Below are 69,454 nucleotides of genomic sequence, written 5' to 3'. Positions count from 1 at the left end.
TCTGAAGCAAATATATGTGTTAAACTGTTAGCATTGTGTATTCTGGACGTTAAGCGTACAGATGTTGCTTTAGCAACCTGGGTCTTTTCTGCTTTTAGTTCAAGATGGAGATGTTTTGGTTTTGTCTTCCCTTCAAATTTCAGAAAATATTTGGAGGAGAGGAGGATTAAGACCCGGGGGCTGGAGTGCACCCTAAAGACACCTCAGGGATCCTGTCCTCAGCAACGACTACCTGCCAGGCCAGGGGACCACGAACTAGCAGAGAGAAGGGCAGAGTCCGCCGGCTGCGCCTTGGCTGCGTGGCGCCCCCGGGGGCCAGACCAAGCTGGGCCTCTCGGTAGGTGAGAGCACAGAGCTCCGGAAACGCCCAGGCTGCCGTGGGAGTGGAAATTGGTTTAACCGCTTTGAAAAGCAGTCTGACACTACCTAGTCAAGTGGAAGAAGCACATACGCTATTACTCAGAAATTCCGATTTTAAAGTCTTGCCTTAGAGAAATTCTCAAATGTGTGCCGAAGGAGACGTGTGCAAATGTTCTTTGCAGCGGTGTTGATAATGGCCCCAAATCGAAAATGGCACCATTATCCATCATTAGGAGAATAAATAAAGTTAGACTTTGTATCCGATGAAATACTGTGCCACGGTGGGAATGACAGCCAGAGCCACGTGTCAGCATGAGTCCAGCTCACACAGCCTGCCGAGCTGCAGAATCCTCCCACAGTAAAAGACCATTTACATAAAATTTAACTATGCCAGCAATGCTCTGTATTGTTGATGGGTACACATGCATGTAATGAAAGTATTTTTTAAAAAATGGGAATGACAAATACCAAATCCAAGAGTTCCTTCTGGGAAGGAAGAGGAGAACAGAATTGGGGAAAGGGGGGGTGGGGGGCTCTCCAGCTAATTCAGAACTGCTTTATTCCTTTAAGAAAGACAAAAATCTGAAGCATATATGGCAACATTGTAGAGTTCTAGTAGAGCTGGGTGGTGGATACCCAGATGTTTCCTATGTTATCTGTTACACTTTTCTGAGCCTTTAATAGCCACACACACACACACACACACACACCCCTCACAGAGGGCAGGGGTGGGGGACGGGAGGTGGTGGAGGGGGGCAGAGCCTCGGAGGCAAAAGCAGTTGAAAGCCCTGAGGAGAGGAGCTGTGGTCTCTAGCCGACCTGAAGGATCATCTAGTAAGAGAAGCAGGTGGCTTCAAATGAGGCCAGGAAGGGGGAGAGGGCGCCCCCTGCTGGGTGTTATAAAAGGGGTGTGTTGTATTCTCAGTGCAATAGAGAGACACTGCAAGTCTCAAGCAGAGCAGAATTTACCCTGGGTCCATTTATGTTCTGAGAGGTCAACTGGTTTTTGTGTGTGAAATGCATGGGAGGGCGAGAGCAGAGCGGGGAAGGAACTAAGAGGCTTTCACAGTAATGCAGGCAAAAGAGATGGGGAGTGCCAGGATAACGGAGGCAGTAAAGTGGGGAGGATCGGTGTATGTGAGATATATTTTGGAGAAGAACCAACAGAACTGAGGAATGACTCTGAAATTTTTCTTTGAGTAACTCGTGGTGGTTCTTCCTGGGATGAGAAAACCTGGGGAGGAGGGTGGGGACCATGAGAGGGCAGTTTGTATGTTTCTTCCCCACAAGGAGGAGAGGCATGAAGGGTTTTATTTTAGGTATGTTACATTTCCATCAGTTGCCCAAATGGGGGTGAGGTCAGGTCAGGAAATCTAAATTTGGGGTTGCCCTACACCATTTAAAGCCATGGGACTAGGGAGGCAGTGGAAAAAGTGAAGAGATCAGAAGAGGGAGGGAGGGGAGGGGAGAGGAAGGGAGGGGAGGGGAGACAGCCCAGCTCTGAACTCTGAGGAGCCCTACGTTCAGTGTCCAGAGAGGAGGATCAAGCAGAGACTAAGCAGGAGGAGCCAGAGAGGTGGGAGGAAGATCAGGAGTAGGGGACTGATGGATGCCCAGAAAGAAATGTGTTTCAAGAGGGAAGTGGCTCTGACTGTTGGAAACGCTGCTGAGGAGCCAGCTAATCAGAGGGTGGGGAGCGGTCTTCGGGGCTGGCCACACAGGAGTCACTGTGACTGTGACAAAGGCAGTTCAGCGGTGTGGTGGGGGCTGCAGCCAGATCACCGGAGACTGAGGTGTGGGCCGGTGAGGGCGGGAGGCTCTTTTGAGAAGCTTGGCAGGTAAAGGGAGGAGAGATGTGGGGTGGAAGCTGAAAGGGATGAGGAGGGCGGAGGGCGATGTTGAGGTGGTATTTGTGCGAGTCCACCTGCAGGTGAAGAGAATCCAGTGGAGAGAGAAATTGGCAGTGGCGGCAGTGGAGGGCACGAAAGCAGGGAGGAGAGGAGAATGAACCCAAGCTGCACAGTGAACGCAGCAGAGCCAGGATCCTCACTCAGGAATGTCTGACTCCAAACACCATACACTTTCCCAGATACCGCATCCCCCATTTTTAGTTTTTATTTGCTCACAGGCATCCAACTCCCAGGGCCCAGTGCACTAAATCCTTTACCACCCCCCCCCCCCAAATACACATGTCTGTAGCCTTCCTGTTTCCGTCAGGTTCTGTGTCTGCCAGGGAACTGGAGGGGAAAATAAGCAAACTGAAGAAAATTAAATCTGACCTATTTTATGTGTTCTGCATAAATGCATGAAATAGATTATGTTTGACAATGGTAAATAGAGAACCCCCCAAAATCCAATTTATTGCTTTAATTATATATGCTTTTCTCCCTCAATCTCCAGGGAAGAATGTGCCTCCACCTGTTACCAGCCCCTTCTACAGAGCCATTCCCTAATTTCTAAGGCGGCTTTTGGTGACCACAGGCTTCTCAGTCAAGGCTGCCCTAAGCTGAAGCACAACTGCAAACATTTAAACGTGCAACCCAGGGAAATGCGTGCATGGAGGAATGTAACAGGTAAGTATACAATTAAAGGTAAGGAAGTAGAGGGGTAGTGTTGTGATTCAAAGGAACGACTGAGAGTAGATGGAAGCCCCCTCCCGCCTCCCCACGCAAGAAATTGACCATCTCCCACTGCCAGGAAGGAAGGAATAGAGACACTGAATTATTTGGATACTGGCTAGCTCAGAGTCAGCCAAGCACGTTTAGGTGGGGGGCTCTCACCATAAAACCCACTTATTTACGAGTAAGAGAATGGAGGGTGAGAGGACCTAGAAAAGGGCAGACAGAGTGACAATTCAGCAGCCATCTCGCTGGCTGTCTCTGAGCAGGACCAGTGAGAGGGGGGGCCTCCGCTCTATCTCAGTGTCAGTCCCACACGTATTTGCTGAGCAGACGCTCTAGTGCCAGGCACTGAAGGCTCCGCAGAGGACAAGGCAAATGTGTGGGGGCCCTCAGAGAGCTTGCAGGCCTGGGCAGGGGAAGGCACAATGCCAGGCGGATGTGCTAAACGCTGAGACAGGTGTATGTGCAGCGAAGCCAGCCTGGGTGGGGGGCGGGGGTCAGGAAGGAGCTTCCAGAGGAATGGTTATAGAAACTGAAATCTAAGACATGACTGGGATTTAGGTCAGGCTGACAGTGAGGGCAGGCAGTGGGGAAACTGCAAACATCGGAAATACAAAGCACATGTGCAGGCACACCTACAAGATCCCTGTTATCCGAAAGGGTCAGGGTATGGGAACATTCTCGCTGGGCTGATTTGCACTTTGGGGCAAATCAGAGTCATGACCCCAGATTCCTGACGTGCATGGCTGGGTGGTGAGTGGTGCTGCGGACAAACACAGGGAACGCTGGAAGCGGACCAGGGTAGAAGGCAGAGGCTGCGTTCAGTCTTGGGCTTGAGAAACCTCTGAGCCCTCTGGTAAGCAGTTTCCTGTCTTAAATGCAAGGTTATGGCCTACGCTACAAAGACACATCTGCGAGTCGTTCATTGCATTAGAAGCGATCGTTCAAACCACAACCACAGATGAGAATGTTTAGCGAGAGACTGTGAGTGAAAAGAGAAAAGGGTTCGGGACTGGAGTCGGAGGAACTTCTTCAAAGCCCCTGGAGGAGGGAGCAGGGCTTGCAGAGAGTGGGAAGGAGTGGCCAGAGAGCCCGGAGGAAAACCAGGAGAGGTGTCCAGTCCAGGGTTTAGGGAAGGAGGGAGCAATCAGCAGCAGGCAAACAGAATGTGCGCCGAAACCTGTCCACGGGATGTGCTGGAGACGTGAAGGGGACTGAAGCCAGACTGCGGCGAGGTGAGGGATGAATGAGAGGGGAGCAGATGGAGACAGGAGACTACACACCTGGCGTCTCCCAGACCCTTTCGCTTTGTGGCACATAGAGAAGTTGTGTTTCCTTGGAACATTGGGTCATTGAACAAGGCTGCCCCCTGCTAGCAGTGTGGCCCCACCCAGGTCCCCTGAGGACTGAGATGATCAATATCTTCTAACACCTCAACCATTTGAGACACCGCAGCGCTCAGAACCCTGCCTGGGAAAGGCAGCCATACACCTCTTTGAAGTCTAGGGACTGTGAATGGGGCTCGCGGTGAGTGTGGAGTCCAGAGAAGGGATGCTGGAATGGTTTGGTTTGAAGATGAAAGAGATTTGAGCATCCTTCAGAAGCATCTATGGGAAAGATCCAGTTGAGACCACGTGACCAAACTCAAGGGAGAGAAGGTTCATATAGCATTGGTACCACAAGGCTCCTGCAAAGATATAAGGGTGAGTGTACAAGATACTGTGTGTGCACAAGTTTAATCTTCTCCACGATCCTAGAAATCAATGTCCTTTTTGCCATGTTACAGATTTAAAATCTGAGGTTAGTGAGATTAAGTCACCCTGTGCTCCCTCTGCTGCTTAGTAAGTAGCAGAAGCAGGATTAGAACCCAGCTCTTTCTGACTCCAGAATGTCTAAAAATTATACTTTGGTGTATCTTGAAAGCTCTTACTGTGCCAGGCCTGGAGACTGCAAATATGAATTAGCCCTTGGCTCTGGGAAATCACAGACTGGAGTTAGAGCGAGACAGTAAAACAAATATAATTCGGTGTGATAAAATAGGATAATGGAGGCATGAAAAAAAATGCTTTAAGAAGCACAAAGACTACGCTGAGTATATGCCTGTCTCCTCCTGAGCTCCCAGAGGCAGGGATGGACTGCTCATTGAGCAAGAGCTAAAAAATAAAGCATAAAGCTTGATGGATGAATCCAGATGCGCTTTTCAGTATTAACAGACTCCCCCCTCGAGGGCAGTTGTCCATGTAGCCACAAGGGGTCGCTGCAGACCTGATGCAAACGTTTCTATTGCCCCGTGGAAGCTCCCTCCAGGTCTGTAGAAGGGAAAGGCGAAGAGAGTGAGGACTAGATACCTCCTGGCGTTTTCTGCCCCCTGCAGGCCAGGCCCAGAGATGCAGTCCCAGTCTGGCTCCACCTTCTCTGGACTCCTAGTCTTTACAGCACCTGTCCTAAATACTAGGCTTTTGATAAATTTCCTCAGTTTGTTCTCTCTTCCAGACCTTAACCCAGAGAAATGATGTCAAGTCTTTCCTTTGGCCTCCAGTCTCAGCTCGGGACGTGGCCCCAATCCCAGCAGGCTTTATGACTGAGTACCTTTGCACAAATTACTTCACCTCTCTGTGCCTTACCGGTAAAAGCTAAGGTTAAAAGGAAAGTTCTGGTGGCCCAAGGCTTCCTGACTCTTTTCCTTATAACCAGAGCTAATCTTTAGCAAGCACGCCCCACTTGCCAGGCATTGTTCTAAGCCTGCAGTATTTGCCATGGTAGCCACTAGCCACCTGCAGCTAGTTAAATTTAAATTCAGTAAAATTAAAAACAATTAAAATTTCAGTTCCTCGGTCTCACTAGCCAACCGCAGGTAGCTCCATGTGGCTCGTAACTACTGATCTGGACAGCCCAGAGAACATCTCCATCATCACAGAAAGTTCCACTAGACGGCGCTGAGCATTTCCCACGTTATCTCCTGTAACCTTCCTAACAACCAGTAATGCAAGTGCAATCGTTTATCCTCTTTCGAGATAAGGACTCTGGGGTGCAGAGAGGTTAGAAACTTCACCAAGATCTCAGCAGATTATTATCCAGAACAAGGATTTAAGCTCGGGTGAGTGGGCTCTGGGGCACACCATGTCTCCATGCCCAAAGTTTCCCCCAAACCCCAGCTAACCTGCTCTCCCCTCTTACCTCCTAGGAGTGGCCCTGAATCTTCCCACCCCTAGAAGCCATTGTCCCCCACAGATGCTCTCCTGACAGCTGACCCTGAGTAATGAGGGCTAATGCACTCATCTACAAAACAGAAACAGACTCACAGATATGGTACACAAACTTATGGTTGTACGGGGGAGGGGGGAGAGATAAATTGGGAGTTGGAGATTTGCAAATGTTAACTACTGTGTAGAAAATAGATTAAAAACAAAACAAAACAAAAAAACCCCAAACAACAACAAAAAAAATGAGGACCCCTGGGTATCAAGCCCTTTTGGATGAGAATCCCCACCCTATTATCCTCCCTGCCTCCTTTTAGCCCCTCACTCCCTTAGAGGAATAGCTAGTATGGGTTTTGATCCACCCCTAGCCCATCCCAGTCTTGATTCAAGGTCAGCCTGGGTCCAGGAAGAATCCTGACCCGGGCAGCAGCCCTTCTTCCCTTGAGTGACCATCCCCAAGTAGCGGTGTGCAGCCAGTTCAGCTCTGAGAGCCACTTTCACTACCACCTCTGAAGGTGCAACAAGTCTCACTCTGCAGGGGCGAAGTGAGAGGTCAGGGAGGGTTCACACACTCATGCTGCTGGAACCCGATGAAAGCAGCGAGGGGCCGAGGCTTCAACCATTCTGCCTGCAAAGCACCTCCAGCGCTTGCAAGCTAGACCATTTGTGGTCACGCCTGTCTCCTACCTTAGCTGGAGCCCTGCAGGGCTGTCACCTCACCCTGGAGACCTGCAGCTGAACAAAGACAACTCAAATCAAGAGATCTGGTGGGAAAAGAACAATAGAGGAAATGTATAAATGCTACCATCTTGAGGTGAGCCAGCAAGGTATCAATTCCTGCTTTACTTCCTCGCTGCTTTAACCTCTCTCCCAATCAACCGAGTCTCAAAAGAATTGAGAATGGGGCTGGAGGTTCTGAATCTGAGGCTCTAAGACTCTCAGGTTATTATGCGTGTACTCCAGATGGGAGGGTCCCAAGGGCAAACCAATCAGCGCCAGATTGGTTTCCCATTTCCATGGACTCAGAGAATCTTAGGCAAGAAAACTTAGAAAATTCACCCTCTCCATTCCTGCCTTCAGCATAAGCACATTGGATTCTTTCCAGACTATGTGAAACTTCTACCCAAAGGCTTCCAGGGGAAAACCTTACTGCTCCCTGATACTTTACTCAACTCTCCGCACTTCATTTTAAACTCAGCTATTTGGTCCTCAAAGGACATGAGGTGGGGGGTGCTCCTTCTCTGCTGAGAGACCCGTAGTTTCCAGTTTTTATCTGTTATGAGTGAGGCTGCTACGAACATTCTTGAACATGCCTTTTGGTGCCCACACATACGTATGTCTAGGAGTGAAAATGTGGGTCGTCAGACAGCCGTATGTTCAGTTTTAGATGCTGCCACACTGTTTTCCAAAGTGGGTGTACCGATTTATATTCCCTCTAGAAGTGCACAAGAGTCCTGCCACTTCGCATCCTCCCCAGCACTTGGTCATCTATTGTTTGGGCCATTCTTACGGGGGGTGTCATTGCAGTTTGAATTTGCATTTCCACGGTGATTAATGAAGTCGCGTTCCTTATCCTGTGCTTTTGGGGCACTTGGATATCTGATTTTATAAAGTACTTATCCAAAGTATTGCCCATTTTTCTAGTGGGTTGTCTGTCTTCTTACTGACTTGTAGAAGTTCTTGTGTTTCAGATAGGATTCCTTGGTCAGGCGTATGTATTGAAAATATCTCATCACCCTGTGGCTTGCCTGGTCACTCTCTTCATGACATCTTCTAATGAAGAGTTCTCCTCAAAATAGTAACCTGAGAGTCTTAAAGCCTCAGATTCAGAACCTCCAGCCCCATTCTACTGCATCCCCATCAATCCCTGATTCTCTCCTGAACTGACGGTCTGGTGGACTATTTTTCCAGGATTCTGCTTCTCTGCCTGTCCTTGAAGAAGACACCTTGGGGAACTGGAGGTCACTCAGGGTGGGGACGAAAGATCTTAATGTTTCCAGGGCTATGCCACCTTCCAAACTTAGTGATGCTGGGACCAAGTGAATTCTGGCAGTCTGTGGAGCTTTCTGGAGCCATGTCCCACCGTAGTTCCTAGCTTGAGCTTTTTCAAACCCCAGAAAGAGTGTCCAAAAGGGCTAGCTAGTGATTTTCCTGACTCTTATATGCTTCATGGTCAAGATAATTCATTCGTGTAACAGCCCTTCTACCAAAGAAGAAATACCAATTTGTGCTTTGAAAGTTTCCTCTTCCCCACTTCCTGTACTTAGATTTTCAAGCAGTAACACCACCCGCCTCAGAAGGGGTCACCCTGTGGCCCACGTGCTCCCCCTGCCAGCCTCGCCCCTGCCTTCAGTCAGTCTGTCCTGTGTTCCCTCGGCGCCAGACCAGGCCCCATGCTGCTCTGGACGGCTGTGCTGCTCTCGGGTAAGTCACCAGGCGCGAGCATCCCCTCCTGGGCACCAAAGACTGTAAGTCGCTCCTGAGACACCAAGTTCCTGATTTCACCTTTCCCAGTTCAAGTGGGTTGATGGCTGGAGTTTGAGACAAGGGTGTGCATGTGGGCCTGCCTGAGAGCGATGGGGATGGGGGCGTGGGGGAGGCCCAGTGTTTCCTATTCCATTTTCCTGGGTCCTTCGAAGGACAACCCTTCGATGTATCAGAGCTAATTTAGGGAGGCAGAAAATCACATTCAGAGGCCCAGTGACATTTTTACCCTGTAAAATCGGGTTAAAATAGCCATTAGGGCTATCTCGAAAAGAGAACGGAATTGCAGAAGGAAAGGAGGCTGCTGGGGGTGTCAGAGGACAGATCAGGGGAACAGGGAAAAAAGAAGTTCCCCGCATTTCGCTCATGCAAGGGGAGCAAGGGGTTTTAGGAGATAATTTTCATGAAGCCTCGACTTTTTCTTAGAACCAGCCGGCATGACTGGGCTTCTCACTTGGGCAAGAGGTTTATGCTCTGAGTGTCCAAAGCCCTCTTCAAGCTGACCTTTCCTCTTTTGCCTGCACCTTCTCTCTGGTTGGAGGGGCGGAGGGTGTCTGTTTCAGGCCTGACTATCCATGGGAGCGGTTTGCAGGGATCAAGTCCGTTCTTCTGAATTCGTCTCTCTCTCCTTGATCCACTAACCCCGGGGCCAGTCACCCGTGCCCGTGACTGAAGGGACTGGTCTGCAGGCAGAGGACTGTTGTGGCGGGTGGGCTACTGGGCTCCGCCAGACTCAGCTCAGTCTCAGCCACTGTCCCCAGCTACACCTGGAAGGAACAAGTCTGGGCATTTATTTCTCTCCACTTGACGGTTTCTGAGTTGACTTACTTTTTGTTTTAAACTTGATCCCAGTAGTTTGTTTTCATTGAACCAAAAGCAAAACCATTCTTAAATACACTCTCTTCCTGGACGGAGGTTGTGGGAATTTAGCCCTGGGACAGAAAACACCTGTTCCCGCTCAGGGCTCTTCCTTCCCCGATGTCTCCGAGTGCCCTGTGTGTTCTATGAATGGCCGCCTGGACAAGTGAGCAGGTCAATGCTCGCACTGAGGGCGGGGACGGGATGGCCGCGCGCCTGCGCGTACTCCGGATGGGAGCGTCCCAAGCAAAAATCTCTACCTCGTGAAAGGAATTGCCCTTGGACTTGACCAGATCAAGTCTAAGAGCTTCCCAGCGTGTAACCCAGGATCTGGACAGGAGAGAGGGAAGAAGGAGGGAGAGTCTGTGACTGGCTGACGAGTGGACAGTGTATGGAGAACCCAGGCCTGACTGCGTCACACTTGATGCTCAGGACCCCGGAAAGCCAGCCTAAGATTTGGCTGAATGTGAAGGAACGGAGTTACCATAAGGACAGAGCTCTGTTTCTTCTCAGGTGCTAGTTTTCCTCAGATGTGGCCAGAGAGACAGAGAAAAAAAGAACAAAACCCTGAATGCCTGCCCTGTACTACGTACATGATCTCATCTAACTTTCAGGATGTTATAAGGCAGATATATTTTTTATCCCTATTAAACAATTGAGGAAACAGGTCAAAAACGTTAAGAAATTTGCTTAGAACTACCCTGCTAGCAACAGCAAAAGAGAGATGCAGGCCCAAGTCCATCTGAGGTCAAACCCCGATGCTTTCTCCAGTCCACTTCACTACCTCTTGTCTGGATGTGGTTGGATTCTAATCAGGTAAAACTAGAAAATAAAATGTATTTAAAGTGCCTGCCAGCGGCATGGTCACACAATAAATGGTGTCCATTACAAGTACTGGCTATCAGTGCATGACTCTACACTAAAGACGTATTTATTTTGTTTTTCACCTTTTTTTTAATTTGTTGGGGGGGGGGATTTTTTGTTTGTCTCGGGAAGAGGTAATTAGGTTTATTTATTTATTTTAGTAGAGGTACTGGGGATTGAACCCAGGACCTCATGCATGCTAGGCATGCACTCTGCCACTGAGCTATACCCTCCCCACATATTTAAAGTTTAGGAGATGAACCTTTATCTTCTGAGCTGTGCGTTGGTCAGCATCACTTCCAGGACTGACGGCCACCCCCACGTACACGCACAGGGTCCACAATACGCAACCCCCCAGCTGCATGGCAGCTGCTGCTTGGCAAAGCAGAATGTTCCAGTGTGGCAGAGCCCGACTGGGAGATCCTCCCTCATGCAGAGCTGAAACCTGCCTCTCTGCTCTCATTTCCATGAATTAGTTCCTCTTCTGCCCTATGAAGTAACTGTCCTTCCCCTACCAAATATTTGAAGGCCACTATGTTACCCCTACGCTGTCTCATCTTTCTCCAGTAAGTGTCACCCAGTCCCTCTGATAGGAAATGGTTTCTGGACCCTGTTCATTGTTCTGGTCTGCTTGGCCTTGATGCGCTTTGTCGCTGGGCCAGGAGCTGGGTCTTCTCCTCCCTCCCCTTGTGGCCTGCCTGCCGAGAGCAGGGTCAGTGGGGCTGCCGCCTCCACTGTCGGGGACCCTGTGGTGCAACTTAGCCTGACAATCACTCTCAGCTTCCTGTCACACTGTCACCTCATCTTCAGCCTGTAGCTCACTGAGGCCCCCGGGTCCTCACAGGAACAGCTGTAAGCAGGTGCCACCCACTCTGTGCGTCCCCAGTTGGTGGCTGTCTTGTTACAGACAGTGTTTCTGCAATGACAGCCCCAAGATCTGGCAGTGCCCCGGGGCAACCAGTTGTGGGGATCTGGGGACACGCGCTCATCTGAAGTGTCTCTTGCTCTCTGGATGCCTTCTCTCCTGTTACAGGCTTCAGGCCCCTCAGCTCTGTCTGTTCGTCACTTTGTAGCTGCAAAGTCGTTTCCCGGTGGAGATGGGAAAGGAGGGAGTGGCATCACTGCCCAGTGAGGTCTCAGTCACCCTGAGGTCAGGTTTTCTTGCTGCTTTCGGTTAATGTCATGCCCGCTTCCCCAGGCGGTGGGTCAGTGTGATCCACGTGACTGCTCTACAAGGGGAGAGTGACTATTACTGTTTCCATCAGACAGACAGAACCAGGAATTGGAGGCTCTTAAGCTTTAAACCACTTGCCGAAGGTCACACAGAAAGAGACAGACTCACGAGTCCAGTCCAGGTCCTCTGGTTCCAAAGCCCGCATGCTCTCTACTACTCCAAGCTCACAGAAGACGTGTTTAGGTGTGGAGGTGGGGGGGATGTGGGATGGTAGGAAGGAGACTCATAACTCTGCACACGCTGAGAACTTGCAGCTGAGCTGGCCCTGAGCTGAGTAGGTATGGAGTGAGGCTGAAAAGCCTCCGTCTGCCCCAGGGAGTGTGGACGGCAAGGAGGACAGCCTGTGAACGCACTGTGCCGTACGTCTGCTGAGGGATCTCCTCCCACCTCCCCGCCCAAGGCCATTCTTGCATCTCTCAGGGCTCTGCCTGGCACCCAGGCCACGTCAGCAATGAAAGACACAAGTGAATGCACTCAACCCTACACCGTTCATTGTTTCACCCCTTGCCCCAAAGTCCAGAATATTCTCCATGCCGTTAAATCCACCTGTGCCCCTCGGTTTAGGGTCCTCCATCCCTTGAGCTGTTCACACCTGTCTCACCTCATCACTCATCCTTTCGTGGCTTGGCCTCTCTCCCTGGCCACCTAGTCTGCTCAAACGTTCATTCGTCTAAAAGCACCAGCGCAGCACACACAAGGCATGGCACAGTGTGCTATGCACCGGACTGTTTACTGTTCCCCCACCCATCCCAGCTACCTGTCCATGTCCCACAGCCCTGTAATGATTACTCCTCCCAGGAAAACTCTCCTCCTTCCTCCGATCACTTCTGTACTTTGCTCCCCAGAGCTCTGTGGCCAGATGGGACCCCAGGACTCAGGTCCCGCCTTTGCTCTCTGCATTCCTCTGTAGGTGTAATTAGGACCCTCAGGCACTTGAGCACAATGGTCTAGTCGTGCGTCTGCTACATTTAGTTCCCTGCCCCGCAGGAGTGGGCACGAAGGAAAGCAGTCATGCTTTCACTCAACATGTGCTCTTTGGACACGGACCAGGGTCCAGGCAGCAGGTGACATGGCAGTGAACAAGACAGGCAGCGTACCTGCTCTCATGGAGCTGACACTCCAGACAGAGGGAGACAGGTGATGGCAAGGAGGCGATTGAATGAATAAGATCATTTCAAACAGTGAGAAGAGTTGTGATGGTGACACAAGAGGGCACTTTGAGAGTAATGGAGAGTTCTTTTGATTGAGGGGTCCCAGCAAGACCTGCCTAAGAAGAAGACCTTTGAACTGAGATAAGGCAAAGGAGTCCAGGCAGCAGGTCCACCTATAAAAGCTGAGTGGCTGGGTGGCCGGGTGACTGAGCAAGGGGGTGGCTAGACAATTAGGTGCTTAGGGGGCTGGTGGCTGATTGGTTGAATGGATGTTGGCACCCATCTATGAGGTGCCGGACCTCCTTGTCAGAAAGCCTTCTCAGCTGCTGAATCTAATTCTATCTCTATTCTCTTGCAGTTCCCTGCGTTGGGGAAACAGGTGAGTCTTGTCTGTGTCCCTTTCATATCCAAGTGTGTCTCAGGGCCAACGATTAGTAGACAGGGACAAGACGGGGCCACTGGGTCCCCCAGAAGCACCTTCAGAGCAGCACCAGACTAGGCCTCGTCCTCAGGAGTCTTCCCTCGCGCCCAGGAGGAGGAGAGACCCAGGACTGCGCTGTCTCGGGCTGCCGATGATCACAGGGTGACTGAAGTGCCAGCAGAATGGCTCTGGGCCTCCACCCGGTTCCCTTATGAGTAGCCCTGGCCTCTGCCTCCTCCCCTCAGTGTGGCTTTGGAGCCCCTGTCACCTCTACTCATCAAGGCCCTGGACACCCTTCTGTCTCATTAAAGCTCAGAGAAGCAGGCATGCTTGTCTGTGGGTTAGCCTTGCTTCTCCCTTGGCTGCCTTTGCCCTCCAGCCCCTGCCCGTCCCCCTGACCTCCCTGGAGCTTCCGTCAAGTATGGGAAAGCTCCAGCCTGGGCTAGCCCTGCGGATGATGCTGGGTCCCCGGGAGCTCTTCTCTTGTCCACGTCAGGACATAAACTGCATTCTAGAAATGAGGACAGAGTGGGGAGGGTATAGTGCTGGAGCACATGCTTAGCATGCAGGAGGTCCTGGGTTCAACCCCCGGTATCTGAGAGAGAAGGAGAGAAAGAAAGAAACCTAATTACCTTCCCCCACCCCAGGCCAAAAAAAATAAAAAGAAATGAGGACAGAGCTGACAGATCCCTCCCCATGACAGTAGTGGAAATGAACCCCGAGGCGTGGCTGGGAGGTAGTGCCAGTGGGGGCTGGGCCTGGGGAAGCCGATGAGGGAAGTGGGAGGGAGGGATCCCAGCCATGGCCCTTCCAACACCCACCGGCCAGCTCCTCCCTGCTGGGCAGTGGTGCAGCTACCAGCAGAGGTGGGCGCTGCAGACAGAATGACACTGAGGTCGCCAGGGAAAAAGAAACCGATCTAGGGAAGGGAGAATCAGATTCAGAGGAACGAGGCAGAACAATGGATGGAAAAAAACCCAACTGGACTCAAGCTTGTCAAGGTGGTGGACGGAGGAAAGCACAGTGTAAAAGGAGACCAGGAGGGTAGGAGAGAAGGAGGCCAGAGGGCAGGCACAGGGAGAGGAGGGGAGGGGAGGGACGGGAATAGAGAAGCAGGAAAGATGAAGGGGAGAGGAAGGGGGTGGAGGAATGCAGAGGTCCTGCCCTGGTCCGGTGTGAAGGACTGGGATCAGTGACCACTGCGAAGGTGCCGTCCAGGAGCCTCCATCCCGGGGGAGGCCTTGGGCTGGAGGACAGAGGGAGCAAAGGGACTGATGACCTGTAGCTCCAGGGTGACCCTGTTCCTGTGTCTCACAGCCTGGCTGAAACTCCAAGTCTCACCAAACCCCGTGTTTGAAGGAGATGTCCTGACTCTGCAATGCTGGGGAGGGAGGAACGCAGCCCTGTCCCAGGTGCATTTCTTCAGGGATGGAAAACTCTTCCATTTCTCTAAAGACAACCAGCCTCTGTCCATGGGGACGGCAACAGTGAAGAGCAGTGGCCGGTACAGCTGTGCTGGGCAGGTGACCTCCGGCCGACATGTGAACAATCGGACCTCAGGGACTGTCATGGTCCAAGTCCAAGGTGAGTCACCACTTGGGGAGCTGGGGGGAGCAGGCTGCTGCTCAGGGGTCTGGTGTCCAGAGGTCAGCAGTGCTCGGGGCAGCCCCCTATTTCTGGTGGCCCCTGATGCTGGGCCACTCTGCAGGCCCTGAGACATCCAGGATGCCGGCCACATGCCCTGCTCCCACTATGAGGCATGTCTGGAGCCAGAGAAGGAGGGGAGATGCCCTGGGGTGGGGGCAGGGAAGAGCCCAGAAGGATCCCTGCTGCCCACCCTCCTTGAGCCCTGGGCCTGACGCTTCCCCTCTGGGGACTAGGTGACCTCGGGGGCCCTTCTGGCTCTGGCCTTCTGGGACCCCAGAGGCGCTCAGGGGTGTGGGGGTCGTTTCAGAGCTGGTGGCAGGGTGAGAGGCCAGGTGCTGGGAGACAGTGCTAGCGTTTCCCACAGGGCACAGGGCCCTGGTCTGGGATGTGCCAGAGCTCAGCCTCAGGCTCCTGGGGCCTCATTGTCCAGGACTCCCCTCCTGAGCCCTGGCCTCTCTCCCTAGAACTGTTTCCACCTCCTGTGCTGAGCGCCATCCCCTCTCATGAGCCTTGTGAGGGGAGCCCCGTGACCCTGAGATGCCAGACGAAGCTACACCCCAAGAGGTTGGCCTCGGGGCTCCTCCTCTCCTTCCACAAGGAGGACCACACTCTGCAGGACAGGGGCCTCCACCCAGAACTCAGCATCCCAGCAGCCCAGGAAGGGGACTCCGGGCGTTACTGGTGCGAGGCGGCCCCTGAGGGTGGCAGGGTCCAGAAACAGAGCCCCTGGCTGGAGATCAGGGTGTGGGGTAAGTAGGGGACGGGGAGACACTCCCAGGGGCCAGGGCAGTGGATGGGGTCCCCTGGGGGTGATGGGGGAAGGACCCCTAAGTGATGAGCAAGGGTGGGCCAACTGACCCTCCCCACTGTGTGCTGCCCCAGCTCCTGTGTCCAGTCCTCTGCTCACCCTGAGACCCAGGCCCACTGGCCTCACTGTGGGGTACGGGGTGGAGCTCCTCTGTGAGGCCCAGAGGGGCTCCCCTCCCATCCTGTACTCATTCTACCTCAATGGGGAGATGCTGGGGAATCCCATGGCCCTCCGTGGAGGAGCCGCCTCCTTCCTCTTCCTGGTGAAGTCAGAGCAGGATGCTGGGAACTACACCTGCAAAGCCGAGAACAGAGTCTCCGAAGAGACAAGCAAGCCTGAGACCCTCTCCGTGGATGGTAGGTCTTGTCCCGCAACTGGCTCTGAGCCCAGCAAGCCAGCCGGGTCAGCTCTCACTCCTCTGTGTCCGCCATGTCCCACACAATCCTGGGCCCACAGCAGGCACTGCATGACTGAGTGTGGACCCTGCTTGGACTATCTTTCCACTGAACAAGGCGGGGAAACATGAATTCAGTGGAGAGTGAGGGGCACCGTGGCGGGGGGAGAGGGCACCTGGTCATCCCTGGCATCGTCCGTCCATGGTGCCATCCTTTAATCCAGCCCTCGTTCCCAACTGCTAGGATCCTCCAGGCCAAGTGGTTCGCACTAATGCCCACCATTCTGCCTCTCTTGTGCCAGTCTGGGGTGCACTTGTGAATTTCATCCCCAATGCTCATGGGCACCCCTACTCGCCCCCAGGTCCTCGGGTCTTGTCTGCCCCCACCAGCACCAGGAACTGGCTGCTTCCTTGGCTGCCTGCAAGCCTGCTTGGTGGGACAGTCATTGCCGCTGCACTTCTGGGGTATTTCAGACCCTGGAGGAAAAACGGTCAGTAACTCGTTTTTTACTTTCTTGGTTGCTGAGTCCCTGTGCCAGGCACAGCCCAGCCATTGGAAAGCCAGAGGCTGCAGGACGGCCGCTTTCTTCTCCTGGGCATTGGGTAGAAGCAAGGACTTCTCTTCACATGTCACGTGAAGGGGCCCGTGGAGGGACACTTAACAGCTCCCAGAACTCACACACACGGACACGCTGTCACACACTCAGTCACTCAGAGATGCCCACAAACACACTACAGCACACACGGGCATGCATAAAGGCACAAACAGAGGAGTTCTTATAAGCCAAACGTAACGTAGGTGTGTCCTTCACATTTGAGAAACAGTCCGTGGCTGTGAATATGACTGAACAAACCCAAGGCTGCCAACTCTCTCATTAAAGTCAACAGAGCGCTGGTCTGCTCAGTAAAGGGGAAAGAGGACACGAGAGCGCCACTGGGCATGCATGCTCACATACACGCTTTTTTTTTTTGCTTTTGTTTGTTTGTTTTTGGGGGACAATTAGGTTCATTTATTTTTAATGGAGGTAGTGGTGATGGAACACAGGACCTCACGCACGCTAGGCACACACTCTACCACTGAGCTATACTCTCCCCACACACACGTTCTCACACTGTGCTGTGCCTGGGGTGAGTGTGCGGTGGATGTGAACTCGTCAGCAGGAAAGCACGGTGGAGAGGACTAGGGAATGGCCTGGTCCCAGCACTGCTGTTTACTAATTCCGTGACCATGACCTTGGGCCAGCCCCTTGAAGGGTCACTAAATGTCTCCCTTTTGGGATGTTGTGGGTCTAAGTTAATGAGGTAGCATCTATCTCACACCTGCTGTATTAGTTTGGCAATGAGTGGACTCAGGACCTTCTCGTTCTAATCTAAGCGCATCACCCTGGCAGGTTCCCAAGCTGCCCTCGCTCCTGTTTAGAATTCTCTAATTCCTTAAATCAGAGACACTGAAAAAAACAGTTTAGTTAAAATTCAGATGAGAGAAATTCTATAGAGAAAAAAATTCTATAGGGAGAAAGAAGTGAAAGTAATCAGATAAATGGCATGTCCAAGTGATCTATTGATTTTGAGGTTCCAGACTCTCCTCTTCTTCCTGTCTTAGTCATGATAATTAAGCAGGAATGTTGGCTTTCAAAGCAATCACCTTGGGTGGCTAGAAGTTTATGCCAAGTCTAACCCTTGTTCGCTCTGGGGCCATGTTGAAGGCAATGGATCCCAGTGCCAAAGCTATTTGGTGCCAGTTTACTCCTAGGGCTTCAGATCCACCTTCAGAAGCTCGAGTCTGCCCATGTCCTCCTCCCCTGGGGCAGAATTTTTATTTCCCACTTGCCAAACGCAAAAGTAATTGCTCTCATAGACTTCCAAAGCTAGATTTGCTTATTCAAGTTTATAGCTCCCTCTGTTAAGGAATTTGTGATGTGTTTTCTGGGAGCTAGGCCAGACCCTTCTTTGAGGAAGACCACCCAGTCCTAAAAGCCAAGTATTCCTCCATGACCGTGAGCCAGGACACCTGAAAAGTTTTCTCCCCAGTCCTCAACCCAGTCCCCTGCCTCAGCAGGAACCCCAGTTAGGACGTGAGCTAGCCTCTATCTTCCTCTCCCCTTTTTAATTTAGCTGCCTTGGTCCATCCAACTTCCCACCTCTCCTTCCCTTTAGTCTTGAGTCTAGATTCCATGGAGGCCAGAGTTGCTTTAAGGTATAGCTGCGAGGAAGGAGAAAGATAGAGGCAGGGGAAGAGGGATAAATTAGGAGTTTGGGGTTAACAGATACACACTACTGTATATAAAATAGATAAACAACAAGGACCTACTGTATAGCACAGGGAACTATATTCAATTTCTTGTAATACCATATAATGGAAGAGAATCTGAAAAAAAATGTGTGTATATGTATAATTGAGTCACTTTGCTATACACCTGAAACTAACATTGTAAATCAACTACACTTCAATCAAAAAATAAAATTAAAAAACAAAGATGGAGGCAGGCCCAGAGCTACATGGGGAGGCAGCTGGAGTAGGGGACCACGAACTGAAGATCTGTGAGTTCTACCATCCCTGCACCTGTCGTAAAGCCCCCTTCCAATGGCCCAGCCTGGCCTCAGTAAGACAGGTGTTTCTGTCCACTCACCTCCGGGTCAGAGCATTAAAGGCAAGCAACACAGTACAGCCATCTCCCTCCCAGCCCCGGAGAGGGTGGTGGAGGAGCAGTTGCTGGTGGGAGATCCTCAAGAGGGAGATGTGGTTCACAGGGAATAAAGGAGCATCCTTCTTCACGCAGAGCTCTGCCTCCCCACCCACCTCCACGCCCCCAGCCACTGCCACTGCCAACTGGGAGCACGTGGGCTCCATATTATTAAGGAACCTGTCTCTCGTGAAAATAAGACTCTTAGTGGCAGTCCTATCATCTCGGGATCTCAGGGGCACAAAGCCTTCTTTAGAATGTTGTTCAGAAAACCACCATCAGGCCCAGTTCCACAGTTACACAAGAAACACGGATCAACAGCTTCTTTCTCCATGCCCAGCTCGGAAGACCCTTAACCACTTCCAGATAGCACAGCCATTCCTCAACGAACAAAAATGTGCCACCACTGGAGATATTCATCACACTGTATCTCTGAAGGCAATTTCTGAAATATTTTGACCAATGATGGTATCGCTAGAACCAGGATGTGGTCATGGTGGGGGGAGGTGGTCCTCCTCAAAGTAGCACTTACATTAGCGTACAAGTTCTGGTTAGTTTGTTTAAAAGTGTTCATTTTACTTCCGGTTGTCACAGTTCCATTGAATTCACGGAGCTCTCCATGAATGAGACTCAGAAACACCACCCTGACAAATGAGCATTAGGAAGTGTTTAACAATCAGGGGCCACAATAGGCACATGAAAAGATGCTCAATATCTCTAGTTATCAGAGAAATGCAAGTCAAAACTACAGTGAGGTATCACCCCACACCGGTCAGGATGGCCATCATTCAAAAGCCCACAAATGACAAATGCTGGAGAGGGTGTGGAGAAAAGGGAACCTCCTACATTGTTGGTGGGAATGCAGTTTAGTGCAGCCATTACTGGAAACAGTGTGGAAACTCCTTAAAAAACTGAAAATAGACTTACCCTATGATCCAGCAGTCCCACTCCTGGGAATATATCCAGACGAAACTCTAATTCGAAAAGATACTTGCACCCCAATGTTCATAAAGCAACACTATTTACAATAGCCAAGACGTGGATGTAACCTAAATATCCATCAACAGTGAGGGAAGATATAGCTTAAGTGGTACAGTGACTGCTTAACATGCACAAGGTCCTGGATTCACTCCCAGTACCTCCTCTAAAAATAAATACATAAGTAAATAAATAAGAAAGTAAGTAAATCTAATTACCTACCTCCCCCCGCAAAAAAATGCCCATTGATAGATGATTGGATAAAGAAGTTGTGCCGTATATATACATATACACACACACACACATACACACACACACAATGGAATATTATTCAGCCATAGAAAAGAATAAAATAATGCCATCTGCAGCAACATAGATGGATCTGGAGATCATCATTCTAAGTGAAGTTAAGCCAGAAAGAGAAAGACAAATATATGATATCTCTCATATGTGGAATCTTAAAACATGACACAAATGAACTTATTTAGTAAACAGAAACAGATTCACAGACATAGAAAACAAACTAATCGCTACTAAGGGGAAAAGGGGAAAGTGGAGGAATAGATTAGGAGTTTGAGATTAGCAGATACAAACTACTATATATAAAATAGATAAACAACGAGGTCCTACTGTTGCCCTCTTGGTTTTTATTTCTGAGATCCTACCTGGTGATTCTGATGCTTTCTTGCTGTATGAGCTATTGAATATTTCTTAGACGCTGGGTTCTAAAGCTCACATGTGACCCAATTCCTATCCCAGGAACTAATTTTTAAGGTTCTGGAAACACCTGCTGTCACAAAGGCAGCATGTGAGTGGAGAAAAGCATACAAAGTGGTTTAAGATTCTGTCCCCACCACTTACTGTATGACCTTGGGGAAGTCACCTCTCCCAGCCTCAGTCACCTCACCTGTAAAATGGAAATAATAGTACAACCTTTGCAAGCTGGTTGTGAAGAATATGAGACACTGAAGAATTAGGAATAGGGGCTTTTTTGATATCCAGCTCTGTGCCGGTGCCTGGGTTAGGAAATTTGCTCTAAAGTAGACACTGAATTTTAATTCCCTGGCCCTGTTTCGGGCACATAGTAGATTTTCCTCCTTCTGAAAAGCAGCCTGACTGGTGGGTCTGGGCTCTTTGGATGCAAAGGTGTGATCCATCCTTTCTGACCCTGCTTCCTCCCAGTTTGTGATTCCCATGGAGCCATCCTATCCGCTAGGATATTTTTCCAAGGAAACATCCCTTAAAAATTAACCGTGTCCAGACCTGTGAATTAACCCTCATTCATAAACCAGCCTCAGACCCCCGGCAGCCTCTCTGTCCCCACTGTCCAGCCTGCTCTTTGAGGCACTCAGTGCATTGTGCCTTCATATCCTCTTCCATCCCAGAATCTGCCCCCAGCCCCAGGTGGAGAGCAGCAACCACTGTGTGTCAGTGGACGTCCAGCAGGACCGCGATCTGCCCATAAAGGCAGAGAAGGGCCTCTTAAGGGGAGTCAGGAGAAGAAAGGCCTCGTGAGCCCCGAGTCTCAGGAATTAGAGTCATCTGGGGAGGGAAGCAGATGGCTTCCAGGAAGAGTGTGAGGACCGAGTGTGTGGAGCTGGTGGTGGGAGCAGGAAGCAGGAAAGGAGCCTGGCCGCCAGGACAGAGGTTTAGAGCAAGGGTTAGCAAACCGTGGCCCATGGGTCACATCTGGCCCATTAAGTATTTTTGTAAAGAACATCATGTATGTACCATGTATGGCTGCTTTCACACTACAGAGCCAGGTATATGCAAAGCCTAAAATATTTACTATGTTTTTTACAAAAGTTAGCCAACCTCTAGTTTAAACAATGTCGGGGCTGGGGAAGCTGCTAGAGTCTGGTGCAGGGGGCAGGCACCGTCTGCCAAGAAGGATCTCCCACGTTAATAACCGCCTCCTACCGCCAGGTCTCACCATGACAGAGCCTCTGATTGGCTTCCCACCACAAGTGCCTTCAGGGCACTTAGGTCTTGGGGTGGGAGAGCAGGTGGGTCCTTTTCAAGCTGCATCCTTTCTTTCAGCTCATTTCCAGAATGGGGAGGATGCAGGGGTTGTCTATGCTGCAGTACGTACAACCCCAAAGAAGAGCGAAGGTGAGTGATCTCAGGCCAAAGTTAACACCTTTACTAATGTAAAGGGGAAGGGGAGGGTATAGCTCAGTGGTAGAGTGCGTGCTTAGCACGTATGAATTCCTGGGTTCAATCCTCAGTACCTCCATTAAAAAACAAAAAGAAAAAAATTAAATCAGTAAATAAACTAATGTAAAGGGGAATTTTGGGGCCTAGGGTGAGGTATCACAACCACCATCATCACCCTGACCACCATCATCACCCTGACCACCACCTTCACCATGATGACCATCATCATCCTGACCACCATCGTCATCCTGCCCACCACCATCACCCTGACCACCACCATCACCATGACCACCACCTTCACCCTGACTACCACCACCATCCCCCTCCTTCATTACCACCATCACCACAAACACCCCTGAGCCTCGGTTTCCTCATCCCAATGTGAGAAGGAATCAGTAACTCCTAGTTGGCCGTGTTGATGTGAGATGATTAAATATATAGATTTATATATCTGTTAGATATATTCTAGATACATTAGATATATAATTCTTACACCTAAAAGGTTACCTGGTGCATGGTAGGTGTATAATTGGAGTAGTTACTCTAAGAGCATCTTGGACACCTTCGTCTCTCCAGCTTCTCACATAATCCTGTGAGGTAGTCACTGTTACCATCATCACCCCTTTCCTGGGTGAAGAAGCTGAGAATCAGAGGCCAAGTGACTGCTGTCAGGTCACACAGCTGGGGTGTGTTTCAACTGGAACTAGACTCAGGTCTCCTGATTCCCAGACCCTCCTGTTTTCAGATTGAGGGAGAGGGGTCCCAAGAAGTAAAAGGGGGAGTGGCCTTCCCACCCTGGGCTGACCTTCTTCTAGAGGAAGACAGCCAGCAAGGAGGTGGGAAGGAGACAAATGCCCTAACCTGAGGGTGCTTCTCTCCCCCACAGCCAAGCCTGCAGAGTCATCCCAGCAGGAAGAGGTGAGCTGGGGCCCCCGCTCTTTTCTCATCCCCTGTGTGACTTCTGCTTCCTCATCCTGACCTGACTCTCCCACAGGACTTCTCTGTCATCTACGCTGAGGTGAGATGCCCGCAGCTCAGCGAGGTTCCAGCCCAGGGGCTAAACAGAAGCAGCAGGACCCACCAAGATCCCACTGGTGACCACGAGGAGGTCCTCCGCCAGTGACAGCGTCCCCGCAACAGACACACACCCCCACAGCCTCCAGCGCCACCCGAAGGTCGGGGGGCCCAGCCTCTTCTGTGGGCCCTCCGAGCCCAGCAGCCAGTAGCCCTGTTGGTGGAAGGCATCAGAAAACTCAGTTACCCTTGCATGCTTCAAAGGACACATGGCTGTAGAATCTGGTCTTAAAGGTGTATCAGTTTGTCTCATGTGGTCCATCAATAGTGACCATGGGCACTGCTGTAGTTAGTTCAGTCTGGGTTATTCGAGGAGTATGGACTCCCTGTGGCCCAGGCTGGTGATGAGAGAGATGAGGAGGACGAGGAAGAGGCAGGGATGGGGCAGGAGAAGGGAAGTGAGTCCCAGTCCAGCCCACAGCCAGAGTTGTCCTTGAAGAATTAGGTATACACTTGCTCCTGCGAGGCTCTGGCCCCGTCTTTGCAGGCCCCTGCACTGGACTCACAGAGAGCGAGGTCCAAGTTGCAGACACTGGGCTGCACCAGACCCCACCCACCTCCTCCAGGCAAGAAGTCAGCGATCAGAGAGCTCCTGGCCCCTCAGAGCTGCAAACATCTTGCATTTCCCCTTGAGCTTATTAGAAATGCAGACCCCAGAACTGCTTAATCAGAATCTGCATTCAATAAGATCTTCAAGCAATTTGTATGTGCATTAAAGTTTTAAGATCCTGGTCTACCTCCAAAATACAGACATCTTGAAGTAAATCTTAGGAGCTTAATTGCCTGTGGATCTGCTCCAGGGTGAAGACAGGGGATGAGGAACCCATGCTAGCCTCTTTTTCCACACTTCTCTTCTCCCTTTTCTCCCTTCCCCTTTTCCATCCCAACCTTTCCTCTTTCTTATCCTCTCTCATCACCAATCCATCCGCAGCCAGAAGACACCGGGGTCCCCTCCCCTTTGCCTCCTGGACTCTGCTGGGATGACTGAGGGGGGCACAGGCCATCTAGAAGCGCAGTGTCCCCACTGGTCAGTCAGGAAGCACCCCTAGAACCCACGCCTTTGCCACGCCCTCTGTAAATGAGTCGCCCCCTTGAAAAGAGTCAAAATGGAGACGAGACAGCTCATGAAGGGAACACTGATGACGGGGACCAGGAAGGAGCCAGCCCTCCAGTCATCCCCACAGACCCCCTCCTTCCTGAGCCTTCATGCCTCCTTCATCCCTGCCCCTACACCCCTACACTCAACACGTGGTCCCCTGCACAGGGGCTGTCTGTGAGCTGTATTCACCAGTCCACATGTAACAGGCAGAGCAACTGAAAGCAAGAATTTAGGAACTTTTATAGCAATCTGACAGAATAACTGTGTGTGTGTTTAACTATAATCATAAAAATTAGGACTTGTATTTTATATATCTTTTAATTTTCTTTAGTAATTTGCTTTTATATTATAGCTCCACAATGGGTTGGAAATAAAAAAGAAAAACAGGTCCTTCAACACAGGTAGGTGAGAAGTCCCTATTTTACACACACAACTTGCCAGCTCGCTCTCACTCTCTCTCTCTCTCTTCCTCTCTCTCACACACACAGACACCCCACTGGCTTGGTCTCTCGGACACTCTGCTCTCTCCCCAGATCCTTACTTCATAAAAGAGTGAGCTGGCATTTTTCAAAATGAACAATTACTAAGAAAAAGGAAAAGAGAGTCCCCCAAAGAACACAGAGAAAATAGAGCTTTCAGAAGAAAACCCACGTTCTCCAGCCCAGGGCTCTCACTGGTTTGCCTGACGTCCTCACACCCAGCCCCAAACCCCACCTCCAGTCCTCAGAGCAGGCGCCCGCTTCTGTTCCTAGAGGGCGCTGGTGGGCAGGGGCAGCAGAGATGCCGTGAAGGGAGAATGGGTCTCTCACAGCTCTCCAGCGCCAGACCCTGCAGACCCTGAGGAGGGGTGCCACAGCGCCCAGCCTGCCCCCCTGCCCCACAGGCCTGCCCACCAGCAGTCTCCACAGTCGCCAGGCTCTGAGCTGAGAAACTTCATTTTTCTCTCCATGTCAGAGCTACATGCAAACACTTATCCAGCAGGGGTGAGTTGGCGGTGCCTCCTCTCGAGACCTGGGCTCTGTGGGGTCACATCACCTACAGGATAAGAGAAGAAAGAACTGCTTAGCTGGGAAGAGGATGGAGAGGAGGCTGGCGCTGCCCCTTTAAAGGGAGGCAGTAATGTTACGGAAATGACAGGCCAGCAAGAAACAAGCACCACTCAGAGGGTTGGAGTGCTCAGATTTATTATGCCTGGCCGGCGGGCTCAGAGGGGCTTCTGCTCCGAAGCTCTGAGCACCTCCAAGACGTGTGCATGAGGTTTTATAGGGTTAATTACAAGCTTGGGGTATTCGACCAATAGGCATGGAACAGCTTAGCAGCATCATTATCACAAAAGAAGAGGCAGGGAGGCAGCAAACCAACATTTCAAGGCCAGATATGTCTCTTTGAAAATCCAGCTGGCTAGCAAAAAAAAAAAAAAAAAAAAAAAAACATGAACAGGGAATCAGCAAACCAACGCTAATTAAGTCAGATTTGCGATTTAACCCAGCAGAACTCAGATCAGTAATCCGACACTTGTTATACTTAGATTTGTGAGTTAGCTTGTTAGCCCAGCCCGGCTTTTCCTTCATGGTAAGAGGACAGCCGGGACTGCCTCAAACCCAATCTTCCTCCACCACTGCCTAAGCCGGCTGGCAAGGGAGGCGTGCACATGGGCTCCCCCGCGCAGGGCAGCCTGGTGGCATGGTGTTGGCTGGCAGATCATGTAGGCAACTGGTTCATTCCATGGGAACTGTATCGGCAAAGACAGACACAGAGACGGCTTAGGGGGCGGTCCACCTGCCCCTCAGCCCCATCCTGCTCCCTAGGATGCCGTGCCCAGAGGCCCACCCCCACCCCCGTACACTCCACACTCTCCCCTCACCCTTGGCTTCCAAAAAGCCCCCTGAATGCCCCTCCTTCCTGTCGCAGGATCTTCCTCCGCCTCCTTCCTACCAGCTCCCTTCTCTCCTCCCACATCCCACTTGCTTTCCCTTCTCCACCTCTCCGCCAGGGAGAAGCGAGGCCCCATTCTGCCCTCAGGCCAGTCCAAGGATCAAGACAAGTGCGAGTGAACAGGGACTGGGACATTACTTGGGGCCCCCTTCACACCCCATCAAATTCCACTGGGCCCTAAATCCCTGCACCACCTCACTCCCAGGCCTAATGGGTGAGCTCAGGCACTGGTTTGGCCACAGTTAACACCCTCCCCTCTCCGCCCACCTACCCAGCCGGCAGTGAAGGTGGTCTGAGGGCTGACACAGGCCATTCTGCCTGGTAGATGGGGCCACTGTGCCTGCTTGGGCCTCACGGAGGCCGGAGGCCGCCTTCGCTGGCTCGGGCTTCCCAGAAAGGCCCCAGGGAGGCTGAACTGAAGCCCGGCTACCAGCTGCTCTCTTAATTAAGGAATGTGGGGAGTGGCCCCTTTGAACTCACCAGCTAATTTACTCCGCTCACTCCCCCTGTGGCTGCGTAATTAATGTGGTCTGAACCAGTGATTAGCAGTGGGGGAGGACCTGCCGCCACCGCAGACTTAACCCTTCCTGCGCCTCCGTCAGCCCATTCTTCTTCAGGTGTCACAGGCCCAGGAAGTCTGTCCCTTTGGGGAGGTGGGGTATTTTCAGGTCCTCACCCAGGCTCCTCCTCCCCACTTCCTCAGCTTCCCTGAGATTCCTCTCCAGGAAAAGGGCCTGGGAAGTGGGGAGGTGCAAGGAAGATCACAACTCATTTCCTGCTTGGATGACCACTCTAGACCACTTTCTGCTCAGCGGGAATATGACTGACCACCATCTCCTCCAAAGGAATTCCTCATCTGTATCCCCAGCATTCCCACACTAGCCAGACTTCTGCATCCCATGGCCACCCCAGTCCTGGCCTTGACACTTCAACACATGCTTGGAGGGCACCACCTCGTGGGAAGCCTGTCGGTGGGTGGATATGCCTGGTGCAGAAATGAAAGGGGCCTGATTGCCACCCTCAGGAGCTCCCAGTCTGGGCGGAGAGAGTTGGAGCAGGGCAGCTCCCACCCCAACTCTCCTTTACCTGCATGTGCCCACTTCCCCCTTCCTCCCTCTCTCTGGCCAGTTAGTAACAATGACGGTTAATTTTTTTGAGTGCTGTCAACTGAAATTAAAATGTACCCCTTGAAAGCTGAGAGTTTCAGTTTTATTTGGGGACTTGCAGAGGACCGTATAGCCCAGGGGACAGCCTCTCAGATAGCTCTGAGGAACTGCTCGGAAGAGGTTAGGGGGAGGTTAGCATATATGTGATTTGGGGGAAGAGTACAGGCAATCAAGCACACATCTTGGCAGGAGGTCACTGCTGTCACACGGCACAGCTATCCTAGTTAATGACTTTAGTGCTTTTCTAAGTATGGGGAGATGCAAGAAATTGGGTTCATAAAATTTTCTCTGAAAATACCTGAGGGCCTGTTCTGCCTATTTCCCCAAAGCACAGAGTGCCTCATCCTGATCGTAGCCCTAAATTCCTTCCAGGGTTTATTGTAGGTCAGTGTCTGCAGTGGCCAATGACTTGATTCTTGTAGGACTGGATGGTGGGCAGCATTCTCTGTTTTATATGACTATGCACCAAACCCCACTCTAAGTGGTCTCACCCTTACCACCAAAAAAGAGGTGGATACTGTTATTAACCTTTGTTTCATGGATGAAGACACAGAACATAGAGAAGCCACTTTGCTCAAAGTTTCATAGCCAAGATCCGAACCCGAGAAGCTGACCCTAGAGCCTGAGTTCTGAAGAGCAACCCTCACCCTCATCTATTTGTATCCTCAGGCTCTCCTGAAATACCGCCGCCTCCACGAGGCCCTCCCGGCCTCCCACCTGCCCAGGCTGGCTCCCACCCACCCGTCCTCTGGCTCCCAGGGCATCGCGCGCACATAGCTGGCGTTGCTCTGGCCACACTGATTGTAACTATTGGGTTACATGCCCGTCTTCTCACCCAGACTGCAGGCTCCTTGGGGGCCGGGGCCGCACCTTTCATCTCTGTGTCCCCGTACCTGGCACGTAAGTAGCTACTCAATAAATATCTGACACGTGAATGATGGAATTGACGGTGGAGTCATAGGCGATTCCCCTCCCTTGGCCTCTCCGCACCACAGGCAGCAGCGTCCAAGTTCTGTCACGACTCTGGCTCTGCCCCTTTCTCTCTGGAGAGTTCCTGTCTGCTTTCATCAGGACCATCACAGCTGCGGCTGCCCAGGCTTCTCCGCCTCGCTTCCCCCCTAGTCAGCCCTGAGTGCTGCCCTCCCACCCTGCGTCAGCCCCTGCTCAGAGTGCACAGCAGCCCCTTCCTCCGGGCCTTGCTTGTCAAAGAGCTCCCTCGGTCCACCAGCCCAGAATCACCTGGAGTGCCTCCATCCAGGCCCCAATGAACCAGAAGCCCTGAGAATCCAAGCTTTCAGCATGGGGGAGAGCCGCTGGTCTCCAGGACAAAAGCCTAAACTTAACCCAGTATTCAAAGTCTCCATAATCCGACCCCCAGCCTCTCTTTCTTACCCACCGCAGAGCCCTAAAGGGTTCCTCCTTCTGATCCTTCATTGTCCCTGGAGCCCACTGGGGCTTCCCCACTGCCAAGCCCGCCACACTCTGCTTCCCCCTCATGCTCAGAGCCCACCCCCAACCTCTGGCCCTCCCTGTTTCCTCAGCCTGTCCCAGTCTCACATCCATCTTCAAGATGCAGCTCCAATTCCACTTTGAAAGGAAGCGTCTCCTGCCCACATCCACAAAGACCTCTTCCCACACCCTTCCTGCAGCACAGACTCCCTGCACTCTCCTTCCGTGCAGAGCCGTGCCTGTCTGCGGGGAGCCTTCTCTTCCCTTCCTCCAACCTGGTTGTGCGGACCTGGAGGGCAGGAACCCTGTCCCGGAATCCTCCTACTCACCCACCTCCACATCTGCCTCGTTCCTGGCTGGGTCCAGAGCAGGGCGTCCAGCTTGCCTGGCAGGTCAGAAGCCACGCAGGGCTAGACACCATAAGCCACACTCAGGAAGCTCGGGGATTTTCCTTATCTTCTCGTAAAACCTTCCCTGACTCAAGACACCAAGTGACTGGAAGTCAGAAGAGAAACAGGGTGAGGAGGGGGCGACGGGCAAAAGGGACCTCACTCGGAAAGGCTGAAGCTCAACTCTGCTTCTCTGTGGTTGCCACCAGGTTCCAACCTCTGTCTGGTCCATAAGATCCTCTTGGAGAAGAGGCTTCCAGGAAGCAAACAAGGCAACCATATCTAGGATTCATGCCCCTTATTTAACAATGTTCAGTAAATGTGCATGATGTGCCGAGCATCCAGGGGACACAGAAGTGAATTTAAGATCTTGGATGCAAACAGCCTGTGAAGACAAGCACAGTGTCATAAAACAGTGTGCTTAGAGTGATGACAGAAGAACGCACATGCAGAAGGGGAGGTTCCTCACGCTGCCTGTGGTCAGGAAGCCTTGAACGCCAGCCTGGCCTGTCACATAGCCCGTGTAGCCACACCAAGTCTGGAAGGATGGTTGGAACAGCAAGTCTGGTGGAGGAGCAAGTAGAACGCTCGTAAGTGTGATGTTGACAGTTGTGAGAAGAGGTAGTCCCGGCTTGGCATGGCTGGGGAGCAGCATGGGCGTGGGACACCAGCCTGGAGAAGCAGGCTGGAGGAGGGCTTAGGAGAGCCAAGAGTTGAGCCTTCATCCTAAGGGCAGCAGGAGGACACGGAAGAAAATTAAGCAGAGGAGAAGTGACGATGGGAACTGCAGTTTAAAGGGCTCCAACCGGAAAGGCAGGCGGCTCTGGTGCAGAGTGGATGCAGGGAGGCCTGGTGGGAGTCCGCCAGGAGGATGTGGGTGCTTGTCAGCTACAGGCACTGGAAAGAGGCTGACTTACAAGAATCAGCTCCTGAAGGGGCCCAGCCAGGCCCGAGGCCAACTTCCACTTTCCTCTGGGTGTTTCCACTTTCGGGGCATCTTGCTCTGAGTCAGGATTCCTCCTTCTGAACATGGGACTTTCCAGAAGGACTGTAGCTCCTTCTTTCTTCCACTTGACCTGGGATGTTTTGAATTTTGGGTGTTGAAGGAGTCTGCCTTCCTCTCCAAAGTATGGCTGTGTGGTCCCTGTGGAGTCTGCTTCTCTGGGAAGGTAAGTGGGGCAGGTGAGTGGCCTGGTCTTAGAGAGCTCAACATCGGGGCAGGACACCCTCCCCATCCCACGTGAGAACCTAGGAGCTGAGGAAGGGTGGGGAAGACTGAAGCTCTTGTGCAACTATGAAAGCTAGGCAGAGGCAAAGAGATGCAGGGTCCTGGATGGAAGGATGGTTGCCCAAGGAGCAACCATGTCCATGAGACATGAGCTGTTTTGTGGCCCAGGGAGGGCCTTAAATCTGAGGCTGGTGGTACCATTGGTTTCAGAAGAGATGATTGTGAGAATATGAGGGTCTGACAGTGTTAACACATGCAAACTCTAAATACAGTCAGGGGAGGGCAGGGGAAGGTGGGGCTCTTGCAATCTGAGGATGTCTTTCCAACAGCCTGTGCTGCAGGTCTGTGGAAGTAATTATTGAGGAGCTATGAGAGGCAGGAGCAAGTTAATGTGGTACGTGTGGGCTTCGAGTGACCGGTAGTGGTGTGAGGTTAGAAGAGCTATGTCAGGTCTCTGCAACACTGGGCGATCCCCCCAACCTGTCTGATGCCTGACTTCCCGCCCTCGGTTAACAAGTGGTCAGAGTGACCAGGGCCAGCACTGCTAGGCCAGGGAATAGGAGTCGTGGGCTGTGGCAAAGACTCAGACACTTTGGTTTACATCAGAGACTCATGGGGACCTCGAGATGACTTTGTCCAATGTCCCCACCTGGGTTCCTGGCTTGAAAAGCCCTGCAGGTTTCAACATTTCTAAACACGTGAAGGAAATCCTGCAAAAGGAGGGAATCAGTTTGGTTCACAAATCTTTCAAGTCCTTGGACAGGGAGGGCAAAAATCATTTTTCTTAACAATTAAAGAGAGAAGTACCACTGATCAGGTACACCCCCTTGTTTTATGGATGGGACAACGGAAGCCGAGGGAGGCAGGGTGATACACTGAAGGTCACACAGCTCATTAGTGGCAGAGCCAGGGCAGATAGAACAGGAGTCTTGACTGACACTGGTGCTGCTCTCACTCTGTGTGATGTCCCCAGGCTGCATTAACCCTGAGTCCATCCCCGGTTAGGACTGAGATGGCTGGGGCGGGGAGGGCAGTGAGATGGACGGGGCACTGGAGTTCCTGGTGTCTGGCTGAGTGACCACCCAGGACACGTCTCCTTCACCCAACTCCCAGCACGTGGGTGTGTTTCCCGTCTGCACGTCCTCTGCCCTGCACCCCAGAGCCCGCCGCTGAGCCAGGCACGGGGGAAGTCCTCAGCCAATCTAGTCATGCAGTAAGTACATCTACAGGGCTTCTCCTACAGCCGGTTTCTAAGCAGTAGTGGGCACTGGGAGTACAGAGATGAAAAGAGGAACTCACTGGTCTGTCGGGCCCATAAACAAGCAGTAACAATAGAGGGATGAGAGCCCTCTGAGTGGTGATCCCAGAGGAGCACAGAAGAATTTGTGACTTGCAGTGATGGATAAGGGAGGTCAGGGGAGGCAGCGATGCTTCAAGGATGAGCAGAAATTAGCCAACAAGGGAGTTGGGGAGCACTTCGGACAGAGGTGTCACCCACCCACGTCAAACTCTGTATCCTCCCAACAGACCTCTCACCCCCGTTCTGTTTCTCCTCCTGTCCTGGATCACAGAGAATGCAACCCGGGGGTCCCAAGGACCTGGGAGCCATCCTCGACCCCCTCTCCCTCACTCCCAGATCCCACTGACTGCACACCTTCGTCTGTCTCAGTTCCTCCCATCTCTTCACCCCAGCGTCTCCCTTCCTCAGTACGTTTCTGTCACTCTCCTTGGGACTCATACAAGCAGCCTCAGTCGTGCCCCACCTCCAGTGCACCCTCCACCCCTCTGCTGGAGTTGTCTTTCTGACCATGGAGCTAATCATGTCACTCTCTTACTTAAAACCTATCCGAGGCCCCCCGTGGCTCATAGAATAAAGCCCAAACTTCAAAGTTGCTTTCAGGGCCCTGCAGGACCTGGCTCCCGCCGCCGTCTCTGCAGTGCCATTTCCTACTCCCCCTGCGAGAACTGCTTTCAGTTCCCGTCCCTCCGCCTCCGCTGCGCTCTCTCACCCTCCCTCCACCTCCACACTTCCCCACCCCGTGCCAGGCCGCCCTCTGCTGGGCCTGGCTGAGTCCCATGCCTCTTTCCGGTCTCTGCTTAACCGTCTCTTCTCTGAGCCCCTCCAGGCAGGGTGAGCTCACCTATCAGCCTACCCGTCTTCTCTCAGGGCACCCCTTTTCTCCCATCATGGGACCTAATGTATTTAAGTTGCTTGATTAAGAGCCTGGGAGTACAAAGATGAAAAGAGGAACTCATGAGCACAGGGACTGGACTCCCTTCCTCACTGTCTTAGTCCCTGGCCCTGGCTTGGGTGGAGGGAGTGAGGGGAGAGGGGCTGTCCTTGGCCCCGTGGCAGCTCAGCCGCGTGCAGGAGAGCGGTGAGAAGGTCTGGGGCAGGCAGAGTGACGGCACTCTGTCCTTCCAGCACTGCTCCCCCCTGAAGTCACCCACGCCCAAGTACAGGGCCAGGTAGGGGGGCACTGGCGCTGCTGGTGGCCAATCGCCCATCCAGCTTCCAAGTCCGAGAGGCCATCTGGAGGTCTCTGTGGCCGGCAGAAGAGCTCCTGGCCACGTTCTTCCGGGGCTCCCTGGAGACTCTGTACCACTCCCGCTTCCTGGGCCGAGCCCAGCTGCACAGCAACCTCAGCCTGGAGCTGCGGCCCCTGGAGCCTGGAGACAGCGGCAACTTCTCCGTGCTGCTGGTGGACACGGCCGGCCGGGCCTGGACCCAGACCCTGCAGCTCAAGGTGTACGGTGAGTGCGCCTGACCCTGGCTCTCTGTCCCGCCTCCTCCCACAAAGCTCTGCAAGGGCAGCCTGAGTCCTGGGACCTGGGGACAACCGGGGTCTAGAAACCTCTGGCCGCTGACCTCATGGCCGATTTGGGGAACAGTAGTCACAGCTAGGATAACTCTGCAGCTTCTTCCAGGTCAGCTTCCATCTGGAGCAGCCACACTTTGCCTCCCCGCAGTCCCGGCCTAAACGCTGGCTCAGGTCTTCTCTTGGCTTCGTGGCCTTGGACACAATGCTTAGCTCCCTGACATTTACCTTTCTCACTTGTAAAACCGGCATCGTAATATCACCATGTAAATGCCGACGAAGGTAAAGACAGCGGCATTCGGGACTGCATCTAGGATCAAGGCTGGCCTGACACTTCATCAATTCTAAGGTGTCTGATTATAAAACATGCCATTTTTCTGTGTACCACCAAAAGGAAAACTCAATATTGCATTAAACTCTGGCTCAGGTTTAAAACTAAATTATAATTACAGCATAGGATTTTTATTTCATTCTTTAAAGAGATCTTTGAGATATATTGAGAATTTGATCTTGTGTCATTCATGGGTTCTCTCAGTTATTCATTGTTGCAAAATAAACCGTCCCCAAAGGCACAGGCTAAAAACAACAGCCATCTTTATTTTTCAGGACTCTGAGTGGCAGGGCTCAACTGAGTGGACCCTCTGCTCCACGTAGGTTTGCTAGGGTCTTCATGTAGCTGCTTTCAGCACTTCAGCTGGGGTGGCTGAATTCACTGGGGGCTGGATGGGTCTTTCTTTCCAGCAACTTCAACTCCGCCTTCATCACAACCACCTCTACCACCATCACTACCTCCACCTCCATCACAGTCACCTCCATCACAACCACCTCCACCTCCATCACTACCTCCACCTCCATCACGACCACCTCTACCACCATCACTACCTCCACCACAACCACTTCCATCACAGCCACCTCTACCACTGCCACCATATTTCTGCTGGCAAAATAAAGTAGCCTTTGAGCTCTCATTCATCTCTCTAATGTCTTGGAAAAGACATCATGACCTGAAACCACTGTTTCAATAAAACCTCAGAAATTTGGATAGAATAAAGCGAAAGAAAAGATCCAAATCTATGAATGGAAAGTGGTGGTGGGGCATCTGGGAAGAAGGAAGCATTGAGGGAGAGAAGGGCAGTAGCAAACTGGGAAGAGGAGAGACCCACCCACCCCTGGAGACAGCTGACTGGCTGTCCTTGGGTGAGCCACTCGGGGTGCCAATGTGCAATCAAATGGGTATCCTTCCAGATGCACATAGCCCTGAACCAGGTTGCACAGCTTGGCCAGCAGAGTGCTGGCTGGAATTCAGCATCCCCTTCTCACCTGTTACCCCTGAGCCCAATGCCCTTGCGCTGTGAGCAGCCTTCAAACCATACAGGCAGTGGGAGAGCCTCTCTCTCCCTCTTTCTGAGGCTCAGCTGCACACATGTGAAATGAGGACATTGAATGTGATAATACATGCAGCACCCACACCACTAAGCTCTAAAATGCCTTGTTCTCAGCATCTGAATTACAGATTTTAAGGAAATTGCTGTTTTACGGCTTCCAAACACATAGCGTGATTAGAACTAATTGCACAAAGCTGCCAGGCAGCCATCCTTAGGAGCTCTGCTTTGACAATAGATAAGAATGATGTGAATTAGCAGATCAGTTACTAGAAATGTCAATGGGTGTTTCTGCTGTGCCCGATCATGTTTGGAAGCAGCTTGTCCTGTTAAGTAGTGTAAACATCCCCCCACTGTAATCTTTGTTTATACTATTAGTGAGCCCAGCAAATCTTTTCTTTTTTCATATCACAAATCCCACCAGATTGAGCTGGCATTAATGAGGTTTTACTCTGCTTGACCTGGGAATGCTGTCAGAGACTGAGCCCTCCTGTTGTGAACAGAATGCTCTCCCGCTGGCCCTCACGGCCATGGAGGCTCACGGTCTACTCATCAGCTGATATAGGAAAGGGGAGCCAGGGCCTGGGACACCAGGACACCGATTTGTCCAGTGGCCCAGGTAGCTGAGCACCTAGAGGGCCAGGGTTATGGAGATGACAAGGTGGAGCCCCTACCCCCTTCACAGCAGTTTGCATCTTTGCAATTATTTTCTTAGTTGTTCATAATCACTTGTCAGTATCTGTCATCTTCTCCAAATCATAAGCTCCAAAAGTACAGGAATGTGTTTGCTCTCCTGCCTGGCTTAATAAACGTTTATTGTCTCTCTAACTGATGTACTGTCAGGAAAATGCTATGACAAGGGATACACAGAGTTCTGAGAGAGCTCAGAGTCACACCTGGAATACCAAGGAAGGCTTCATAAATAGAGCAGTAGACAATGTGTCCAAGCTGCGCCTTGAAGGATGCGTAGGAGTTTTCTAGGAGGATGAGAAGAGAAAGGCATATGTGCACAGCTAAGCCACATGGAAGCATGAAAGCCGTGGAAGAGCATGACGTGTTTGGGAGAGCAGGAAATTACTGAGGATAGGTGAGGAGGATCAGCTGGGGAAATTGACATCAATCATTTCATGAAGGATTTTGAGTACCAGACTTGGGAATTCAGCTTCCTTCCTGTGGGCGATGGAAAGCCAGAGGTGACATCTAGCCTTGCGTGGATCCCAGAGCTGGAGCTGTGGGCCCCGCGCAGCATCCCCATAACCCACACTGGCTCTGCTCTTCTTGCCCAGATGCGGTGCCCAGGCCCGTGGTACAAGTGTTCATTGCTGTATCAGGGGATGCCCAGGCCCCCAAGACCTGCCAAGTGTTCCTGTCCTGTTGGGCCCCCAACATCAGTGACATAACCTACAGCTGGCGACGGGAGGGGACTGTTGACCTTGGGATTGAGCCAAGTGGCCTCTTCACGGATGGCCCAGCACTGAGGGTTTCCCTGGGACCAGAAGACAAAAGCGTGGCCTATTCCTGCATTGTCTCGAACCCTGTCAGCTGGGACTTGGCCACAGTCACCCCCTGGGAGAGCTGCCATCGCGAGGCAGGTATGTCAAGGGCCAGGGGTCAGTGGCTGAGGGATTTTTAAGCATCCAGTCCACCTGTGGCCCTGTCCCCTCCACGTCCAGGTCCAGGGAGGGCCTCCTACAAAGATGTACTGCTGGTGGTGCTGCCTGTCTTGCTGCTCCTGATCCTGGCTGGTGTCTCTGCCTGGCACTTGGGCCCCTGCTCAGGTAGGAGTCCTGTGGGTGCTGGAGGTGGGTGGAGGAGGTGGGTGTCCTGGGGAGGAGGGCAGAGTTTGGACATCCTCCTATCTAGGCTTCACATGTTCTGCCCTCCTTACCTCCTCTCCCACCTCATCTCCTGGCCTGCACCCTCTAACGTTCTGGTCTCGAATCAGACTGAACTACTCGAAAGTCCTTTGGCAGTCCTCCTCATGAACGCCTCTCTTCCGACACCTGTAGGCATTTACCCATTCTATTCTCTCTGTCTGCAACACACTTTCAGGATTTCCTGTCCAGCTCCCCTCTTCATTTGTCTGTCACCTCCACCACCTTCAAGGTGTGGCCCCTCCAGGAAGCCTCTCTGACTTTCTCCCCTAAACGCCCAGGCTGGGTTAGGGTCCTGCCTTGACTCTTACCCGGTCACAGCGCTTACTGCACTTCCTCTTGCATGGAATTCTCAGCACTTGAAAGACAAAGGCTGCGTCACCACTGGGCACCTAGCCCTGGTCCCTGGAACATAGCTGGTCTCCATAAACGTGTGTTGAGTGCAAGTCTGGTTGGATCCCAAGTCCCTCTTCGCCTGCCATCCTAGGAAATGCTCCCTGAGAGAAGCACCTCGGTGACCAGGGGCTGATAGGACCTCCTCCTCCAGGAGAAGAGGGAAGGGGACACCCAGAGGCCACACTGGGGTCTGAGCCCCATGCCCGGCTCAGCCCCAGGATGCGGTGCCCCTGAAAGAACTGTCCCGACTGCCCTGGGCTCCATGGACATGCCCCTCCCGGGCTGTGTGGGTTTGCTGGACAAGAGCGGGTCAGCGGGGAGAGGGAAGCATGAGACCGCGTTTTGGCGGCTGTGTCCTGGAAGGCGAGAGTCTTGGCCCGGCCACTGAGCAAGGAGTGGCACTGGCTGGTGGGCTGCTAGAGATTCTCCCCGTGGGCAAGGGAGGGAAGTGGGAGCAGCTGAGGTCACACTCCACTGAGGGGCCCCACCGGCTGCTGCGAGGGTCTGACCTGGCCCTTTGCTCTGGACAGTCCCCAGGATTTGCAATAAGAAGGTGGAAGCCAGGAAAAGAGCAGCTTTTTGTTTTAACAGGCTTTATTGAAATATCATTGACATACCATAGAATTCAGGCATTTAACGTGTAGAACTCAATGGCTTTTATTACAGTTGCAGAATTGCATGTTCAGCATCACAGGTCAATTTGAGAACATTCTCATTATCTGCCCCCCCCTAAAAACCCAAACCCCTTAGCCATCACTCCCTCATCCCCCTTTCCCCTCCAGCCCCAGGCAACTGCTAACCTTCTACTTTCTGTCTCTAGACAGTCTATTTGGGGCATATCATATATATGGAATCGAGCATTACACAGTCCTGTGTGACTGACTGCTTTCACTTCACCTAATGTCTTCAAGGCTCAGAAAAGAGCAGCGTTGGTGACTGAGAAGGGACAGAGAGAACCCAACTACCTGGGGTTTTGGAAAGGCTCTACCCAGGGCACCTGGAGGCTGGCCCTGGCTCTGCCACCTGGCTTCTGTCTGGTCATTTCACTAGGTCCATCCAGCTCTAACTCTCTATACCTTCTACAGCTAAATGTATGCTCTAGTTGCAGAGGAAGGCTAGACATTAGGAAGAACTTCCTATCCTTGAAGCATCTCCTTTTCCAGGGAGAAATATCAGGAAACCAGGGAGAGATATCCCTTTGCCCAAGGTGACCTTGGACCAGGACAGTTAGGATTCAGAGGCCTTGGGTACAAACTGGAGGGGTAACCTCTGTTCTGATCTTCTTGTCAGGGAAAAAAAAGAAGGATGTCTGTGCTGACGAAGTGGCTCCAGAGGCAGAGAACCCCCTTGTGTAGGGTCTGCCATGATGGAGGATATAAACTGATGCTGGGATTGTGAGGAATCCCCCTGCCCAGACACAGGATGCTCTGGGACGTAGCTGGTGACTGGAATCCACTGTGGACCTCGTGCCTCCCATGAGAGACCCCTGAACCACCTCCCAGGAGCAGCCGGGGCAGCCGTCACACTGGGAGGACAGTGAACATCCTCTCCCTGCTTTCTCCCCGTGGTGCATGTCCTGGCTCTGCTCTGAGCAACGCGGGCCCAACAGAACATCCCCTCGAGGACACTGGAAGTCCTCTAGGATCCACAGGGACATTGATTGTCCAGGGCACTCACTCCCCCACCACTGTTCATGAAGTATTGTTATGGACTGATTCATCCCCTCCTAACTCCCAATATCTCAGAATATGCCTGTTTGGAGAGGGAGCCTTTAAAATGATAATTAAGGTTAGATGAGGTCATTGGGATGGCCTAATCCGATATGACTGGTGTCCTCATAAGAAGAGGGCAAGACACCAGGGAGGCATGCACACACAGGGAAGGGGCCACTGGAGGACATAAAGAGAAGGAAGCCCTGTGCAGGCCATGGAGAGAGGCAGGAGAAACCAAACCTGCTGACACCTTGATCTTGGACTTCCAGCCTCCGGGACTGTAAGAAAATAAATTTCTGTGTTTACGTGACTCAGTCTGTGGTATCTTGTTACGGCAACTCTAGCAGACTAATGTAAGTATTAACCAACCAGCATCAAAGGATTGCCTCCAGCCTGGGTCCCAGGCTCTAAAAGGCATTAGACATTTGAACAGAGAAATTCTGAATCACCTACTTCCAGCTCCAGTCCCAGCCCCTGTATTTTGAGCCCCTGATGCTGCCCGGTGGCCAAAGAATTAATGTTAGAAAAGGCCTAGGAGCAGGAGAAAGTGAGAGGTGAGGGTCCAAGGTTTCTCCTTCTGGTCTGGAGGACTCTCAAGTCCTCTGAGTTCATGGTCCTCAAAGGTAATTTACAGTTACAGACAATCAAGAGATGGTTGACATCCCACTGATGGTTGGGGTTGGTGCCATTTTGCTTTTTAATAGTCAGCTTCACCCTCAACGCTGACCACCATACCTCCTGCAGGAGCTGGGGTAGGGTTTGGGATTCTCTCCTCACTGTCCAGCACAGTGACCAGAAAAAAAGAGATTAAATTTGCCCCAGGTGACAGGAAGTTCTTGCACAACTTCCAGAAAAGCAGCCCAGCTTAGAATGAGAGTCAATGCCTGAGACTGAGAGAAGGAGGAGCCAGGAAAAACTAAGCAGAAGGGAAATGACAGGAGAAGGGTACTGTGACATCCCAGAACCTGCCACACGCATTTTCAGATGCACGTGCAAAAGATCCACCCAAGTTCAAGGGATCCACCACTCAATAGGAAGATGTTCAAGGTCACTTTGAAAGGAGAGCATGTGGAAAAGAAGAGTATTATTGTGGCCATCTTTGGAAAACACAACCTGCTGCTGAGTGATTCTGTCTGAAAAGGCTCTGGAGTATTGCCACTGGAAACAAACTGATGAGCTAAACTCATACTTAGGAATAGTAGATGGTAAGGTTCAGAGTTACTCTCTTCCAGGTGTAATTGGATATTCTTTCTGGAGCCTCTCTCAATAGAGGAAGGAGGCATTGAAGAAACAGGGGTAGGTTTTGAAGTCTTTTCCAAGGGCTGCTTCTATCACTCCCCTCAGGATGTCAGTCTTGTCCAAGGATCTTCCTTCTTCTCCCCCTTTCTTGGTAAATCACTTCATCTTGGGCAAAAAGTCACTCAACTGGCCTCCAGATTCACATGTCCACCCCTTCACATGACTAGTCTTGGGATTTCCCTGCCTGCTGGCTCTGCTCAGAGGCTCTGCTCTCCTGCTGCTCACCTGGCTTCACCTAGTCCTCATTCCTTTCCTGCATCCACCTGTCCCATCACTTTCTTCCAAGTCCACGTGAGCTACTGCTGTCCCCACCTGCCACCTAGAGACATTCCCCATGCCTGGTCAATGAGTCATGTACCACTGGCTTCAGTCTCTTAAAATGATGTGAAAGAGAAATCGCAGGGTCTAGCAATGAGTCATGGTGGTTGTGTGGGGGAAATACACACACGCGCGCCACTCCCCATCTCTCTTCCCTTCATCCCCAGAGCCCCACCTTGGATCAGAGCAGCTCTGGGTGGGGTGGTACCCATAGCTCTCCCTTCACAAGTTAACTCCTGGTGATTTCATGTAGAGACTAGTTTTGTATTGTGGGCCTTTTGAACAGATCCCTGCTGCTCAAGTAAGCTGAGGTTCCCATCCCCAGGGACTCACTTGTCCACTAGTGGACTAATTAACCCACCACTGAAAAACTCAAGTGCTTCTGTGAGAATGGTGTTTGAGCTGCTAAGCTTTAGGATTGGTGCTTTAAAAGTCACACAAGAACAAACACTGATCGAGGGTGTAGCACGCGCTGGGTACACTTCAAGGCACTGGGGAATCACCGGTGAATAAAGCAATGTCCTTCCTTCGTGGAGTTTACATTCTAGATAATATAAATAAACAAGTACATGTCACATACGGACAGGTTCTAGTACGAAAGCCAACGCAGAGTAAAAGGCAAGAGAGTGGTGTGTTGGAGAGCAGGGGTCCATCTTAGCTAAGGAGGTCAGAGAGCACCTCCTGATGAGCTGACGTTTGAACAGAAGCCCTGTGCAGTGGGACGAGCCATACAATGGTGGGACAAAGAGTGTTCCAAGCAGAGAGCAGAAGATGCAAAGGCCCTGAGGTGGGAGCATGGCTGGGGTTTAGGAAGAGTAGAGCAAAGGCCAGGGCAACTGGGTCAAAATAAAGAGGGTGGGAGTGGGGATGGAAGGGGGAGGGTCACAGTGATGGCCTGGGCCACAGCACCTGGGATCTTGTCCTCAGAACCCCCGTCCCTGGAGTTAGGGAGGCCAGGAGCGCCCTCTTCTGTCCAGGTGTCAGATTCCTCCCATAACGACCTTTGTGCCATTATTTCCAATAGGCTCATGGTCAGACCAGACTCCTCTCCAAATCGGCATTTGCTTTTCCCTGTTTTCCTTATATTTCCCTTGAGCAAGAGCCTTTGGACCTGTCATACGCAAAGCACAAATGCAAGAGCTGCTAGGAACAAAGGGGTCACGTGCCAAGAAGTCAGAGAGAATGAAGGGGGGTCATTGCGAAAGACAAGGGTTAGAGACAGTTTATTTCACCAATGGAGATATGACTATCCAACGCCTCACTGAAAAACAAAGAAACACTGGGGAGAGGGAAGGAGGGAGGGGCAAGACAGAGGTAGGGGATTAAGAGGTACAAGCTAATATGTATAAAATAAATAACCTACAAGGATATATTGCACAGCACAGGGAATTATAGCCATTATTTTAGAATAACTTTAAAAGGAGTATAATCTGTAAAAATATTGAATCAATATGTTGTACACCTGAAACTAATATAATATTGTGAACAACTATACTCCAGTCAAAAGTGTTTTAATAAAGAACAACTCTGCTGACAGTGATGACATCTCTGGCAAATACCCCTTCTGTTTATCTAGACGTAGCACCTGTTCAGCTCATCAGCACTTGATTACTTACTGGTCCTCGGGGGAGGCACCGTCTCCTTCCAGATTTGACTCCATGGCTCTCTGCATCTGTTCCGCCTGCAGCTTGAAAGGGGGGGGGGGGAGGGTGGGCTCTGAAACTGCATGACACATCCCTAGATTCGGAAAAGGTTGAGTGGGCGCCTCCCCTCAGGCTGTGCACTGGCCAGCATGGGTCCTGTCCAGCAGGAGGGGCTGGCTGAGCACATGGGTGAGTGATGGGGATACTCCCTCTGCACGACAAGCCTGGGTTCAGTTCTGGGAGCCACACCTCCAGGGAGACACTGGAAAACTCAAGTGTCCAGAAGAGAATGACCAGAATGGTAAAAATCCTGGAAACCTCATCTTACGTGAAATGATTAAACAAACTGGTCATGTTTAGCCTAGAGCAAAAAATTCAGAGGGCCATTGGTCCCCAGATATTTGAAGGGCTCTCATATAAGCCAGACTGTGTAAGTGGGGCCAATGCAACGTGTCTCTGAGAGGCAGATATTGACTCATATGAATAATAGGATCTTAAAGCTGGAAGGAAACTCTGTGGTTACTCAGTTCAAGTTTTTCATTTCTCAGGTGGAAAACGGAGACCCAAAGAGATAGTTACTCCCTAGAATCACATAATTAGTCAGTGGCAGAGTCAGAATTAGCTTTAGGTTACCTAAATCAGCCCAGCTCCTTCCCCCACACCATACTCCCAGGGAAGAACCTAGTAACGAATAGAGAAATCCAAATACGAAGTGAGCTGTTCCAATAAACGCGCTTAAGCAGAAACCATCTCAGAGCAACATTATAGACTGGAGACTTTTCAGACAAGGCTGGAAGTTGCATGAGATCAGGAATGATAAATATGCTGTACATATATCCAGACTTCCACTTTCCCCGACCATGTGGAACACGGATAATTGATTATGACACATGTCCCCCACTGCGCCCTCCACATGCAGCACAATACTCAAGTTATCCTAACCAATTAATTGAAGCTGGAAGCCAAGACGAAACCTATTTGCCATTCCTGCCCTAGACAGTCCAGAAGATTTTTCCAACATTAAAAATGAATTACAAATTAAAGAATGAATGAATACACAGTGGAACAAAATTGGCCAATGGGTGTCAGAAACGAGATGTGCTTCCTATAAAGAAGACTTATTCTAGCTTTCTTTCCTCTGCCATGTTGGCAGTATGTTGTTCAGGGATTGTATCAGAACTGGGAGGAAAAGAAGGGAGAGATTGAAAGTAGTAACACAATTGCCAGAAAAGCAGGAAACAACAGAAATCAGCCAAATAAGTGAATATAACACATAGAGCCATTCAAGAAATCATATTCTTTAGGCTATTTAAGAATAATGGGAAACCATCTTCGGATGCAAGCAACAGAAACCAACTCTGGTTTTAACTAAAGCAAAAGATAGAATTTATTAGAAATTTGTGGGTGGTGTTGTAGTCCGTTTAGGCTTCTGTAAAAGCATATCGTAGTCTAGGTGGCTTATAAACAACAGACATTGATATCTCATGGTTCTGGAGGCTGGGAAGTTCAAGATCAAGGCACCAGCAAATGTAGTGTCTGATGAGAGCCAGACTCCTTGGTTCATAAGCAGATGACTTTTTGCTGTGTTCTCGCACTGTGGAAGGGGCAAAGGTGCTCTCTATGGTCTTTTTCTTTTGAGGGGGGAGGGTATGGGGAGATAATTAAGTTTGTTTGTTTGTTTGTTTGTTTGTTTGTTTGTTTGTTTGAATGGAGGGATTGGGGATTGAACCCAGGACCTCATGCATGCTAGGCATTCACTCTACCACTGAGCTGTCTCCTTACCACATGGGGTCTTTTTTATAGGGCACTACTCCTGTTCATGAGGGCTCCATCCTCACGACCTAATCAACTCCCAAAGCTCTTACCTCCAAATACCATCACATGGGGAAATTAGGTTTCAGCACATGAATTTGGGGGGAGCAAAAACATTCAGTCTATAGCTCTCAGAGAACCAAACAAAACCCTGACAACCAGGCCTTGGAAAGGACAAAGCCAGGTGGCCCTGGGGAGGCAGGCCTCAGGACAACCTCCTTAAGGGCCACCATGGAAACAATTTGTTCTGTTTTGTGTTCCCGTGTTGCTAACTGAAGATTGAAACTCCCAACAAACAGATTGAGCTTGATTGGCCTAGTGGGGGGTCAAGAAGTTGAGGAGAAGTTGCAGAACGTCTTGTCAAAAGTGGTCGTTGGATTAATAAAGTACAAAAAGAAGCTGGGATCCGTAGAACAGGAAATGCATTTACCTGTCCATTCAGTGAACACTTGCTGGTGCACCAGCACCAACCAGAATACAGAGATTACGAAATCCTGGCGTCACAGCGGCTGCCCTCAAAGAGCTTACAGTCAGATGGGGAAGCGCTGTGTCAGCAAGCACTCCAGTGAGTAAACTGTGACGTAGCCCCCAAGGTGAGACATCTGGGCCGTGAGACTGCTGTCCCCAAGGAAGGCCAGTCAGGTCCCCAGGGGAAGTGGTGAAGGCACAGAAGCTCTGGCTTCCGTTGGCAGGAGCTGAAGAAGGATGGCGTGGTGGTTTCCTGGGGCAGGTCTTGCCAGAGCCGCGTCAGAGTTTGGTTAACTGTGTTCCCAGAACACCAAGACATCCCAGGCTGGTAGATTGTCTTCAAATTCCCCTCAAGGGGGTACAACAAATGGACAGCAGTCTGCTCACATGTGGCGGCCGGTGCCACCCTTCTGGGATAGGGGGTCCTGGCTGGGATGCCTGGGGCAAGATGTCAACAGGCTCAGTCCCGCCCTCCAGTCCATCCTGTTGCCTTCAGGCCTGCATCCTCTCCCTGGGGCTGCTCAGACCCTCAGAAGTCTTCCAGAGTCAGGTAAAATTCACACTCAGCCTACCTGGAGAGAAAACAAGGAGGTCTGAGCTCAGCCCGTTGCTCCCTGCCTGTCCACTGGCTGGCCCACTCACCATTCACCCATCTTCAGCCACCAGATGCCCAGATCTCTGGCACACCCACCATGGTCCTGCTCACCTGGCCAGGGACCCATCACCCGTGGGCTATCCCCCACAAAGCAGCCACAAGCTGATAGTCTTGCTCTGAAATATACTAGGGCCCCTCCTGCCCCTCATTGATAACAACCTTACAGCCTTAATATTCCCAGAAAATCCCTAACAAGCCACACACACCAGGGCTTTGGGCACCCCCCACCTCCAGCACAGAGCCCAGACCCCATGCACAGCAATGGCTCAGCGCAGGAGACACAGATGATGGCAAGACTGACCACAGGCCTGGCCAGTCCAGGAAGAGAGACAGAGAGTGCAGGGATGGGGCCGAGGATCCTGGCTTACCTGGTGCCCCGAAGCCTGAGCAGTCAGGAGAGGGTACAGCACCCTCACTCATGCGCTCCCCTGAGAGGTGGTCGTACACCAGAGGCCAGATTTACCAGCTAGACCCTCGGCCACCTCCAGGCAGCAGTTAACGGAGTGTGGATTCTTCTGGAGGCTGTGTCCAGAAAGGACGAGCACAGCAGGCTGTCTGTCAGTCAGTCCCTGTCCAGTTACTCCCAGGAGGCCACGGGCACAGACAGTACCACACTCCTACCAAAGCCAGAGGGCCGCTGCCCGGGCCCCATCCTGCAGAGCCCGCTCTGGCTTCTCCTCCCTGGCAAGGAGCCAAGGCACATCCACTGGAACTCACTCTCCCCCTTCTGGACGCACTCCACGAATCCAGAATCCTGGAATTCTCTGTCCAAATGGGGATTCTGGGACTCGTACAAGCCTCTTTCCTGGGCTTCTCTCCCCAAGATGGACCAGATTGCCTGTGTGTGCACCCCTGGCTGTGAAGATAGCTAAGGAGCAGCTTTGGGGTTCAGGGTGGAGCTCAGACAGGAAGCCGGGATGTCCACAGGTGGGGGCACAAGCCCTCGCAGTGTGGGATGGAGTGGTGGGTGGGAACAGGAGTCTGGCCTTGGTCCTGGGGCCAGACTCCCTACGCTATCAAGTTCTGGTCTGAAACCCCAAGAGTCCAAGATTTCTGAATCCAAATCTAGCCTTCCAGGTCATTTTGAAGGTATCTGTGTCAAAGTAGGAGGACAGGGCACGATTTAGGGAACGATTTGTTAGTCTGATTTATCATTGCAAGTGTCAAGGGCAGGCTTGAATATGGGGCCCCCCTCCCTGGACCTTTTTCCTATCATGATTCCTATCCATCTCCTGAACCTGAGACCCCTCCCCACCATGATGAAGAGCAAGCCCCCAGCTCACACTGCAGCCCAGAATCAACTGTTCTGGAATCACACTGGGGACGACAGCCCCTGCCTTCCGGCAGGACTGAGCCATCTGTCTCCAGCGTTTATCACTTAGCGCATCTCTCACAGTCAGCTACTGTGCGCCAGAGATACGAGGAATACAGCTGCAAGGCAGACAGACGGGACCCTGCACCCAGGAAGCTTGCAGTCTCATTGGGAGAGACAGACATGAAACAAACACACACAAATATTTAATTAAAGCTGTGCTAAGCTCTAGAGAGGAAAAGAACCGAAAATTGTGAGTGAGAATAATGAGGGAGCAGAATAGAGCTGGTGCAGGGCAACCCCAAGGGGCCCCTGGAGACCAGCAGGGGCAGTCATTAGTAAAGCAAAGTAGGGAGGCCTGCCACGCTGAGGCTGACCCTGCCGGAAAGCCATTCTGGAGAGCCCTTGGCATAAAGGAACATCTTGAAGGATGGTCCTCATGGCCAGAGGGTAATGAGCAAGCGGGACTCTGGGAGGAGGAAACAACAGAGGTCAGACCATACAGGGTCTGGTAGCACATGGCGAGATTTAAAATTTAATTTTAAATGTCAAATGAGACCCTTGAAGAGTTTTAAGGAGGGAAATGATACAATCAGACTTGGATTTTTTTTGTGTTTGTTTTTGTTTTCTTTTATTGAAGTATATTCAGTTACAGTGTGTCAGTTTCCGGTGTACAGCATAAAGAGAAAGAAAAATACACCTAGATTGTCCAGGTAGAGCCCCTGATGCTGTCTCAGGAAAGCCCTTCCAGGTAAAGGGACAGTGTCATGGCCAGACAGAGACAGGCGGCACCTCAGTCACTCGGGCACCGTGACTGTCCCGCAGAGGTGGGGCCCTCCAGCCAGGTCAGAGGCCCTGGGCCTCTCTCTGGGGCATCCTTTTGCGGGGAGGACATCAGAAGGAGCTGCCTCAGGGTCAGGCTGGCTGGGAAAGGAGAGCTCGCTGCGCCTTGCTGGACGGTGAGGAAGGTGCGGCTTCCTGGGTTGGTGACCAGTGCCCGCCTGCATGGGGCTCTCAGCCGCAGAGCTGGAGTAGGGCTGAAGCAGAGGGTAGCTCTGGCCACACACTGCTCCAGACTGGGAATGTCCTTTAGTCTTGGGAAGGGCCAATGGGTGCCTAGGGGAGGGGTGGGCAGGGCAGGGCAGAGAGTCTGGGGCAGCGTGAGTCAGGGCCTCAGGCTGTGCGTGTTCTAAGACCCGCAGAGGAGGAGCTAATGGTCTGCTATGTCCCATCCCTTGTGGCTGTGGCCATCTGGCCATCACTAACCCCAGTGAATGTCCTCCCACCTCACACAGCCTCCTGTAAGCCTGTCCAACTACCCAGTTTGAGGCTCACACAAACATCCCATCACCAAGTTGCCTCTTTGCCTCGGGAACCAGCACAGCCTCCTTGCTGCCAATGGAGCAAAGCCTCATTCCTGGAGGACTGAGTCAGCTGAGTTCCTCACGCCAAAGAGAAGAGGAGTCCTCCTGTCCTGCCTGGGTCGGGGAAGTCCGGGACAGATGGAGAGGAGGCTGGAGTGCCTGAAGGATGAGTCTTCATGGACTTTTTTTTAAATTGAATTATAGTTGGTTTACAATGTTGTGTTAGTTTCTGGTGTACAGCATAGTGATCAGTCATACATATTTTTTTCATTACAGGTTATGACAAGGTATTGAATATACTTACCTGTGCTACACAGTAGGACTTTGGTGTTTATTTATTTTATATATAGTAGTTTGTATCTGCTAATCCCAAACTCCTAATTTATCCCTCCCCACTCCCTTTCCCCTTTGGTAACCATAAGTTTGTTCTCTGTCTGTGAGTCTGTTTCTGTTTTGTAAATAAGTTCGTCTCTTCATGGACATATTTCAGTGGAAGAAATAAGGAGCTTCAGCCTGGAATGTGGAGAAGGACACACTTCCCTCCGTGCTCACACCTGCCCCTTACTGGGGAGCATACTAGCTGACATCTCACCTCCTCTCTCCCCCAGCTCCACCCTGGGAGGCTTTAAGATGGAAATGACTCAGCAGTTAGTAACCCCAACTCACATCCTCCGTTCAAGACAGGCCCAGCCCTTGTCTGTCCCCCCAACCTGATAAGCTCATGCATTTTGCCCCTTTTTTTCTTCCCCAACCTCCCAGCCTAGAAAATACCCCTTTATCTACCTTGCTCTCCAATCAAAGCCTCGAAGCCCAGCCCTAGGCACTGCTCTGCCCACAAGCCTTCCTCTCAAGGGATCTCATAGCATCACCTCTCCCAGCCTTGCATGAAGCTGAATCTACAATCATGCGCATCATTCTTTAATTTTTCTGAATGGGGTTAAAGGTCTCCTTAGGGAGGCTGGGAGCTGCTGGAAGGGTGAGGTTTAGCACCCGGTCCTACCACTGACATGCAGTAAATGCATTTGCCAAACACACTTGTGAAATAAGTGGTTAATGCAGAGATTGAGGACGCACAGGTGGATGATAAGGGACCATGCTTTAGACACCCCCTCACTAAGAAAGCCAAAAGCCCCTGGTTGGGAGATTCTATATCACCCTGGCTTCCCTGCTGAGAATAAAGTGTAGGTGAACAGGGATGAAGCAGGGAGATGAGTGGAGACACTGCTGCTGTAACCCAGGCAAGAGAGGATGGTGGCTGGGACCAGAATGTAATGGTGAGAGAGGAGAGGATGGTCAGATTCTGGACCTACTCTGAAAATAGAGCCAACAGTACCTCCTGACTGGATGTGGCAGGGAGAATGGTGAGAGAAAGAAAGGAATTAAGGAAGGAAATAGCGGCCATAAACTGCAATGGGCAAGACGATAGATGGAGTAGCTTTGGGAAAGATGGGGGTAGGGTTTGGGGCATGCTACATTTGAAATGTCTGTTAACACATTTAAGCAGATAAGGGGGTGTGCAATGTGGGAGAGAGACTTGGCGCAGGTGCATAAATTCAGGTTTTGTAGGCATATCGATTTTAGACAGATGGATAGATAGAAAGGTGGGGGGTCAGGTGGCAGATGATTCTCATTCTTATTCCTCACTTTCTCCAACTCTTGTGCTACATTCCTGGAAAGGCTGATGGATATTGGAAAGAAGCAGTCCAATCTCCCCATGGAACAATGTTACGCTGGCAGATCAGGCTCTTGACCAAGAACCTGTTGCTCCATTTTTTAATGGTGGTAATCAGAAGATGGTATTTCCTCAAGTCCTTAATAAACAGGATGCGAAGCCTGCAGGCTGTACAGGAAAGCGCTTCCCAAGGAGCCCATTAGTCAAAGGAACAGAGGCACCTTGACCTGTCCAGCAGAGCCGTGCCTGGCACGTCCACTCGCCCAGGTCCAGGGAGGCCTGGAGCGTCAGTGGGATCTTCCCCAGGTCCTACCTGACTCTGTCCATCAGCTTCCGGGCCCTTTCAGGGAGGGCGGTTTCCATACGCACGTTTGAGAAGGATTTGGGGGGATATGTGTGACTTCTTCCATCACGGGCACAGTCGTTGGCTATTGTCACCCCAGGTTGGAGGAGGCGTCTTTAGCACCATTTTTTCCCATCACACTAAGTTTAGGGAAGGTCAGCTCACGGAGAGATTTTGAACTCTTGAAGGGAGTAGACGCTGAGAAAAAAGGTGACACAGTTCTGCCCTCAGTGGAAGCCTAATCTGATGAGGTGAGAGAACAGCAGGACTCGCCCAGACAGGGCAGAGGGCACAAAGTAAACACCACTTCCCGGCATCTGGGGGCGGCGTAGAGACTGCACAGGAGATGGTCAGGCCGCCTGTCGGAAGAACCAGTGCAGGCTGAGAAAGATGATGCAAGAGGGAGAGAGTGAGTTACAGCAAGGAGGACAGCCTGGCTGAGGCCCGAGGGGGCGGGGGCTGGCGCTGGGGCTGAGAGCTGAATCCCAGCGGCCCGGGAGCCATGGGGCTGCGCACTTTCGGGTGAGTCATGGCCAGGAGGGGAGGCGCCACAGGCTGCAGGTGGCATCCAGGCAGGAGAAAGGGGAGGAGGCCTGCCTGACCAGGGGCTGTCTGTGGGGAGCATGGTGCTTGGTTCCAAGACGGAGTTGATTCTCCCAAGAGTGCTGAAGAAAATCTCTGTGCCCCCTGCTGGGAGAGCTGTGTGGGGCCCCTGCATGAAGGGCTGGACACCTGGGAGGGTCTGTCAGGTCAGTGCTCCGGTGGGCGCCACACTGGGCACTGGGCCCAGGGGCAGGTAGATGTGAAAGGGCACGAAGGGCACACCCTGGTCCAGGGAGGTGACCCTGAGACTTCTGGCAGTTTCTTCCCAGGCCCGGCTGAGACCCAGCCAAGCTTGTGCTGCAGGTGATTCCTGTTACTATTAGTATCATTGCTACTGACGAGGACTGCTGTCAGCATTAATACAAGCACGTGGGTTCCAGGATCCTCAGGCAAGGCCTGGTTCTCCTCCTGCTTTGCTACTTGGTACTTCCTGGGCTCCTTGCCTCATCCCCAGATGGCGAGACCTCTCCAGATTCAACCCCCAGGCTCCATTCTTCTCGCTCCATCCCCCTCCCTGTGGACCTCCTATTGCCTTAGCCTCCACCCCTCCTCTGTGTGGTTAGGTCTCTGCCTCCAGGTCTGCCCTCCTGTGTGAGATGAAATTGGGTGTGGAGGATTAGGGGCTTGGAATCAACCATTTGCCAAGCCCGTCCTATGTACCAGGCTCTGTAATAAGCACTTCACACGACCATTTTACAGATGAAGAAACAGGCTTTGCAGGCTTAATAATAACATGGAACTCCGGTCAGTCTGATTCCAAAACTGAGGACTTCGCCTTTGCATATGTGAACATGACTAAATCACAGATATTTATTACAAGTCTTCTTCCTGCTTCTTTTCCTTCTTTTCTCCCCAAGACACTCAGCGTGGGTCCACCATCACCTCAAAGTCAGCCGCTATAAAAATGAGCTTGACCATTTTGCCCCATCCTCCTCTGCTCTATGTCCTGCCTTTGTCAAGGGCTTCGGTCTCCTCCCTAACGCTGAGTGTCCCATCCTGCCATCCTAAAATACATCCAGGATGGACCTGGAGATCATCATACTAAGGGAAGTTAGCCAGAAAAAGAAAGAAAAATACCATAGATGTCACTCCTATGTGGAATCTAAAAAAATAAAAAGACACAAATGAACTTATTTACAAAACAGAGACAGACTTACAGACATAGAAAATAAACTTACGGTTGCAGGGGTGAGGGGAAAGGATAAATTGGGAGCTCAGGATTTGTAGATACTGACCACTATATAGAAACTAGACAAACAACAAGGTCCTACTCTATAGCACAGGGAGCTATATTCACTATCTTGTAATGGCCTATAGTGAAAAAGAATATGAAAAGGAATATACATGTGTGTATAAATGAATCACTATGCTGTACACCAGAAATTAACACAACATTGTAAATTGACTATGCATTAATTTTTAAAAAATTAAATTAAATACATCCAAGAAGGCTGCTGAGGGCAATGGCCACAGAAGGGTGGCAGAAGGCTATCTGGTCCACTCCCCACTGGCAGGCACAGTGACCACACCCAAGCTCTTCCAGATTCCCAAAGCAGCCAGCAGCTCCCCCGTCTGCATAGTTTCACGTCTCCCAATGCCCATTCCCTAGTCTACTGAGTGGAATCCATTTTGTGTCTATATACTAGGAATAAATGAAACGATTACTCCATGTGGGCTGGATGGACAAGAGTGTAAACTCTAGAGCCTCACGCGAGGCTCCCCTGGGAAGCAGAGGGAACAGGGCTGAAGTTCGGATCCGGCTCGCTGCCTCCAGACAGGTTTCTACCTAAGCAGCGACTGAGTAATCAATTCTCAACACTCCTTTGTTTCTGGTGAAGCAGGAAAAATAATTAATCCCTCCCCAGAGTCACCAGAGTGACTGGGCCTAGAGTAATTGAAATGTAATGGGGCAGCACGCATAGCTACTCTGAAAGCACAGAAGAAAAACCTCCGGGACTCCATATAGAGACACTCTTGAGAATTTGGGGCTTAAGAAGACTGGAGAATAACTTCCTAAAACCTGGGCGACAGGACCAGAGAAGGAACTGAGTCAGGAAAGACTCAGATTGTCCCTTGAATAGATTTCCCAGGTCATCCAGCCCTGGGAGACCAACTTATAGAAATTCTGTGGGTGCTAAGTTGGGTTTCTGATGGTTGCCAAGGACATATGCATTACCTGAATAATTTTTCATCAACCAGAGGAACTAGAATTCAGTTTCAGCAAGACTGGGGAGAGATGCACGAAAAAGATGGAACTAGGAAGTGGGGTGAAGACAACTGACTTGGGACTTTCTGTGCCTCTGTGGGAAAACAGAAAAATCAGGACTAGACTTGAGATTCCCTCTCCTGATGCAGCGTTTGTGGACACAGCCTTCCGCCTGCCTGGGGACAAAGTCTGCCTAAGATTTGCAAGCCAGTTGTTAAATGCAGCAATTATTAAAACTTAAATTATGTAAATTTACCATTAAAATAAATTAGATTAAAACATAGGAGATTAGTGCTCCAAATTCATCCCTTCCTAATGAGTTTACTAGAGTTCATTATTGTTTCAGTTTTTGAGATTCTTTACTCTTGCAGTGTGGGAATGGTGGAAACACTCCACGATGGTGTGCTTCTGCACATTTCTCACATTTCTCCCGACTCCACGCCAGGGACATCACTTTGGTAGCCTGAGATCAGCCATGATGGGAGAATTTGCATCAGGGAAATGGTACATGCTACATACACATCAGGGCTTCCCTGCCCCCTACACCCTCAACCCACTCCCAAAGCCACTGGGAAACATTTACCACCAGCAGTGTTCTCCAACACTGATAAGGTTTCATGCCGGAGAAATGAAAAAAGGCCAGGTGTCCCTAAAGCGAAAACTTAGGAGCAGAAAATTCTCTCCTTCCTCACCCAGCGGTGGTGAGTGCAGTGATAATTTATTTAGGGATTTAAGAACTTCCCTGGCTTCCCTGTTGAGTCACCCTACTGAAAGTTGTTTCCAGAGTCTCTCTCAAATCTCTCTTACAGCTTTTTAATGAGCTTTTCTTGCCAGAGCCTTGCTGTTCTCAGCCTTCGAAGGGAGGCTAAGTCTGAACATGGCTCCCTGATTCCTGGGGAAGATGATGTCATTCAACACAACCTGTACAGCTGGCTGCTTCAGTCCCTCATCACCTCAAAGGAGGCAAAGCTGGAGGCTCCTCAGACTGGGAGAGCCCTCCCCAGGTCATCCTAGTCAATGCCTGCCTCGGGGCAAAAGTGTGCCAGGCCCAGCACGCTGCTGAAGCTCTAACTCCCTATCTATGATCAAGGCATCCTATAGGTGCTCATAAATGTTTCCAAATAAGTGAGGGGATGGATAGTTCCTGAAGTTCTCTGTTCCCCTCACTGTTTAATCCCGTTACCCTCTGTGTCCCCATCCATCCTCAAGGACCGCTCACCTCCCACCTCCACTCCAAGACATTTGTCCCTGGCTCCGTCTGTCCCACCGTCATCTCTGCTTTCTCTTCCCAAGCTCTATCAAGGTAGAACCATAGATGTCATCACTCTTTTGCAAACATTACAGTACAAGCCAACCAGAAGGGCTTCCTAGTTCAGTACAACTAAGCGGGGTTTCAGGGCTTTCTCAGTTGACTCTGAGGTCCATCCATACAGCACACTTCCCTTGGCCCCAGGGTAGAAGCAGAAGGAATTAGGAAGCCCAGCTTCTCCTCAAAGAAAGAGAGGCAAAAAGAGAAAGAAGTGCCTGGGCTCTTGAAAGGCAGGCGGCTGGGCAGAGGCAGGGAGAACAGAGTGACCCTGAAGTACTGTGCTCTTCAGAAGCCCCTCAATCCCTAGACCAGACAGATGTGCAGTTGTGCACCTGTTCCAGTCATCCTGTATGGAGTACAACCACTTGGTATGCTAGAGGCAGCTGAATTGGAAACGTGATGCTTAGGGCTTCCTAAGAGTAAAACTTTGACCAAGGGATAAAAACTACGTGGGGACAAAAATTGAGTTCAATAGAAGAAATATATCTCTGACAGTCAGAGGTCAAACGGACTACTTTGGGAGATATGAGATGCCACTGGAGGGATTCAAGAAAAGGTGGAAATATCCTTTATCAGGAATTCTGTAGAAGAAATTCAAACATCAGAGAAACAGCCTAATGTCTTAAAGTCAAACACACTTGGATCAAAACCTGAGTTATTTCCTTTGTGGCCTTGGGTAAGACACCTAATTCCTCTGAGCCTCAATTTCTTCATCTATATAATGGGATAATGCACTTCATAGGACTAAAGTAAGCATTAAATAAGACAAAATATTAGAAAGCACGTGGCATTCAGAGTTTGATCCCAATAAATGTCAACCCCCTTTCCATTAAAAGGGGGACTGCGTTAGATGAATTTGAAGGTCTTTCTACCCCAGAGTATGACTCCAAAACCCTTCCTGGTTGATGAGAAGGATGGCATACATCTGGGAGAGATGAAGTCAGGATTTGGTAGATAGGAGTGGAGGAAGGAGGATGCTGAGAACGGTGAGGGAATATCCAGAGAGGTCATCCCTGCCAGCTCCTTGTTTCCCCTCCTTTGATTTCTAGAATAAAAGAGAAAAGTGAAATTCTAGATTTAAAATCAGGCCTGAGGATTCTCAGTTTCCGCACCTGTTTAGTGAAAGAGTAGGATTAGACAGCCCCTTCCAGCTCTGACTGCTCCCCATCCAAGGAGGGGGTGGGAGGAATGGTACAGGAATGATGAGGGACAACAGGGAGCAGCACCCAACCCCGAGCAGGGCCCACCACCCTGACTCCATGCCCACCCCTCTGTGGAACCACAGTCTCAAGTTTTACATTTTCTTTATTGTGCTAACACAGCCGCCTCAGAGCTCAGATCTCACACACACAGCAATTCAGTCCAGACCTCCACCCACCCGGCCGCCCCCGGGGCTCTCTGCCTTGGCTGGGGACACAGGGCCTTCAGCCTCAACCGCTCTCAGAGACGGCCTCACCCCTCCTTCTCCCGGAGCCTCAGGGCCCAGGGCTGCGGAGAGGGCCCGGGATGGCCTTTCTCTGCCCTCGCCCGCCCCCTCCCACTTTGGGGGATCGGAGGGAGGCTCAGCCTCCCCACTCAGTTCTCGAGGGAAACGCCTCCAGCCCCCGGCCGCAGGGCGGCCTGGGGCAGGCGAGGTCGGCGCCGGCCCGAGCGCGTCCCCAGCTGCGAGCGGAGAGCCCCGCATCCTCCTCCCGGCCGGGGCGCAGCCCGGCGCCGCGTGGTCACACCAGGAGGCCGTCCTCGCCCGGCAGCGGCCCCTCGGCGGCGCTGTCGGTGGGCTCGGCGCTCTTGACCTTGACGTACACCGGGGAGGGGCCCGCTTCGCAAGCGGCGGCGGTGCGGGGCTCCAGGGCCACGTCCTCGGGGCCGCCGCAGGGCGGAGGCGTGTACTTGCGGCGCTGGGAGCGGCTGACGTTCTGCGTCGGGTACCCCAGGAGCTGGGTGACGCGGCTGCCGCGCCCGCTGGCCTTCCACCCGGGCGCTACGGCGTCCTCTCTGTGGAAAACAACAGGCGGGCGGGTGAGCGGGCTCCTCCGCGGCGCGGCGTGGGCACGGCCTGGGCAGAGCCGGGGACTCTTGGCATCCTCTCGTCTCCCGCGCCTCCCTCCACCTCCCCTCGCCTCTCAGCCTCCTCCTCGACCTACTCTCCTCTCTGCTTCTTCCTGGGCCGGCGACCCCGCAGCGCTCTCGGGGCCACCATCCCCATCCTCCTGTCAGGGCTTTTCCATACGGCAGGCAGCCCCCGCTAGGCGCCCTCGGGTCCCTCCGGTCCCCTTCTGGTGTTTTCGAGGGCTTTAATAGGGAGGGAACCTTGGAGATCCAGAAGAAGCTGCTTTCCCTGTCCGTCTTTCCTTAACTAACCTTGGCCTTGCACTCGCTGGCTCGCTCTCTCCTCCTCACCTCCTGCCCCCCAAACTTCTCCATCTTTTCTTCCAGCCCCAGGGCATTGCAGTCATTAGCACTACTAGTCTTGTTCTAGTTTTATTTCTAGTTTTTTTCTAATATAAGTTATTAGTACTATTCTTGTTCATTAATTCTTCTTAAATAAGCATGTCCAGAGTTTTCACCGGCGCAATACAGAGGAAAAGTGAAAAACAAAACAAAAAAAAATACAGGCCCTGCCCTCCAGGGGCTTACAGTCTAGACGAGGACAGAGAGGAGCAAAGGCAGGAGGGAGGTGGAGGGCTGGGGAGCAGAGGTGAAGACGGTTCATGAGAAGGGGGAGAGAAAAAAGCCCTGCGACGAGTGGCAGGTTGACATGCTGTGGTCCCAGCACTCCGCGGCGATGGCAGGCAGGGTGGGGGTGGGGTTCCCGGCCGGCCGGTGGCAGGCAGGGGTGAGGAGGGGCAGGGCGCCGGCCCCTGCCGCGCAGCAGCATGCAGCATGCATCAGGTTTTACCTGATCTCATTAGCCAAGTCGCCGCAGGCCCCGCCGCGGACCCCGAGGCCGATGCCGTTGCCAAAGGCACCGCCGGAGCCGCCAGCCCCGGAGCCCCCGCAGCAGCAGCAGATGAGCCCCGCGATGCCCACCAGGAGGCAGGCTAGTATGAGCAAAGAGCCCAGCACTGCGCCGATAATGATTCCGATGCGCCGGGTGTCTGGGGAGAGAAGTAGAGACTAGTCAGGCTTTCTGCAGCCTGGCGGGTGCCTGGCTTAATAGACGATGTCAGGGCAGGGCGTCCGTGGGAAAGAGGGCCAGGGGTGGGCAGGGGGTCTCAGGACCCTCGGACATCCAGCGAGGAGTAGGGAGATGCAAGTTAACCCCTGATTGCATGTCTTCCCCAGGGCTTCCCAGCTGCCGCAGGCAGACCTGGGCACTGAAGGCAACAGGAAAACAGCTCCAGCTGAGGCTCCAATATACAGCCCAGGTTCCTCCAGTCCAACCCTCCCTGCCACCGGGCCCCCAGGGCCACTGCCGCTGCACCCACCTGAGACCTTCACTTCCACCACACACACGCTGTAGCCCACGTGGTTGGCCACGGTGCACTGATACAGCCCATTATCCTTGTGGGAGATGTCCTTCAACACCAGGTCGCCGTTATTCAAGCCTGAAACTGTAGGAGCATCAGAGGGCTGTGGTGAGGTTGAGGGGCCTGACCCCCAAGAGCTTCACCCCCGCCTCTACCACTGTGGGGTGGGGCATGGAGGAGGGAAGAGGGTCTGCACACACACCACACACACACACATACACACACACAGGTCCACCTCATTCCCCAGGTGAGACACCTTCCCCCTGCTGAACCAGAGGCAAGGAAGGGCCCCTTTCCCAGCAACAGGAGCGATACCATTAATTCACTCTGTGACCTTAGGGGTATATGACCCCTTCCTGAGCCTTGGTCTCTTCATTTGTACAGTGAGGACAGGGCTAGACCAGAGGGATTCTGAGGTCCCTTCCAGTTCTGATAGTCTTTGATAGTGAGCACTAGCCAGCTTCTCTGTGTGCCAGCAGCTGTCTACACCTCACCCCACTTAATACGCATGTGCCCCTGAAGGTAGATGTTATCGTCCCCTTTTCCTACACTGCAGAGTGGAGCAAGCTCAGAGGAGGCGCCCCCAGAGGAGACCAGGGATTCTCGGTTTGACTTGGTAACACTAATGACCCACGGAAGCCCCAGCTGGACCCAGAGTCCCGATCTTCCCCTCTCCTGGGCCCCCTCACCTTGATTTACGGAGCTGTGGAAGGACTCCTGGTAGGAGAGCTCAGAGTGGAAGCTGTGCTGGGAGTGGTAGGACCCAGCCCGGTAGGGGTGTGTGTGCCCGCTGATCTTGGCCCACCTGTAGGAGAGAGGCGGGCTGCCCCCATTGGCAAAGCACTTCAGCACCACATCGTTGCCGGATGTCATGTGACCCTCAGACCAGCACAAGGGCACTGCTGGCCGTGCTGCAGAGAAATGGGCAGTTGTGAGCCAGGACCCAGCAAGAGGCAGAGCCAGGGTCAGGGCGGCCAGACTGCCCTTGGCTCTGAAATCTGGGGAAGGGGAGCCCAGAGGAGCCTGGCCATACCTTGGACGGTGACAATGACCCTCCGGGTGGCCATGGTGGTCTTCTTCACCCGGCACTCATAGGTGGCAGTGTCGGATACCTGCAGGTTCGTGAGGGTGATGGAGGCATCATACTGACTGGGGTCTGAGGCTGCAAAGCGGACCCTCTGCTGCAGATGGGGGAGGTTGCCATGGTTGATCCTCTTGTCCTGGTAACTGAGAAACTGTGAAGAAGAGAAGAAAACAGAGATGGGGAGACAGGCAGCACCAAGGGGGGCCTTGTGGATTGGCTATCTTAGGCAATTCACTGAACTTCTCTGAGACTCAGTTTTCTTAGCTGAAAAATGGGAATGATGATGCCTGACCCACTGACTTCTTACAGAATGGGTGAGATCGGATGAGATCAAGCACCGTCTACCTGATGTCTAACTTCAGGGGCACTTGAGGATTAAATGGGGTGAGGGGTACACAGCTGCCAGCACACACAGGACCTAGCTGGTACTCAGTCAAAGACTCTCAGAGTATAAGGTCCGGGCAGAGACAGGGCCTTGTCTTCCCTTTGGAGTGGGGCAGGGAGGAGAGGGACTGACTGGCTGGCTTTACTTGTGATGACAGAGCTCCTCCCTGTTGCCCCATTCTCTGAGAAGTCTTGGGGGAAGTTCCAGGGCTCGGTTTTCTCATCTGCCCTACTTTTCCCCTCCGGGTGTTGGCTGCCTAAGAGGTAGACACCATGAAGTGTAGCGGAAGGGAGACCCCGTGCCCAACACTCACCACATTCTCCCTATGTGAGGGGTCCGAGTTGACCTGCATCCACTCAATGTCCAGCCCATTAGGACCATAGTCCTCAGGGTCCAGGATGTAGGGGCAGCCCAGTCTCACATTATCACCTTCCGCCAGGTACAGGACCTCCTGGCCATCCCCGTTGATCCGCACAGCGGACAGCAGTGCTAGGACATAGGCAGAGCAGACAGGGGTAAGGAGAGCGGAACCAGGGCTTGGGTGGTCAGCTTCAGCCCTGCTCCGTCCACTGTTTCCATCAGCAGCAACCCAGGGCTCAGTTCCTTAGGGAGGAAGGGCTGCTCTGAGTGTGTGCATAGGTGTGTGCATAAATTGATATATGCCTGTCTGTGTAGACTTGTGTCAGTGTGTCTGTTTTCTATATTTGTGCAGGATTGCATCTGAATACTGTTTCTATGTACATAGCTGGTATGTCTGCTCGTATGTCTGCAGGATTGAGCACACATGCATGGCTATGCACACACGTGTACATTGTGTGCTTTTGGGTATTTGTGGCTGCTTTTGTGTACTGTGGGGATAATCATGCACGTGACCAGGTAGAGTGTCTGCTTATATATTTACATGTGTGTGTGCGTGTGTAGGCACATGGAGCACATAGAGTGTTAAATGCTCTGATGGAAGATCCTGGCTGGTTAAAAGCCACCTCTGTCTGGGCCAAGTGAGGTGGTGGTGTCTGGAGGCAGGAGGATGGACACTGTGGCCTCTGGAGTCCCATTCTGACCCAAGGAGTGGAAGAATGGGTATGTCTTTGTGTCTCAGTGTGTATGACAGTGCATGACTGTGGCTGTAGGCCTGCGTGACCATGTGTGCCTGGCTGGGTAAGGGCTCTGAGTGCTAGGGTGGGCCTGGGCGTGACCATGCCCAGGAGCCTGGCTGTGTCTGTGTGTGTGAGTGCATGATGGTGCTGGGAACATGGCCACACATATCGGTCGGACAGGTGAGCTTTGTGTGGAGGCGTGTGGCATTGTGGATCTTGTGTCCGTCCCCTTGTGTGATCATGTGGCTCAGGTACATCGACCCCCCAACAGGCTCACCTCAGTTGGGGCTCCTCCCTCTACAGCCAGCCCTAGCCCCACTGAGTCAGCCGATGGGGAGGAGCCACGATCTGGAAGCTTAGGACCCATCTCTTCCTCCCTACCCTGAAGCCCCAGGCAAGTGCTAGCCCCAACTGGTTGGACCTAGAGAAGACTATGAAGGTGGGTGTGCCCGGGGCCCCCGCCCTGGCTGGGCAGGCAGTGTGCCATCTCCCAGTCTCCTGCAACCCTCCCTCCCCAGGCCCCTCACCCAGCCTGGCTCAATCTCCCTCTGCAAGAATCAGCAAGTCCTTTGGAGTCCCAGCCCCTGGTCTCGGCAACTCATTCTGCTTTGCCCTTCTCTGGCTCTCTCTTGGGACCACCTTCCCACTGAGAGGGCATCTCACACACATACGCACAATTACACACTGTCACAGCCAAGGATATCAACACATGGACACACTCATAAGCCTTCAAAATGCAGGTACATGCCTATGTGATCCCACCTTCCTAGTCCACAGACACTGTCAGGTCCCTACGGACACATGTGTGCACACAAGCACAGGTATGTGTTAATCCAGAAGACACGCCCCCGGCACACACTTACAGTCCCCCATGTGCATTGGTTCATGACCAGACATTCATGCAGGAGCTTAGTCTGGGTCTAGACAGCCAGCAGGTGCCCTTGCAACTCTCCCAACATCCCAGGCATCACTGTACCTGCCCCTCGGAATCCTGGCTGGGCCATCAGCTGTGCCCTGACCCCACTAGCCTCCAGGGTAACCCCAGAGCAGGCAGGCTGGCTGCTGGGGCTCTAACGGGACCAGGTGATGCTTCCTCCAGCCCCAGGCCAAGAAAACATCAGCTCATTCCTGAGATAAGGATCCTAATGCCATCTGCCAACTCCTGGGTTGGCATCAGGCAAGCCAGGGATGAGCCAGAACTCAGCAGAGAGCAGAGGCTCCACCCTGGGGAAGGGCTGCTGAAAGCAACCCACAACAAGAGCGCACTCTCCACACCCCGGGAGCCAGCTGGAGGGTGGGAATTCGGGGAAGGGGGCTCGGGAAGGAGGGACAGGTTGAAAGAGAGCCCCTCCACCCTGCCCTAGGCAGTGTCTTCCCTTGTCCCAGGCCAGGGAACCTCACCCTGGCCTTTCCATCCCCCTAACAGCTTTCTTAACCTCCTCCCAAGGGTTTCAAGCTTTCTGCACCCCTTGGCTCTCCTGGGGAAGTTGGTCCTGGTGTCTCACCTGCGTTCCTCTTGCTGTGGCACTGAGGATGGACTTCCAGGGAATGGAAGAGAAGAGAGAGGCTGGGGACAGGGAAGAAGACCAGAGTGGGAGAGCGAGCTGGGCACGGAGCCTTGGAGGGAGGATGGGAGGGAAACACAAAGTTCCCCAAGGCAGAAGGCAGACACCTGAGTAGTGGTGTCTCCTCTCAGCTGGTAAGTCCTTTGTGAGTTTTTAAGCTGCTTCCAGAGCTCCTAACCCTCCCTCTGCTGGGGAGGGAGGGAGAGAGAAGGGAGGGGAGAAAAGGCAACCCCACAGAGGGTATTGGTGCATTAGGAGATTAAGACACACTACACACAGAGATGCCCCAGGTCCCCAAAGCAGAGCTTCTTGAGTGAGCTCTGCCAGCCCAGCTCTCACCAGACAGAGGGTGTTGCAGGCATCCTGCTGGAAATGCGGTCATTCACACACACACACGCACATCACACACTTGCACACAGAGGCTGAAAATGTCCCCCCTCTTCTTGAGCTCCTCCCTGATGCCCCCTCAGCCAGAATCCAGATCCCAGGAGGGTCTCAGAGTCCTTTCCAGCAATGCTCACATAGCTTGGCCCTTTCTGGGACTTGCCCCATTCCAGGCAGGCAGCCAGGACATCCAGTCCTGAGCCCTGCCCTCCAGGTGAGCCCCAGGGAAGGGCTCTGGGAGTTACCCTCCCCACCTCCCCAGACTCAGCCTGGAGGGGGCAGATGCTACCCTGGAACTCTCACAGCACAAGGGCCCCCTGAGCAGAGGTCTCAGGTCCCGGCTGTCACTTGCCAAGCTGGAAGCAACCCACTTCCACTCCACCAGCCCGAGGCTCTGCCCTCTCGAGGCAAGCGATTCCTGGCCCTTGGCTCTGGCTTGGGGTGGGGGAGGCCCTTCTGCTGGAAGGAGCACACAGACTGATGGAAAGATCTTCCCCAGGCTCCTCCTCAGCCCCCACCCCCAGATGAACTTTGCTGCTCACCTGACCCTCCTACCCCACTGCCAGTTCCCACGGCAACTCCGGGCAAGTCCTGTACTCCCATTCGCAGCATGTGCATACATGTGTGGGCCCCACAGGTCCACGGACACAGTGAAGAGCCATCCAAAAACACATGCCTCAAACCCCCAGGCGCAGGGCTTTCCTGGGGAGAGGCCCCCTTGGCAACATCCAAACCCTGGGAGCAGCAAGACAAGCATGGGCAACACCCTGCCAGGGCATCTCAGACCACCTTCCAGGCCCCTCCCTTGCTGCCCTCTCCCTGCCCATCCCGTGCCATGTGGGCATCCCTGCCCCTGCTCAGCCCCGTACCTGGGCTCAGGCACACGAGCAGAAGGTGGAAAGCTCCTCGAACTCCCATGTCTCTAGGCTCGATGTTTCCTCCGCCTGGGCTGGGTATCCCTGGCTCCGGTGGCAGTGGGGCCGGTGGTGGTGTGTGCAGACAGGTGGAGGGAGGGGGAACTGAGGGCCCAGACACTGCCCCCCGGGGTGGCAGGAAGGTGCAGTGACTGCCTGGCTGGGGAGCAGCCGGAGTTATTTCTATAGGAGGGAGGGGGCCTGGTCCCCGCCTTAGGGAGGAGTCCCAGGAACCCTAATTAGCAAGGTGACAAAGTGTCCTACCCAGGCATCACCCAGCCCTTACCCAAGCTCTTCCCTATCCCAAGAGTGGTGCAGGATGTCCAGAGGTCTTGTAATTAGGCACCTGTTAAACTTCCACTTCCTCCTGGCCCCATCCTCAGGGTGACAACAGTCACCCAATTTCACAGCGTCCACGGAGCTCCCCTCACCACTCATTTGTTGCCTCCTTCCCTGGGGGAAGTGGGGAAGAGGAAGGAGAAGCCAGGCTTGGGATGGAGGGTGGCCAGGACTTGCAGGGCTCCCCCTGACCCCGGGGCTCTGGTGTCTGACACGCCCTGCCAGTGCAGGCTCCAGCGCCTCTCCACCACGGATCCCTGAACTTCCAGGCCCTCCTCCCACCCAAGTCAAGGTCTGTGGGAAAGGGCACCAGGGAAAGAGACACTGGGCCTGGAAGGGAGGCCCAGGCAGATGAAAAGGACCCAGGACTTCAAAGGGAGCCAGGCCTCCTGAGATAAAGAGGAAAGGAAGGGGGTCTGCCCCTGGCTGCCCCCTCTGGAGCTGTGTCCCCTACCCACACCTGACACAAGCTCATCCCCAGGTGTAGGGGATCCCTGGGAGCTGGGGTTTCATGGGGGATCCAGCACCCCACCTCCCCCACAGAACTGAAACCTGAGGCCTGAGAGGAGAGGGACCAGAGTGTGTGAAGGAGTGAGGTGAGTGGACAGGTGGGAGAGGGGATGTTGGAGACAGAGTGGGCATATGCATGCGTGCGTGTGTGTGTGTGTGTGTGTGTGTGTGTGTGAACCTACTAAGCAGAATGTGCCAGTGCATCTCGAGGAGCACCAAGACCCTCTGTGTGTACTTCCTCTAGGGACCACAGGGACCCTCATAACCTGGACTGTCATCAGGGTGGCTAAGCCAGCACAGTTCGGGTAGGACGGAGCTGGGGTGGGGAGGTCCTGCTGGGCAGAGGGAGGCAGTGGAGGACCAGCCTCTGCTCATTGGTCCAGGGGTTCCCAGGACAAGCCTTGGGTCTCCCCTGGATTCCAAGACTACCCACCACATGTTGGGGTAGGGCCGTCTGGTCATGAGTGGCCTTGTTCAACAGCTCAGCACTCTCAAAGGAAACAAAGGCCCTCCTACCCCTGACAGGAGCGCAGGAAAGGGGTGGGGAAAGATTCTTGGAGAAAGTGATGGAGCTCTGGGATACTGCCAGGGCCCACCCCTCTGGGAAAAACAAGACGGAACAATAAGGAAGCACACAGAGTCCACGCATCTCTGCATTCCAAACCCCTCCAGCTGCCCTCCTCACAATAACAGGGTACTCCGGGAACCACCAGGGGTACACAAAGAATATCCTTATGTCCTTATTTATTTTGAGGATTATGGGATTGTCCTGTACCCTCTGGAGAGCAGGGATCATTACCCCCACTTTACAGATGAGGAAACAGAGGCCTGGAGAAGCATGAGGATTCAGCCCAGGTGATGCTGCCAAGGTCTGAGTAACTGGCGGACATGCAGGCATCCTGACTCTCAGTCCAGAGTGGTCCAAGAAAAGGGCACGGTAACCCTATGGGTAACTAGACCCACTCGTGGAGGAAGTCAGTGATGACCAGAGGGGAGAACAAGTAGGACCAGAAATAGGGAGCCTTAGAAGAAAGGAGTAAGGTCGTGGTTCCATTAAACTGAAATATAGGGCTGGAGTTTAACTGGGTTCTGGATTTTAGCTAATGTTCGAGTGGGAGTGGAGGCTGGAGATGGGATTAAGGTTGGGGTTAGTTGGAAAGGTGAATGAGATTGAGGTCAGATTTGAGGTTGGGAAGAAAGTTAAGTCTGAGATTAGGGCTAGAGCTGAGGCTAGGGTTTACAGCTGGGGTTCGGAGGGCGGTAAGGAATGGCGTTTTAGTTTCATGTTCAGCTTTGCTTGGGAGTGCAGTTAGAGCTAAACTGAGGGCTAGGTTGAGACTAAGGATTGGATTTACAGCTGAGTTAGAATTGAGTTTAAGATTTAAGATAGGCTGTGGTCAGGGTTAGAACTTGGGCAGGGATCAAAATGAATTTTACTTGTGATATAGAGACCTCAGTCTCCTTCCACTAAATCTAAGTTTGGCTAAAATTTTCATGCCTTCGTTCTGGGAGAATACCAATGGCACATGTGGATTGGGGTCCCAAGATTTTGGAAAGAGTTCAAAATACACATGAGCCCATCTGAGGGGCATGAAACAGCTTCATCCCATAACACATGTAACCTTCAGAATCCTGCTCCATGACCTAAGCTGGTCAAGCTCCCTTCTGGGAGCATCTGGGGAGGGGATGCAGGGAACTATAGCAACGAATGGGGCTCTGACACCCAACTGAACTAGTTGGTGGTCCATCAGACACAATTTGACTGGGGAGAAGGGGGTCCTGCTTTTAGATTCTAGGAGATGGGAGTTGGGGGAGGCTGAGGGCCTAGGGGCTCCTAGAAGAACAGCCACTTTTGTGGGCTCCATGCAGAGGCCCCTCAAAGCCTCAAAATGCAGAGCACATCGTTGCTTTCCTTTGACCCACTGAGGACTAATTGCCATCTCCTTGCAATCTGGGGCTCATAAAAGAAGCTTTCAGCATTCCTGCCTTGTGCCCTGAATCCTGCAGGGGTTTTGGGGGGAGGGGCTGTGCTGGAGTGAGGGCACTGGGGCCTCAGCTTCATTTTCATAGCACAGGTCCAGCCCGCGGCCCCTCCTGAGACCAGCCCACAGCCCACATTTCTCTGTGGGCATCATCCTTGGAGGAAGAGGGCCCACTCCTGGGAGGCCCCCAACCCCAACTCCTCCTTCTCCTATTTCTCCACCAGTCTCCGCCCCAAACATCCCACCACCCTACCCACTTCTTTTTCAGGTCCCATAAAGATCTCAATGGATCCAGGAAACTATTGGGGTTCCCTCTGTGTCCCAGGGAGAGAGAAAGAGATTAGTGAGACAGTGGTTATAGAGGGGGCAGAGAAACACACATGGCATCGAAACGGCCCATCTAGAGGTTGAGAGAGAGACAGGAGACAGACGGCACAGCTACGATCTGGGACCCAGCACACCAATTTCCAAAAGGGCCCCTTGCTTTCCCCTGAGAAACCCACAGCTCCCTGGGGGAAGCGTGCCCTCTCCTTGGTGCACACCCCCTCCCCCCCCAAGATGGGTTGTGTTTGCTTATATTCTAAGGCAGAAACAGAAACTCAAAGACAGAGGCTTGGAAAGGAGTGGACAGAGGTACAGAGGAGGAGGGAGGAGGCAGGACAAGGACCCAGAGAAGCCCAGAGACAGTTTCTGAGATGAGGTGCAGCCCAAACCCAGAACCTCAGTGGGGAAGGACAGGCAGAGGCCTTGGCCCACCTACCCATCCTCCAAAAGGCCCTTCACAGCAACTCCACACAACCCCATAGGCCCTGCCCTCACCTGCCTGGACCTATCTCCCAACCCCTCTCCCCATCTCCCAACCCCTCTCCCCAGGTTTCCTAGGCTCAAGTTCAAGCTCCCCATCTCCCATCCAGAGCTCTGGGTCTGCAATTTGACCCTTTTAAACTCCCTACCACACATAGTCAGCAGGTTTCTGAGCCCTTCTCCCAAGGCCCCACGTAGACCCAGGTGCTCCCGTGCATCACCCAGGGAGCAAGCAGCAGATCCCAGGGGGGAGACAAACCTCTGAAGACAGGGTCTGGGAGCGGGAGTCATGAACAGCCTTGGGGTAGACCAGCCGTGCTAAGTGTCAGAGAGGGCAGACAGAGACACCAGGGGCACACAGTCTCAGAGAAGCTGGGGAGCCACCGCCGCTGCTTACTCTCCACCAGCCCTCAGTGAAGGTTTGGGGCTGGAGGACCACCAGGTGAGGCCAGGTTTGGACTGAGAAGGGCAGGGGGCTTAGAGGTGTGATGGGAGAATGTCAAGTTCAGAGAGGGAAGTTAGAGTTAGAGAAAGAAAGACAAGGCCCACATGTGGGGCTCAGTGTCAGGAACCGGGTTGGGGTTTTGGGGCTGAGGCCCAGATCAAGGCTAGCGGGCAAGAGCTTCTGACACGTGAGACTCAGGGACTCCCTGAGGCTTGGTGATTCCTGCTGGTCCACTTCAGAAGAAGAGAGACCCTAGGAGCAAGCCTGGCTCTGCCCAGCTCTCTCCCAGCAGGTGATATCCTGGAGCTGACCCAGACTCATAAGAGCAGACAGCACTGAAATGGCCCCATTACTGAAAGGAGTCGCCTTCGGCTTTATCAGCAAAGCATCTCGGCAAAGAGGGGCTGATGGAACCTTATGAACTGAACTGTTATCAAGGGAACAGTGGAGGAAAGAAGAATTCGCTATTAAAGAGTATGTGGATTCCTGATGGCAAACTTGAAAAAGAATTAAGAGTCCCTGAAGATAAAAGAGAATTTCACCTGGCCAAGATCAACCATATCCTACAGAAGCTTCATCCATTCAACAGATGGGCTGGGCCTTGTGCTAAGCCCCGGGGAAGCAGCGGTTTGCAAAACTCTGTCTTCTGGAGCGCCCAGTCTGGAGGGGGAGACAGACGAGGGAAGGAGCACCAGGCATGCTGAGCTCTGGTGATGTGCGGCAGGCCCCCTGGCCTGGTGGCCATGACCTTGAAACAGCCACCTGAAGGATACTTGCTGATGTGCCCGACAGCACTGAGAGGAGAGGGATGGCCGGAAGAGTGTTTCAGTTTCGAAAAATAAACCAGGGCCCTGCCAGACACAGCAGAGAAGGGAGTGACGTCAGGAGAGGCAGCTGGTGGTTATTTTTGGACTAAAGAGGGAAGATCCTTGAGAATTGAGCTTCTGGGGGTCTTCTACCCAATCCACCCACAAGCTCAGCGGGGTCAGAGCCAGACCCTCAGGTTAGACTAGGCAACTAAGACCGATCATCCTGGACCAGGTCTATGTGTGTGTATGGACAGAGATTTGCCTTGGATTCTGCCACCTGGGTTCCCCGATACATATCCGCAGAGGGGCCCCGGGGTTCTCCTTGGCCCCTGGGGCAGCCCCAGGCCTGCCTTGCCTTCCTGGAAGTTGCCAGGGAAGGTGTGTGGAGCTGGCAGGAAGCAGAGCAACGCTGGGTGTGTCTGCTTCACAGCCTTCCGCACTAAGCCCTTCCCGACCAACCCTCACTCTGATCTCCTGTTTGTTTCCTGTTGCCTGGACACCGGGAGGGAGGAAGGAAGGAGAGGAAGGAGGTGCCTAGAAGGGGTGGGACTCAGAGGCAACACAGCTTGGCCAGGGCTGCCTGGGACAGTGGAAGTGTTAACTGGCAGGAAAGCAACATGCCCAGCCCGAGGGATTAAGTGGGAGGTTCCCTAGTTTCCCCCACTTCCTTCCTCCAACAACACTTCCCACCCTCAAAGCTCAGAAGAGCATGCCTTCCAGAACTTCAGGCACTTCGCCACATGGGGTCCAGCTGCACAGCAGCTAGGGTAGGAGACAGCTGAAGATGTGTCATGTAAGAAGAACCTGGACTTGTTTTTTGGGTCCCAAAGAGCAACATTAGGGCCCCACAGCGGATGCACAGGAAGACATATATTGACTCAGTATTGACTTTCTGAGCATCAGGGCTGATCTGAGATGGTTTGGGTTTGGCCTTATGAGGTAATGAGCACCCTCTCAAGGGCTGTGCAAGCTCAGACTGTCCAACTATTTGATTAGTTTACAAAGGAGATTCCAGCACCAGAGGGTCTTCGAGGTCCTTTCCAGCCTTGAGATTCTATGATCTGGTGTTCACTCCCACTAGCCCAGGGACCAACAGTCTTTCCCCAGGAGCCATGTGAAAAGCTCAGCTGTGGGCAGTTTCTCCTGCTCCCCACTCCCACCCACCCCCTTGACCCTTGACTCCTCTTTCCAGGAAGTCCCCTGAAAAAATCACCCAAAATCTCCATCCTATTACTGTCCCAGCCTCAAAGTTATCAAAGAACATGGAGATGATGGCTACCCTGCTCCCAAGAGGACATGGAGAATGCAGAAAAAATGCAGAGCCGGGAGGGAGGGAGTTCTGGGAGCTAAGACAGAGGGAAGGCCTAAGCTCTTTAAAGGTAGTTAAATCAAGAAAAACTTAGCCTTTTCCGGGACTATAGATTTCTGTGATGTTGGAAATGAGCTTCTTCCAGGTAACCTTGGTGTGATCTGCCACCGTAACTCTCAGAGTATGGAGGGGAGAGGGAAAGTGGGGCAGATCACCTTGAGAGCAGCCTAGAATGGGGAAGAGACCTCTGGTCTAGAGTGAGCCATCCGCACCCCTCCCCTGGCCACAGACCTCCCCCAGACTCTCACCCTGCAGAAGCAGCAGTCAGGATGGATGAGAGTAAGAAAACAGTGAGGAGCTGCATGGCTTCCCTACCCAGCCTTCTTGTCTGAGACTCCAGCGTCTCCCCTCCACTGTCACCTCAACAGCTGCCACCCTTCCTCACCCCAAAAGCCCTCACTGGCTTTGAAATCTCCTGAGCCCTTCATCCGAGCTTAATCAAAGTGCTTTTACTGAAACCAATTAATGCCCGGCTGTGGCCCGAGTCACCGATGGGGATGGTGAGGATTTCAAGGGTGCTGGAGGACATCCCAGGACCCCACTGAGTCAGGGACAGCCTGGCTCGGCCACCAGGGCAGACTGCTGAGTCACACCCAGCTGGTGCTGCTTCTGCGGCAGGTGCAAAGGTTCTGAGATGGACTCTGAGCCACAGTGCAGCATGACACGGGCAGCAGGCACGCGTGGCCAGGCAGAGCCTGGAGCCCAGCCAGAAGATCGGGGACACGTGCCGAGCAGGCAGCTGCCTGCAGACCTGACTCAGTGCTCCAAGGAGGCATCCAGCCACTGGATTTTCCAGGCTGCACCAGCCCAGTCTGACACTGCAGGGACCGGAAGACCCAAGGAACAGAAAAAAAGAGAGCTGAGAAGTCAATCAGGTACCCATACAACAAAGTTAGTAGCTTGGGCACT

The 69,454-nt window shown here is 52.5% G+C and overlaps 3 protein-coding genes across 7 annotated transcripts; 2 read left to right on the top strand and 1 right to left on the bottom strand.

The window, feature by feature from the left end:
- The first annotated feature begins 3,689 nt into the window (after positions 1-3,689).
- LOC102524148 (Fc receptor-like protein 6) lies at positions 3,690-25,156 on the top strand. 4 transcript variants are annotated; one of them, XM_032463951.1, is made up of 12 exons: positions 3,690-4,684; positions 6,166-6,290; positions 6,874-6,995; positions 8,449-8,605; positions 13,131-13,151; positions 14,511-14,777; positions 15,305-15,589; positions 15,723-16,004; positions 16,405-16,533; positions 21,745-21,816; positions 22,748-22,779; positions 22,856-25,156. In XM_032463951.1, the coding sequence occupies exons 4-12, from the start codon at positions 8,575-8,577 to the stop codon at positions 22,982-22,984; spliced, it is 1,248 nt and encodes a 415-aa protein (XP_032319842.1). In that variant the 5' UTR covers positions 3,690-4,684; positions 6,166-6,290; positions 6,874-6,995; positions 8,449-8,574; the 3' UTR covers positions 22,985-25,156. The 4 variants fall into 4 exon arrangements, with proteins under 4 accessions (XP_032319842.1, XP_032319844.1, XP_032319843.1 ...); XM_032463953.1 differs by lacking the exon at positions 6,166-6,290; XM_032463952.1 differs by lacking the exon at positions 3,690-4,684 and having other exon boundaries at positions 5,665-6,290.
- A 4,429-nt stretch (positions 25,157-29,585) lies between these two features.
- On the top strand, positions 29,586-38,694 carry SLAMF8 (SLAM family member 8). Its single transcript, XM_032463950.1, is given in 6 exon segments — positions 29,586-30,142; positions 32,627-32,682; positions 32,685-32,955; positions 35,689-35,994; positions 36,076-36,180; positions 37,963-38,694. Coding segments are annotated over 6 exon segments (843 nt in total). The 5' UTR covers positions 29,586-30,102; the 3' UTR covers positions 38,028-38,694.
- Positions 38,695-54,675: 15,981 nt separating this feature from the next.
- On the bottom strand, positions 54,676-62,457 carry VSIG8 (V-set and immunoglobulin domain containing 8). 2 transcript variants are annotated; one of them, XM_032463947.1, is made up of 7 exons: positions 62,243-62,457; positions 58,641-58,816; positions 57,892-58,093; positions 57,548-57,769; positions 56,817-56,942; positions 56,288-56,486; positions 54,676-55,383 (listed from the first exon to the last, which is right to left on the bottom strand). In XM_032463947.1, the coding sequence occupies exons 1-7, from the start codon at positions 62,289-62,291 to the stop codon at positions 55,110-55,112; spliced, it is 1,248 nt and encodes a 415-aa protein (XP_032319838.1). In that variant the 5' UTR covers positions 62,292-62,457; the 3' UTR covers positions 54,676-55,109. The 2 variants fall into 2 exon arrangements, with proteins under 2 accessions (XP_032319838.1, XP_032319839.1); XM_032463948.1 differs by having other exon boundaries at positions 56,817-56,936.
- Between the last annotated feature and the right edge of the window lie 6,997 nt (positions 62,458-69,454).

Source organism: Camelus ferus, chromosome 21, assembly GCF_009834535.1.
Source record: "Camelus ferus isolate YT-003-E chromosome 21, BCGSAC_Cfer_1.0, whole genome shotgun sequence".
In the NCBI taxonomy this organism is placed as follows: Eukaryota; Metazoa; Chordata; class Mammalia; order Artiodactyla; family Camelidae; genus Camelus; species Camelus ferus.
The sequence above is the reverse complement of the archived record's forward strand: the minus strand, read 5'-3'. Positions and strand labels throughout refer to the sequence as shown.

Coding starts and splice junctions, on each gene's coding strand:
- VSIG8 (XM_032463947.1), bottom strand. CDS start 62,291: ATGGGAGTTCGAGGAGCTTTCCACCTTCTGCTCGTGTGCCTGAGCCCA. Junction 58,817..62,242: donor GCTCGTGTGCCTGAGCCCAG/GTACGGGGCTGA, acceptor CCTATGTCCTAG/CACTGCTGTCCGCTGTGCGG. Junction 58,094..58,640: donor CCTCACATAGGGAGAATGTG/GTGAGTGTTGGG, acceptor TCTTCTTCACAG/TTTCTCAGTTACCAGGACAA.
- LOC102524148 (XM_032463953.1), top strand. CDS start 8,575: ATGCTGCTCTGGACGGCTGTGCTGCTCTCGG. Junction 8,606..13,130: donor GACGGCTGTGCTGCTCTCGG/GTAAGTCACCAG, acceptor ATTCTCTTGCAG/TTCCCTGCGTTGGGGAAACA. Junction 15,590..15,722: donor GCTGGAGATCAGGGTGTGGG/GTAAGTAGGGGA, acceptor GTGCTGCCCCAG/CTCCTGTGTCCAGTCCTCTG.